Raw genomic sequence first — 72,089 nt, forward strand, 5'->3', positions numbered from 1 at the left:
AGTTGGGAATAAAGTATAGAGAAACAGTTAAAGCTTCAGAGTTATCTATTTTTTGGATTGACTTTTCTTATTAACTATTTTAATCATGCAAGATTTAATTCATGGAAAACTATTTGTGACTAGACCCTAATTCCTTAGACCTTCCTAGTCTCCTCTAAAATTCATCAACCGCCAATTCCTTGGTCAATTAATTCCAATTAGGGGGTGAAGCTTAATTCTAGTTTATATGCCACAGAAACTCTAATTACCCAAATATAAAAGGATTATAGGTCACGTATCCTGTTAAATCCAGATAATTAAAATTTAGGAGAATTTGTTTTCAAGCTGTTGTTCAAGTAAAGAGCTTTTCCAAGTTATACAAGAACTCAATTAGAAAGAGGGTCATACTTCCATTCCACGCAAATTCATAAAATAAAGAACAAAAACAATTCTTGAAATAGAAATCAAGACATGAATTAAAATAGAAAAATAATAAAATCAATCCATACAATAGATAGAGCTCCTAACCTTAACAGTGGAGGTTTAGTTGCTCATGGCTCAAAGAGAAAATAAGGATTGTGATAATATATTTTGGTAGATATGGAATGGAATCCCAGAAGGGAAGTTTCTTTTCCCTTTTATATCTAATCCTAATTAATTTAAAATATATTTTCTAAAACTAAAAAAATATCTTTTCCTATTTTAAAATAAAAATAAAGTTTTAAATCAGAATTAATTAATCAGCGTTTTCCGCGTTCTCTGCATGTGGCGCATGTCACGCGTACGCGTCAGTCACGCGTACGCGTCGCTGGTCTTCTTCGCGTGTCACACGTACGCGTTAGGTACGTGCACGCATCGCTCCTTGCTGTCATCTCCTTTAATTCTTGTGCTGCAGAAACTCCATCAAATCCAACCGAATGCTACCTAAAATAAACAGAATTGCACAAGACTCAAAGTAGCATCCATAGTGGCTAAAAGATAATTAATTCCTAATTAAACTTAACAAATTAAATACAAATTCACTAGGAAAAGGTATGAAAGATGCTCACGCATCATAGCACCAAACTTGAATTGTTGCTTGTCCTCAAGCAACCAAACTAATATAAGCTTAGAATGTGAATTTGCATGAGAATGAGAGTTCAATTAAGCTCGTGTCTCTTCTTACAGTGGGGTTTACAACTGCAATCTTGAATAGTTTTGGTATCTCACTCTCCTTTGAATCAGAATGATGTCACTGTCATTCGGGATTAGAATCCGGATAATATTATGAATTCTCTGATCTTTTGTAACTCAATTTAACCCTTGAACACATCAATTTTTCTCTTTTCTTTAGTGCTTTGCACCTTGAGCCTAGCCGTGACTTTAAATATTTTGTCTCAAGCTTCACTTGACACAGAAACACCACAAGCACTTAACTGGGAAACTCTCTTTAAGTTCTGATTTTCCTTTCAGTTACTCCCAGACAGTGGTGCTCAAAGCCTTTGGCATACTCTGCTAATTGCAATTGATCTCGACTCTAAATGTTTTGTCTTAAGGATTACTTGACACAAGATCACCACAAGCATATGACTAGGGAAACAACTCTGTGAGCTTTTAATCATGTCTGACCTCCCTAGTCATTGATGCTCAGAGCCTTGGACCTTGCTTTTATATCCTCTTTTTTTTCTTTGCTGTTTCTTTTGCTTCAAGGATTAAGTTTTTGTTTATTTCAGAGAAGTCATAATAATTCTCTAAATCCCTTTTCCTTGTACATCAACATTCTTTGATTCAAATTTAAATATGCACTGTTCATGTCATGCATTCAGAATCACAGAAAATACCATCACATTTGAATAAATGAGACTACTCTAAAAAAAATAAACTCAATTTCTCATGCACTTTATCTTTTCTCTAAAAATTAAATTTCAAGTTCAGTGGGCAATACATGAGGCACCTTTCAACATTAAAGCTAATAACAGAAAATTTCAAAATGGTAGAACTAAACTAAACCCTAGGAATCTAATTAATAAAGGATCATGCAATAAATGAGACAAAATATCAGAAAACCAGAACATAACATAGTAAGAGCAGGAAGGAATATAGAATGAAAGGAATTCAACCACCTCAGTTATGTTGGTGGCCATCTCATTCCTCCAGTTATGCTCCTCAGTGAAGATGATTCGCCTCCCTTTTGTACCATAAAAATAAACAGAAAACCTATAAGCGGAGCGACAACACCAAACTTAAAGGTTTGCTTGTCCTCAAGCAAAGAAGAACTGAAAACAAAAACAAATAGTAAGATGAAAGACGAATAAGAGGATAAAAGAACAAGAGAGAATTAGGATTTGGGAGGTGGATAATTTGAAATCAGGCGCTGAGGTGGTTTAATTGGGCGTCGCATGCGACGCGTACGCGTAAGGCATGCGTACGCGTCTGGGACGTGTACGCGTGGATGGCCAGGATGGGAAAACGACGCGCACGCATCAGGGACGCATAAGTGTGATGGGATTTGTGCGCCCAGCACAGTTCCAGCACAACTCTCTGCCCAAACACTCATTGACGCTGATTTTCAGGGTCACGCGTACGCGTCAGCTTCGCGCACACGTGGGGGGCAAAAAATCACAAACGACGCGCACGCGTCAGGGATGCGTACGCGTGGGGTTGTTTGTGTAGAAAGCATAGTTCCAGTACCACTCTTGCTAAACTCTCTGTTCACTTTTATTTTTCACGCAAACACATATGAGGCGTACGCGTCAGCGACGCTTACGCGTCGTGTGCTCGTTTTTTTTTTTTTGTCGCCTAAGGTGTTTGGTTCCTATTATAAAATAGCTGCATGATCAGAAAAACAGTAAAAATTCAATAAAAATCAAACAAGTAAGAAAACTACTACTATAAAAAATAACTAAGGATACGAAATTATCGGGTTACCTCTCGACAAGCGCTTCTTTAATGTCACTAGCTTGACACTTGATTGTTAGATTTTCTTCTTCTTCTTCCAGTTGGCTAAAAGAATTGTCTCCAAGGGAGAGAGGTGAAAATTAGTGCCCCCTAATATAAATTCCTCCGACCAAGCCTTCTGTTATTGTGATTAACTTGATTCACCTTGCTTGTTGGTGTAGAGGTTGGATTGTTTTTTCCTGACCTTCTCTTTGTCCTGAATATTTTCTTCGGTTTCTTGGTCACAATCCCCTCTTCAGTGCTTTCCTTGGTTTCCTTTATTTCTTTGATTTCAAAATTTGGGTGTTGTGTGATGGTTAGAGTGTACCCTTTATCAAGAACTTCTTGAATTGGTGGTTCAATAAACGCACTATCTATGCCAGTCTCTACTTCATTGGAGTGTATATTCCCATCATTTTTTTCATCCCTTACAACCTCCTTTGTTTGTGCATCTTCCTCCTTTGTTTTTGCATCTTCCTCTTCTTCCATGTGTGAGGGTGGAAAGTTCTCTAATTTATTGGAGTATAAACTCCTTTGATTGATTTCCTCACTTTCTTCTATTGAATCTTGCATTATGTCTCTTGGGAAGGAATTTGCTTGTTCCTCTTCCTGGGACATGATAATCGACTGCACATGTTTCTCTACATTTTTGACACTCGTCTTTATATCATGTATGAATTCTTTCGAGAAGCTCAATATCTGATGGTACTTGAGATGAATAAGGAGATGGTGGCTCTTGATATGAATAAGAAGGAGATGATGATTCTTGATAAGAGTAAAAAGATGATGGTTCTTGGTATGAATAGGGAGATAGTGGCTCTTGATATAGGTAGAAAGATGATGGTTCTTGATATGGATAGAGAGATGGTGGTTCTTGATATGAATATGGAGATGGTGGTTCTTGATATGAATATGAATATGGAGATGGTGGTTCTTGATAGTTGGAACATGGGGCACTGAAGTTCCTTTGGTTTTGACTTTGCCAACCAAAATTTGGATAGTTCCCCCATTCATAATAATATGAATCACTCCTTGGGTGTGAGTAGTAACCCATGTGATCTCTCTCCATTATTTTTCCTTAGCACAAAACACCAAATAGAATTAAACGCACCAAGTGGTAAACATGCAAGCAAATAAGAAAGAACATAAAGGAAATTTAAACTCAATGAATAAAATAACTAGGAAGAATAAAACAACTAAGGGTACACCAAACTTAATTTCAGAAATTAAGAGAAAAGAAAAAAATTTAAATAAAATAAATCAAAATATATTTTTTTTTGAAAATTTAAAAAAATAAGTTAAATGAAATTAAAGCAAAAATGCCTAATCTAAGAAATTAAACAACCAGTAGTTGTCAATCACAATCAATCCCCGGCAACGGCACCAAAAACTTGGTGCAGAATTTATAACCACAAACTTACCGGCAAGTGCACCAGATCGTACCAAGTAATACCTCAGGTGAGTGAGGGTCGATCCCATGAGGATTGATGGACTAAGCAACAATGGTTAAATGATTTACTTAGTTAGGCAAACAGAAAATAGTGTTTGAGAGTTCAAAAAGCATTAAATTAAAGACAAGCGAATAAATAAGTTGGGAATAAAGTATGGAGAAACAGTTAAGGCTTCAGAGTTATCTATTTTCTGGATTGACTTTTCTTATTAACTATTTTAATCATGCAAGACTTAATTCATGACAAACTATATGTGACTAGACCCTAATTCCTTAGACCTTCCTAGTCTCCTCTAAAATTCATCAACTGCCAATTCCTTGGTCACTTAATTCCAATTAGGGGGTGAAGCTTAATTCTAGTTTATATGCCACAGAAACTCTAATTACCCAAATATAAAAGGATTATATGTCACATATCCCGTTAAATCCAGATAATTAAAATTTAGGAGAATTTGTTTCAAGCTGTTGTTTAAGTAAAGAGGGTCATACTTCCGTTCCACCCAAATTCATAAAATAAAGAACGAAAACAATTCTTGAAATAGAAATCAAGACATGAATTAAAATAGAAAAATAATAAAATCAATCCATACAATAGATAGAGCTCCTAACCTTAACAGTGGAGGTTTAGTTGCTCATGGCTCAGAGAGAAAATAAGGATTGTGATAAAATGTATTTTGGTAGATGTGGAATGGAATCCCGGAAGGGAAGTTTCTTTTCCCTTTTATATATAATCCTAATTAATTTAAAATATATTTTCTAAAACTAAAAAAATATCTTTTACTATTTTAAAATAAAAATAAACTTTTAAATCAGAATTAATTAATCAGCATTTTTCGCGTTCTCTGCATGTGGCGCATGTCACGCGTACGCGTCGATGGTCTTCTTCGCGTGTCACGCATACGCGTCAGGTACCCGCATGCGTCGCTGAGCAACTTCACTTTTCACGCGTACACGTCAGGTACGCGCACGCGTCGCCATGGAAAGCTCTAAATCACGCGTACGCGTCAGGTACGCGCACGCGTCGCTCCTCGCTGTCATCTCCTTTAATTCTTGTGCTGTAGAAACTCCATCAAATTCAGCTGAATGCTACCTAAAATAAACAGAATTACACAAGACTCAAAGTAGCATCCATAGTGGCTAAAAGATAATTAATTCCTAATTAAACTTAACAAATTAAATGCAAATTCACTAGGAAAAGGTATGAAAGATGCTCACGCATCATTGTGCTATAGACTTCCAACGATGGCATGAACACCCCACGTGGGAGTAAGTTGAGGATTTACTTGGCATTGAATCAAACTAGCTCCATTCTCTGTCAACCATATCCCCATTATAATAAGAAACAGCAACGCATTCGTGAATAGTACCTGGGAGGCATTCCTGCAAAGTTTTTAAGAGCGCGGGTATCTTGTTGTACAACTCTTCCCAGTCCCCATAACTCTGGGCAATCGCTTTCTGCTTCGCCATCAACACCTTTCGATACGAGGGTTTGAAATGGTAACTCTGATGCACCACACTTTGCAACACCGGGATAGACATCGAGGGGCCAGTCTTTATCAAAGGTACTACAACCTTGCAAATCAAACTACTATCCAAGTGAGTAAGGTCCTAAGACATGGTTAGTACCAAACAGGTGTGTGTTCCACCAAACCTACGCACTTCCCTACAAATTACTCGTAGATGTCAACATTCAGTACAACACAAAATAACGTAATTGACTTTAATTCATCCAAAATAAATAATAAAATATACTAGTAGTTCAAGTTCTAGCGTAGTGCCAGACGAAGACTCTATGGACAACCGTTGGTGAATTGCTTGCAATGATAATGGTATCTAAGCCTATTCGACTCCAAAATTTTGTACTCCACATTCTGTCGAATACTGTAGTTCTTCACTGCCATTAAAACTACATTATGGTTCTTGAATCTTGGCCAACTTGAAATTCTACACCACCATCCAAATTGTAATCCTCCTCTTCACCGGCATTCAAAAGATCGTCCGGCTACATTGCGTCTAAATTCAAAGTGTGATCATGACTAAGAACTTCTGACAAACGAAGAATGGCCAAAGGGGAAGGTAGGAAAAACTGACCAACACCGCTGGTGGGAGTCTCCGGCGCATACTCATCAGCGAAAGCAGTATCGCTAGACGAATCGGACCCGGAAACATAAGTTGAATCCCCTCATTGTTGTCCTCGCTGGCACTATCATGAGGCTCAATGTAGTGGATCGGTGTGGCCTCCACCGGGATAACTTCAGGACTCGAAGGAGACGGTCCACCACAAACAAGCACGTCATGGACTGTAGCATACAACTCCATCACATATTGTTGCATTAGCCGTGTATGTACGTCGAACATTACCCTCACATGTTGATCCCCATCAATCCAAAATAACCTGTTGGTAAATCCACCATTCGGAAGCGCATGCAGAAATCTATATGCAACCCACCCAACCTCCTTGGTGTAACACCCTACCATGCAGAGTTTTATGCTTAAGTCATAAAATAGAGGTGGTGAGGTATTACGACCTCTAAATATATATATATATATAGTTGAAAAGTTTTATATCTAGGAGCCTTTGAAGAAAAGGGATAAAACAAAGTTAAACCGAAAAGGGCAACGCTCATGAATAAAGTTTACTTACGTATGAAGAAAAATTAAGCGCAAAATAAATACATATATACAAAAGGAAATAGAGGATCAAGGATACATAGTAATCAAGCTCCAAGCTCAGCCTGCGAAACTAAGGCTAGCCGAAGAGTATTTACATACATACATATTAAGTCCAAAGCCCAAAATAAACAAAAATGTCTCTAGTGCTCCATAAACCTCTATGAGGTACAAAATAAAATAAGTCTAAAGGAGAGTTATATACAGGAGAATATATCTAAACAGAAACAAAAGATAATATCCCAAAAGACCCACTTCGCTGCATATGGAATGAGAACCGGAGGTTCTCAGCATGGTAGTGGTGCCGCATACATAAGATATAAGGTCTCGGGAAAGCTAGAGGCAATCCTAGAACTCCGACACTCAGATTCAAAACTTAAAATAATAATTAAATCATAAATTAGGGTAAGTCATCTAAGGCATCTAGATTCTAACTCAACTCTAATCTTAATCCCTCAATTTTTGCCTTCCTCCAGTCTTCCAAACTCCAGTGAAACCATATAGACAAATGCTCAGACAAAGACAAGCACAAGTATAGTACAATTAAGGCAGTTAGCAAGTATGGCAATTAAACATGGTAATTCACAAAGGCAAGCCCAATTAGTGCACAATCAAACAAAACAAGCATATGCATATGATGTATGCCAGCCCTATGGCTGTTGATATCAACTGTCAGTTATATAGCCAGCCCGACATGTCCTAGTTGCTAATCATGGACAGTCCCTATGTACGCGCATCCCCAAGCTAAAAAATATCCATGGAAAGAATCCCAAGCTGACATGGGGGAGACAACACCCCAAGTTCAATAACATTCATATATGCATGCCCATGGGAGAACCCGTGGAGTTAAAGTGCCCGGTCACATCTTATGTATAGGGGGTCAACAAATGTCTCAATAATAATCAATTGTATTTCGTAAATATCATTTTCATTCTTAATAATAATTCATAGCTCATTTCATCGTTCTCAATTAATTAACATCATCAATTGTCTCAAACATCATTCTTATTATTACATTATTCTCTTAATTGTCTCATATACCTCTTTCATCATCTTATCAAATCAAGTACCATCTATTCCAACCACAAATTGTATTCTCAAAATCTTTCTTCAATCCCAAGTTATCATCCCTCCCTAACTTCACCTTATCACTAGGTATACCACTAAGGTCTAGGGGCGAAAGGAGTAAAAATAGAGGTTTAGAGGTTCAAAATTGGGTTTTAAAACACATAAATTAACTTTGCTGAAAACAGGGGTCAGGCGTACGTGTGGGTGAGTTTTTCCCTGCTCGCGTATGCAAGCACCTTGCTCGCGTACGCGAGATGCCCAACCCGTAAAGGTTGGTCGCGTCGCGTGCAAGCGGTCGCGTACGCAACCCCTCAAAAACCACTGCTCGCGTACGCTAGCACCCTGCTCGTGTACGCAAGATGCCAAACCCAAAAGACTGGTCGCGTCGCCTGCAGTGGTCACGTACGCAAAATTTGCAGATTGGCAAAAATGTTGAATGTTGCAGAATTTTCAGTTTTGCACTCCGAACTTCCGACGAGCATAACTTTTTTGTTTTAAAACTTTTTTCATCCGTTCTTCGAACGGTGTGAACTTCACAGACCAAATTTTCATACAAAATAAGTTTAAAACAATTTGGAGGTTCAGAAGCCAAGTTATGGCTCACCGAAATTTGGCCAAAAATCAGTTTTTCTCAACAAATCTCAAACCTCTAGTTTTACCAACTTCGTTTACCAAAATCAAACTTTTACCACTCAAAATGACACCAACCACATCCAACACAATCCATATCCTATCACAACCATCCATACCTCAAATTAATTATACTTATCCCAAAAATCTCAATTATACACACATAATTCTCAATTTATCAATATTCATATATTCTTATTCATTTTTCTCATTCATCACCATCAAAAATCATCATTCATCAAACTATTTCACCAACCAAAATCACATTCACATCATGATTCATTAAATCTAATCAAGCAGCATCAACTCTATATACATTGTCAACTAAATCACTAAGCATGCTCTAGACTCATAATTCAACTTATCCTAGGTCATCTAGCCTAAGTTTTCACAAGACATTATATATTAAATACGAGAAACCAAAACCATACCTTGACTGATTTCTCCCCTAAGCTAACAACACCCAAATTGATGAGGTCACAAGCCTCCAACACCGAAACCTCAGCACCCCAGGCTTAAACAAGCTTCCAATCTCTTCAATTGAGTTCCAAATTCACTTATAAACTACCTAACACATATTATCACATCCATACACATAAACTCAATACTCGATCACAATTAACTAATGGATTCACTAGGATTTAAGGATCCTTACCTTGTATGTGTGCTAATCAAACAAAAGCCCGCAAATTCTTCAAGTTAACTTAACCCTAGACATCAAATTGACCAAAGATCTCAACACTCACAACACAAAGATTTTGAAATTGAGGAAGAGAGAATTAGAACTGAGAATGTGACTTTCTTTCCAAATTTCTTATCGGGCTTTGTAGAGCTCAACGCTGCAGTCGCATGGCCACAAACGGTGCGGCGATCGGAGCTCGGAGTAGGAAGATATCTTGTTTTGAAATTGGTATTAGGGTTTGAGCTTCATATTCAACCCATCCCTCCTTGATTCACGTTCCTCATGTAATGAGGAAGAAAGATGGTTGATTCCTTTTATTTAATGATGCTTGGGTTGGACCTTGGGCTCAATACGGGGCCAGTTCGTCGGCTTCGGCCCAATCTTGGGCCAATTTCTTTAAAATTGGTGTCAAAATTCATATTTTAATTAATTCTACCACATTAAACTATAGAATTTTGTTTTCTAATTTTTTGGATTAATAATTATTTTATTGGCTAATTATTTACTAATTTTACGGGTTTTACATCCTACCCCCTCTAACAGAAATTTTAGTCCTCAAAAATTCCAGTTATTGAAGAAAACGGTTGGAATCACTCTCTTTGGCCTCAACTCCTAGTTTGATCCCAAGTTTAACACTATGTTTGAGGTTACCAATCCTAAACTTTCAACTCCATCATGCAACCTAGTCAAATGCGAGGTTCCAGCTCCAAGCAGAGCAAATCCAACTTACATGTCCGGTATCACACTTACCTCGATCCTGTCGGGGCTAACCCGCACCTATGGCTCTCCTACGCGGACAATCCCTAGACATGTGTCCTGGTGCCCCACATCGAAAACACATTCCCAGTCCGGCCTTATGTGGCTCATCTGGAGCAGTCTCACCATAACCTTCTTGTAGTAGCGCCCACTTTATGGAGAAATCTTCCGCAAACTGGCTCTTCTTAACTAACTCAGTGAAACTCGTTAGCTTTTGTGGATACACGTAAGTAAAGATATCTCTCCTAAGTCCTTTCTCATACTGAGCACACATCCACTCCTCAGAATTGGTTGGATTTCCTTGACAAGATTTTGAGAAACGGCACAGGTTGTCAAATTCACGGGTATAGTCAACAACGGACATATCTTTTTGCTTCAGCTGCGTTAACTCTAACTCCTTTGCAGTGCGAAATGCATGCAAGAAATATTTCCCGTAAAACTCCATCTTGAACCTATTCCAAGGGACATCCGTTAACTCCACCTGCAAGGTATGACACAACTCTTGCCACCAATTCTGAGCATCTCCCTCCAACATATAAGTCACTATCTCCACTGACTGTACTTTAGGAACATGCTGAGTGTACAAAAACCTCTCCACATCTCGAAATCACTTATCTGCCTCCAAAGCATCGACGTTTCTGTTAAACCGAGGTGGACCACTCTTAAGGAAGTTCGTAAGGGTCATAGACCTATAATGTCGACCCATGTTACTTGTACCAGCACCAGAGTTTCCGTCTTGACGTCCTTGCATCAGTTCAACCACGGAATTTTCTCTCGGAGTACCTCGCTCGGATCCGTGAGCTGCCATTTGGTCCCTGTTCACACCAAACAATTGATATTAAGGTGATCAATCTCAATATCTCAAGTTTAGTGTCTTAGAGCCCCAAATGCATGCTCACGAACATTCATGCCACATAAATCAGTTAGATATCCTAATTAGCATGTACAGACTCCCAGAGTATGCCCAGAAGCATAGTCAGTCCGTCCCTCAGGCTCTATAGGAACGAATTTCTCTAATACCAAAATGTAACACCCTACCACGCAGAGTCTTATGCTTAAGTCATAAAATAGAGGTGGTGAGGTATTACAACCTCTAAAATAATATATATATATATATATATATATTTGAAAAAGTTTTATATCTAGGAGCCTTTGAAGAAAAGGGGTAAAAGAAAGTTGTTAAACTGAATAACGCAACGCTCGTGAGTAACGTTTACTTGCGTATGAAGAAAACTTAAGCGTAAAATAAATACATATATACAAAAGAAAATATAGGATCGAGGATATATAGTAATCAAGCTCCAAGCTCAGCCTGCGAAGCTAAGGCTAGCCAGAGAGTATTTACATACATACATATTAAGTCCAAAGCCCAAAATAAACAAAAGAGTCTCTAGTGCTCCATAAACCTCTATGAGGTACAAAATAAAACAAGTCTAAAGGAGAGTTATATACATGAGCATATATCTAAATAGAAACAAAAGATAATATCCCAAAAGACCCACTTCGCTGCAAGAGCTCCAAACACTTGACGAGGTGCCTCGCGACCTATATCTGAAAAACACAAGTATTCATATGGAATGAGAACCGGAGGTTCTCAGCATGGTAATGGTGCCGCATACATAAGATATAAGGTCCCGGGAAAGCCAGAGGCAATCCTAGAACTCCGACACTCAGATTCAAAACTTAAAATAATAATTAAATCATAAATTAGGGTAAGTCATCTAAGGCATCTAGATTCTAACTCAACTCTAATATTAATCCCTCAATTTTTGCCTTCCTCCAGTCTTCCAAACTCCAGTGAAACCATATAGACAAATGCACAGACAAAGACAAGCACAAGTATAGTACAGTTAAGGCAGATAGCAAGTATGGCAATTAAACATGGTAATTCACAAAGGCAAGCCCAATTAGTTCACAATCAAACAAAACAAGCATATACATATGATGTATGCCAGCCCTATGGCTATTGATATCAACTGTCGGTTACATAGCCACCCCGGCATGTCTTGGTGGCTAACCGTGGACAGTCCCTCTGTACGCGCATCCCCAAGCTCAAAAATATCCATGGGAAGAATCCCAAACTAACATGGGGGAGACAACACCCCAAGCTCAATAACATTCATATATGCCTGCCCATGGGGAAACCCGGAGAGTTAAAGTGCCCAGTCACATCTTACGTACAGGGGGTCAACGAATGTATCAATAATAATCAATTGAATTTTGTAAATATCATTTTCATTCTCAATAATAATTCATAGCTCATTTCATTGTTCTCAATTAATTAACATCATCAATTATCTCAAACATCATTCTCATTATTACATTACTCTCTTAATTGCCTCATATACCTCTTTTATCATCTTATCAAATCAAGTACCATCTCTTCCAACCACAAATTATATTCTCAAAATCTTTCTTCAATCCTAAGTTATCATCCCTCCCTAGCTTCACCTTATCACTAGGCATACTACTAAGGTCTAGGGGTTAAAAGAGTAAAAATAGAGGTTTAGAGGTTCGAAATTGGCTTTTAAAACACATAAATTAACTTTGCTAAAAATAGAGGTCACGTGTACGCGTGGGCCACACGTACGCGTGGATGAGTTTTTCCCTACTTGCGTACGCAAGCAGCTTGGTCGCATACGCGAAATGCCCAACTACTAAAGATTGGTCGCGTCACGTGCAGGCAGTCGCGTACTCAACCCCTCAAAAACCCCTGCTCGCATACGCAAGCACCCTGCTCACATACGCAAGATGCTAAACCCGAAAGGATTGGTCGCGTCGCGTGCAGTGGTCGCGTACGCAAGATCTGCAGATTGGCAAAAATGTTGAATGCTGCAGAATTTTCAGTTTTGCACTCCGAACTTCCAACGAGCATAACTTTTTCGTTTTAAAACTTTTTTCATCCGTTCTTCAAACGGTGTAAACTTCACAAACCCAATTTTCATATGAAACTAGTTTGAAACAATTTGGGGATTTTGAAGCCGAGTTATAACTCGTCGAAATTTGGCAAAAGATTAGTTTTTCTCAACAAATCCCAAACTTCTATTTTTACCAAAATCAAACTTTTACCACTCAAAATGACACCAACCACATCCAACATAGTCCATATCCTATCACAACCATCCATACCTCAAATTAATCATACTAATCCCAAAAATCTCAATTATAAACACACAATTCTCAATTTATCAATATTCATATACTCTTTTTCATTTTTCTCATTCATCACCATAAAAAATCATCATTCATCAAACTATTTTACCAACCACAATCACATTCTCATCATGATTCATTAAATCTAATCAAGCAGCATCAATTCTACATACATTGTCAACTAAATCACTAAACATGCTCCAGACTCGTAATTAAACTTATCCTAGGTCATCTAGCCTAAGTTTTCAAAAGACATTATATATTAAATACGAGAAACCAAAACCATACCTTGGCCGATTTCTCCCCTAAGCCAACAACAACCAAAATTGACGAGGTCAAAAGCCTCCAACACCGAAACCTCAGCACCCCAGGCTTAAACAAGCTTCCAATCTCTTGAATTGAGTTCCAAATTTACTTATAAACTACCTAACACATATTATCACATCCATACACATAAACTCAATACTTGATCACAATTAACTAAAGGATTCACTAGGGTTTGAGGATCCTTACCTTGTATGTGCGTTAATCAAATAAAAGTTCGCTAATTCTTCAAGTTAACTTGACCCTAGACATCAAATTAACCAAAGATCTCAACACTCATAATACAAAATTTTTGAAATTGAGGAAGAGAGAATTGGAACTGAGAATGTGACTTCCTTACCAAATTTCTTACCAAGCTTTGTAGACTGGACCCTGCGGTCGCGTGGCCACAAACGGTGTGGCGATCGGAGATCGGAGTTGGAAGATATCTTGGTTTGAAATTGATATTAGGGTTTGAGCTTCATATTCAACCCCTCCCTCCTTGATTCAGCATTCCTCATGTAATGAGGAAGAAAGATGGCTGAGTCCTTTTATTTAATGAGGCTTGGGTTGGGCCTTGGGCCCAATACAGGCCCAGTTCATCCGGTTCGTCCCGTTTGGCCCAATCTTGAGCCAATTTCTTTAAAATTGGTGTCAAAATTCATATTTTAATTAATTCTACCACATTAAATTCTAAAATTTAATTTTTTAATTTCTTGGATTAATAATTATTTTATTGACTAATTATTTACTAATTTTACGGGTTTTACACTTGGTACCTATTTCCCCCCCCCCATATTGCTCAACATGACCGTCTTTAGTGCATGTAGGGTATCAATCCAGTTGGTGCACAATATGAAAGTCTTATCAGACTCGAAAATTACTCCTTTATCACCATGTTTGACTATCCCATTAGGATAAATCACAACAAAAAAGAATTGATTATTCTCCATCAGAATAAAATTGAAAGAAGAGGAAGAAAATATTAATTTGTGAATTGTGAGGAGATGGTTGAGGGATAGGCTCTATAATAGAGTTATTCTCCAATATATCTTGGGTGCAAAGACACCTAAACCATAATACAAATATCCCGGGTACTGAGACCCAAATTACATCCTTGATTATATCTCGGATGCTGAGACTCCATCTGGAGGATTGTACATATCTTGGGTTCTGAGACCCCATTCTAAGTTGCCACTTATCTCGGTTGATTAGAACCCGATCTCTTTAGTAACATATATTTCGGGTGCATCCAGAATATGTCTCGCTGTTGCCCGGTCACAGCATGGGATCTCAGACGCCGAGATATGTTTAATTTTTAACTTATCTCTCAACATCCGAGATGTGTAAGGCTACGCATTTTTGTAAATATCTCACATTTTATGTATTTTCGTAATTTATATATTTATTTAATTTAAATAAAAAATCCTTTGACTATCCCCACCCCTTTCTCTCTCTATGAAGAATAACCCCAGCTCTAAACCTTCTTCGAACGCAGCCCGCAACCACCATCCCTTTTCAAAATCATCGTTAAACTCTTCTCCTCGGGTAAAGGTGTTGTCACCACCGGTGGGACCGACCGTGGGTGTCGTCGTCGCCTGTGGAAGTTCTGCTTGGTCCTCTTCTCATCGTTCCTACTCTTCTCGCCGTCGAACGAAGGTCTGCATTGAGCTAGTGGTGTCGTCGTCACGAAGGGTTGCTTGATCATCGTCTCTTTGAGCGCTCTCTCTCTCTCTCTCTCTCTCTCTCTCTCTCTCTCTCTCTCTCTGTTTTTGTCTGAGCTCAACGTCTCTCTTTGAGCTCTCTCTGGTCATCACTGCTTCCCCGTTCTTCCCTAAACGTCGTTTCTGCTTCACTGCTCCTCGCGGTTTTTGGCTGTCGGCCCTTCTCTTCTCCTCTGATTTTGGGTAACTCTGTCTCACACTCTCACCGTGAGCTCACCTTGTCTCACACTCTTCGGGCTCACTCTGTCATCGCCGTTCATCTCTCGCCATCTCTACGGTAAGCCACTCCTTCTTTAGTTTCATCTTTTCTTCAAATAATTTTTAAGATTCTGAGCTGAGTTTGTGTTCTGATTTTGGAATTGGATTATTTATTTAATTTGTTGAATGTTGATGTGATTCTAAATTCAATTTAATTTAGATTCTGAGTTTAGAATTGGATTCAATTTAGTTTTGTTGGTAATATGTTTTCAGTTTAGTTTGGATTTAGGAGTCAGAACCATGTTGCTGATTAATTGATTAGAATCCAAAAACTAAATATGATTATATGCTTTGGCTCTCTTATGTTCAACAGGTTTAGGTATTTGTAATTGAACTGAACTTTGTTTTGTGTTATGATTACATGATTCTTAATTTGAGGATCTCTACTATTCAATCCTTTATGTGAAATGAAATGGTGCTCTTATTAGAAGTTATTGATTACTTGATTAGTAGAAGTTATTTTTGAACTTTTTTAAATTATGAATTTTTGTTGCTGATGTGATGAGTATTATTGCTGCTTACTTGATTTGAGCTTAGAAATTAATTAGAAATTTGTTATTTTGTAAATTTTTAATGATAGATTATGGACATTAAGAAACTTTGAAATTAGTTTAGAAATTATTGAATTTGAATATCTAAAATTATATATTGTTTTTTACAGGGATGCTACACATCCATATAACTATATAACCATATAGGCCCAAGCCCAAATTGTTTCAAGCGCATTAAATGCAGAGTGTGAAACACGTGCCACACAAAAAATGCCTTGTTTTCTCATTCGCGCTTCATTATGAACGAACGTTACATCTTCAACATGAAACTAATTCCCCAAAACACTCACTCTCTTCGAATCTCGCTGAACATCACTTAAAATTCAATCACATTCTTTGCGGAAACCACTGCTGCAAACGAATCGGAAGAAGATTTCGCAAGCAACAACCAGAAACAAACGAAAACAGCAACAAAGACTACAAAAGGTATGAGAAAATTACTGTTCATTTAAAATCTTGCAATGTCGCATTTCGCCTAGTTTCGTTTCAGTTTTATTGGTTTGATTTGCTTTGTTTAGTCGATTGAACTATTGTGAATGATTTCTACAGTATAACTAGGGTTTAAGATATAGTTGCTTGTTCTTATTGGTTTGGATAGTTTAATTAGAGCTCTGTTACTATCTTCAGTACTTATTTTCCATTGAAGAACACTGTTCTTGTTGATTGAAAATTGATAATGATTTATTAACCAAATGAACATTTTTTGGTTCGTTGGCCTTTGTGATTTTGGTTCTGTGCATGAAGGATTTTCGGTTCGGTGGGTTGTTGATGTATTGAATGAGTTTTGTTTAAAAAAATTCACATTCGAGACAACTATTTCACTTTGATAATCCATACTACTGTAATAGTATTTTTGTTGATTGAAAGCTAAACATCATTTATTAACCACATGAACATTTTTCGGTTCGGTAACCTTTTTATTTTGGTTCTGTGCATGAGGAATTTTCGGTTCAGTGGGTTGTGGCATTCTAATTCACTTGTTTGACATACACATGCTTGTGGTTGTTGATGTATTGAATGAGTTTTGTTTAGGACAAGTTATATTAGAAACAACTCTTTCACTTTGATAAGCCATACTACTGTAATAGTATTTATGTTCATTGAAAGCTGATAATCATTTATTAACCACATGAACATTTTTCAGTTCGGTAGCCTTTTTTATTTTGGTTCTGTGCATGAAGGATTTTTGGTTCGGTGGGTTGTTGATGTATTGAATGAGTTTTGTTTAAAAAAATCACATTAGAGACAACTCTTTCACTTTGATAATCCATACTACTGTAATAGTATTTTTGTTGATTGAAAGTTGATCATCATTTATTAACCACATGAACATTTTTCGGTTCGGTAGCATTTTTTATTTCGGTTCTGTGCATGAGGAATTTTTGGTTTGGTGGGTTGTGGCATTCTAATTGACTTGTTTAACATACACATGCTTGTGGTTGTTGATGTATTGAATGAGTTTTGTTTAAAAAAATTCACATTAGAGACAACTCTTTAACTTTGATAATCCATACTACTGTAATAGTATTTTTGTTGATTGAAAGATGATCATCATTTATTAACCACATGAACATTTTTCGGTTCAATAGCATTTTTTATTTCGGTTCTGTGCATTAGAGATTTTTGGTCCGGTGGGTTGTGACATTCTAATTGAGTTGTTTAACATATACATGCTTGTGGTTGTTGATGTATTGAATGAGTTTTGTTTAGGACAATTTACATTAGAGACAACTCTTTCACTTTGATAAGCTATACTACTGTAATAGTATTTTTGTTGATTGAAAGCTGATCATCATTTATTAACCACATGAACATTTTTCGGTTCGGTAACCTTTTTTATTTCGGTTCTATTCTTGAGGGATTTTTGGTTCGGTGGGTTGTGGCATTCTAATTGACTTGTTTAAAATAAACATCCTTGTGGTTGTTGATGTATTGAATGAAATATTGACCAAAATTTTTTATTACAGCAAAACACAACAAGAAAATGACAACAATGAAGGAGAAGGCACATTATAACGTAAGTAGATTAAATATATTTATCCACTTTCATTTGAATAATATCTATTTTGTATTATAAATATATCCTCACATTCTGTTTCAAAACTTGTAGAAAACTCACTATTACAAATGCCAAAGCAATAGCAACAGTTTACAGGGAAATGGGTAAAGAAAAGAAAGATATTGTGGAAGGAATGGAATTTGGTGGTCTGGCACATGTGCCAGAAATGAACGTCTCAAATACTCTACTGATAGAATTGATTGATCGGTTTGATATAGAAAGAGGATGCCTGAAAACTAAACAGGGGACAATAAACATAACTCCTCGGAAGGTAGCAGCTACCCTTGGCATAACCAATGGAGGTAATACATTTTCCACTTACTGCTTATTTCAGTTCATTGGTGTCCGGATAATTAAACTGGCCGTTTTTGTCTTATTTTTGCTATTAAAATTTTGTAGGGAATCTTTTTCCTGAAAAGGTGGATTACAACAAGATGAATCCAGCCGACAAGGAAATATTTGACAGCGTCAAAAATATTTCCTTGGCAACTTTGGCAAAGAATGTGCTGGAAATGAGTGTAGAAAGGGAGGAGAACTAGAAAAAAATTCAAGAGGACTTTTGTTGTCTTCATACAAAAGTGCTTCTTGCTCCCCACAATAGTAAGTGTGGCCTCCCCAATCCACAAGCCACCGATCTTTCATGTGGAAAACCTTAGGGAATGGGATTGGGCAAAGCATGTTCTCAACTTCCTAATGAAAGGAGTTGAAAACAAGAGAGAGCGGAAGAAACAGTCTGTTGATGGCTGTGTTTTTCTATTAATGTTGATATACTTCCATGAAACAAAGTTCCCCCACCCCTTTGCACCTGATACTCCCCCTGCACCATGGGTGGCCTATTGGACAAGGAAAAAGATCATTGAACAGATTTCATCGGAAACAACACAACCATTGGTAAGTACTATACTAAAATTCCCTGAAAAATTTGCTTTGAATTATTTTAGGTTATAATTAAATTATTTGTCCTACTTGCAATTGTTAGTTTTGTTCATTTGAATGTTTTTGCATTAAGAAACATTTTTCTTGATGAATAAATAGTTGTCATGTATTATTCACTATATGAATGTTTTTCGATTTGGTAGGATTACTTTATTCGGTTCACTGAATTATTAAATTATTATTTTGATGAGTAATTAATTGAGACCTTGTTTCTGTTTTAGGGACTTCTGTACAACAAGCAAAAAAGAAAGAAAAAACAAAAACAAGTAACTTGGAGAAAAAAGAAAAAGAAAAGAAAATAAAAAAGAAAAATGTTGAGAGGGATTCTTCTTCAGAAGAGGAAAGACTTTCCGAATCTGAATTTGAAACCTAGTAAGTTTAATTTTCATATCAATTTTATTTAATTTGTATTTGCTTAAATTTGTTCTTATGCGCTTATTCTTAGGTATTGCAGAGAAGAAGAAATAAAAAAAAAACCACAACAAAAAAAAAGCATGTGCCTATAGATTCAGAGAGCATAAGCGAATCTGAAAACGAGTAAGTATTTTTGTTGATTGCATATATATCTATTTTCGGTTCGGTGTTATCTTTGGGTTTGGTTGACTTCATCGTTAGTGTCTTGTCTCCGGTATAAATTCAATGTGTTTATTCGTTTTACAGAGAAAATGAAACTGAGAAAACACCCATAATAAAAAGAAGAAAACAACCAGAAAGAGTGGCAAAAACACCAACCTAACCTGAGAAGGAGTAAGTTTCTCGAATCATATTTTCTTTTACTGATACTTACATTTTAGATTTCTTGATACTTATTTTATGAACTTTCAGAACTGAACAAGAAAAAGACAATGCTACCGAAAAAAGACAACGAGCATTGGAAATAATAAGGGAGAAAAGATCAAAGAAAAGAAATGATGGAGCTCAGTCAACAAACATTGCTCTAGATCAGTTTGAGTCTCCACAGGGACAAAATGATTTCTCTCAGACGTAAGATTCAGTTTATTATTCCTGAATTCTTTTTCTTACTTGGCTTACTTTTGCTACAACCTTTTCTAATTCCTCTAGATTCAATTACTAATATTTATTTATATTGCTTAGGGTGCTGACTGTAAATATTGATAGTGAGCAAGTCATACAGACACAAGGAAGCTCTACACCTTCTGTAGATGCTGCAAGCAATACCAGGTAAATTGGTTCACTGCATATTGTATTTTTGGTTCGGTGGTTGCCCAAAAATGAATTAATGTCTTTCTAGACCTCTGCTTTTAATCTGGGTTTCTTATTTTAATTTGTTATTTTTTTAGGAAAAATACCCCGGAAACCCCGGTCAAATATTTTAGGAAAAAGAAAATCTTCCCAAGAAAGACGTCTGAAACAACACAAGTGTAAGTTAAAAATATTTATGTTACTCTTTTAAATTTAGTTAATAATTTTTGTTTAATTAATCAAAAGGAAATTGTGTTTAAAGTCACTAAAGCTACACCTGAATCTGAATTACAAGTCGTTGAGTTTCAACAACAAAATCGTTCTGAACCTTTGGAAGTGTGAGTGTTTCAATGTGCAAATTCCTATTTTTCAAAACAAATTCTGATTATTCTAATTATTCAACATTAACTTTATTTTTGTTTACATTCCTTAGACATCCTCTTACATTGTCTCTTTCAAGTTCAATTCAGGAAGCGTTGATGAAGGATGACTTCACCTATGTCCATCCACAACAGGAAATACAACAAACATCTAATAATGAGTAAGTTAATAAATATTTATTCACCACATGAATCTTGTTCAATGTTTACTGCTTATAAATGGTTTAATTATGGTTCAGTTGAAACCAAAAATGAATTCAATCTGTTCTTGTCTTTGGACTCTCTTCTGCTTATTACAGTTGCCCTCAAGAAGCTGAAAAGCATGGTGTTACAGTATCTCTTATGAGTTCTATAATTCAAGACTTAATGAAAGATGACTATGTGTATGAAGTTTCTAATGAAGAGTAAGTTTCACATAAAAATTCTTTTTATTAATTTTGATGGTTGTTATTGAACTGTTTTCTATTTAATGCAACAGCCTTGCAAAAAACAAGAACAACAAGCCCAAGAACCAATGGTGCAATAAGAATCAGAACAAGAAGCACATGTTAATGTGTAAGCACTAAATTATTTAATATTAATTTTGTTTAATATAATTTCGGTTCACTGTACGTTTAGGTTTTGGTTCAGTATAAGTTTGGTTTTTGGTTCACTATAATGATTAGTGTAATTTCTGATAAATATCATTGTTAAATATGATAATAGTTTGGGATAATTATAGAAATGTTTACTGTTTAATGCAACAGCTCTGCAAAAGAACAAGAATAAAAAGCCCAAGAACCACCGGTGCAACAAGAATCAGAACAAGAAGCACCTGTTAATGTGTAAGTATTAAATTCTTTAATATCAATTTTGTTTAATATAATTTCGGTTCACTCTACGTTTAGGTTTTGGTTCAGTATAAGTTTGGTTTTCGGTTCACTATAGTGATTAGTGTAATTTCTGTTAAATATATCATTATTAAATATGATAATAGTTTGGGATAATTATAGAAATGTTTACTATTTAATGAAGCAGACCTCTGGAACAGCCTTGGGAAGAACCAACAGAGCAACAATCCAAACAAGAAGCACCTGTTGATGTGTAAGTTTTACTGCTTATATAAATATCGATAATGTTTACTGCTTATTATACATGGTTTAATTATGTTGTTGTCTTTTGACTCTCTTCTGTTTCTTATAGCTGCCCTCCAGAACCCAACAAGCAGGGTGTTACGGGGTCTATTACAAGCTCTATTATTGAATAGTTTTTCAAGGATGCCGATGTCTATCAAGTTTCTGATGAAGAACAATCCAAAGAACCTCCAATGACACGGCAATCAGAAAAATAAACTCTAATCTTGTCATCATTTGACAGGTATGTTACTTACTTTTCTTTAATATCATTTTTGTTTAATATCGGTTCACTGTTTGTTTGGATTTGGGTTCATTATTTGTTTGGATTTTGGTTCATTATAGTGATTAAATATCATTTTTGTTTAATATCATTGTTAAATATCTATCATCCTGCAGTGCTGCTCAACCTAGGGAAAGGGAAGGTGAAAGGCCTTCCTTTAGCCTTGGGATAAGTCCACCAGCATCTCAACCAACTCAGCCCTCTCAAGAGAGTGATTCATAACTTAACATCCTGGCAGAGGTGGTGATAGAAGCTGGAGTGGAAGCAGCATTAAAATTTGGTAAAGAAACATCTTCAGAACCAACTTTAACAGTGGCTCAAGTTTACAAAACCCCACAAAAAAAAACAAAAATCACAAACGAGCTGATTGATAAGTGTTATCATTGGATGACACATGTAAAATAGACAAAAGATGGTACCAATGAATTTGAAACATTATTTTTCTTGAAACATGAGGGACTCTACAAGGGATTAAGAGAATATTTCACGTCTCTAAAGCCTGAAGAACAAGTGCATGCCGTGGTAAAATCCTTTGCCAATTGCGATAACATTATTGATTTTTTTAAACACTCTTATATATTATGTCTCATAAATTTTCATCCTGTAGGTGGTTAGTATACACAGCTTAATTCTCAACAAAATAAAAACTAAACGGTATCAAGAACAAATATACATTGTGCCGATGGATATTGTGGTAAGTAAATTTCTTATTCACTGCTTTTTACTTTTCGGTTCAGTAAGAATGTTAATATTAGTTCACCTAATTCTTATGTCTTCTTTTGAGTACTTTTGGATTAAAAAAACTTTTCTCTTGAAGATTGAATGTTTTTCACGTTTTATTCAGCATAAGATTTTTGTTCGGTTCGGTGAAATATGATTTAACTGATGTTGATTTTGCAGAATTTTATCGTGGGAACATATGGCGACAAATACTATGATAAGAACACAAAAAAAGTCCACAAAAAAAGTCCACAGTTTTAATATTCAGCAATATGACCACCACTGGCAGTTTATTGACAAAAGGAAACTTGCATCCCATCCATTTGTAAGTTGTAATATTTAAAATTGTTTGATAATTCTCTTGTTTGCTATTGTTTTCACTGAAATATTCTATAATTTTTCGAAATTTCAGCTATTTGTCCTAATTTGCAATAGAGGGCATTGGTGGTTGTGGATTGCTAATGTAAACAATAAGAAATTCTATGTCCTTGACCCTATTAACAAGAAGCCAGACGAAATACCTGATTTAAGAAAGGAAATAAACAAATTTGTTGTAAGTTATTTTCTTGTAAATTACTGAATTATTCTGTACATGAGAGGAGTTTGGTTCACTGTTGTTGGTTTTGTTATTTACTTTCTTTGTCTCTTTCAGAGTTTAATAATTTCCCAGATGAGGGCGTACACTGGGGCGGAACCCTTAATAAAGGATGCACTAGGAGAGGAAGCAGAGTATATCCCATTAAATGGTCAACGTACAAGGTAAGAATCTTTCTCTCCTATAGTGATATTTTTAATGTGTTTTATTTTACATACTAATGATCGTATTATACTCAATTCTTGCTTAGCTATGATTGTGGAATATTCATAATGAAATGGATGGAAACAATAGATCCACAAAAAATAAAGAGCGGCAAGAGATATAAATATAAAGCTTGGACACAAGTAAGTACTTTCTAAATTAATAAACTTCTTTCTTTTATTATTTCATTCAGTTAAGTTGATATTGTAACTAGAGCTCTGAAGTTGGTTGTTACTCTGTTCAATAGTTGTTTTCCATGCAAAAAATACTATTCTTGTTAATTGAAAATTGATCACCATTTATTTGCCACATATAAAATTTTTGGTTCGGTAGCTCATATAATTTTGATTCACCAAGTGAATGTTTTTCGGTTCGGTGACTCTTATAATTTTGATTCACCAAGTGAATGCTTTTCGGTTCGGTGGCCTCCTTTTAATTTGTTTAGATTTAGGGTTACTGTGATTCCTTTTTTACAGTATAACTAGGGATTTGAATTAAAATTTTTGTTATTTAATGTGGTTTTGATTTACTTGATATTTAATGGGTTCAGGATGTAGTGTTACTGTGATTGCATTTTTCATTTGGGTTCATTTCTTATGTAACTAATTTATTTCAATTGAAATGCAGAAATAAATTAATGACTCCAGATACCATTATGGTCCACATTTTCTATTTCATGAAATGAACAAAATGAGAGACCAAGTAATTTCGAAATCTGAAGCAATAAGACTCCCCAAGCCGTTTGCTTTCCTCTCCAGCCCTTATTGTAAATACACATCTGGGGATTTAGATAGCAAATAGCATATACTAGTTGTAATTAAAAATATTTTTTTTAACTTGTTTAAAGAGAAAAAAATGCATACTTCAAATGTATCTATGTCAATGTATGTATCAAACAATGCAAACAATGCTTCTTTCAAATGTATATATGTCAATGTTAATGTATATATCTATTCTTAATATCAATGTATGTATCAAATGTTAATATTTATATATCTGTTGGAACTGTGTGGCTGCTATTTTATTCCAGGTTCTCAGTGATTGCAATCACTGTATTTACAAATACATTTATAATCCAAAAGAACACAGTGAACCGAAATTAATACACTGGGTGAACCAAAAAGGTAGAGACACACTGAACCCCTAAACCCTGAATCCTAAACCCTGAACTATAAACCTTAAATCCCTAAACCCTAAAACCTAAAACCTAAACCCTAAACCCTAAGCACTAAACCCTAAAACACTGAACAATGAACTGTGAACCCAAAACCCTAAATCCCTAAAACCCTAAAACCTAAATGAAAGAGCTGGAAGATTGATGGTTTAGAAGTTATAGTAAACTCTCGTTGTAAGTATAGTTACTAAACCAAGCAATCAACCTTTCTTACAAACGTTTTGGTTGTCACAAGTAACAAACCCCTAAATAAATTGATAACCGAAGTATTTAAACCTCGGGTCGTCTTCTCAAGGAACTGCAGGGAAGTATATTCTTATTATCGGTTATGGAGATTGTAATTCGGGGTTTTGAAGATGAGGAGCAAGTAATTTAAATTGCAATTGAAATAAGTAAAAGACTGTAAAGTAAATAAATAACTGTAAAATAAACTTTTGGCAAGGTATGAGAAATTAGAAGTCCTATCTTAGTTACCTTTATCAATGATGATGAAAGTTGAATCTTAATCCCACTCAGTTAGTCTTTACTTAAAGTGAAGAAAAGTCAAGTGACTAATTAGTTAGATCCTCAAATCCTAGTTAATCCCTAAGGAAACATTGGGATTGTTGAAGTTCAATTCAATTAGCAAAGATAACAATTATCAATCATATTTGAGTTTGATAACTCCTGAGTTACTGATTTCTTAACCAAGACCAAAAGGGAAAAGTAAATCTACCGGAATAAAAATGTCTTCAGATGGAAAGCAACAACAATATAAATAAAAGAAACAATTGTAAACTGAAATACCTCAAATAACATTAATTCAAAAGAGTAATCTGTAACATAGAAGAATTCATAAATTAAATTGAAAAGATAAATAAAAAAGAATGTTGAACCTGATAGAAAGAGATAATCCTGAAAGCGAATAAAATCCTAAATCTAAATCCTAAAAGAGAGAGGAGAGAGAACCTCTCTGATGAGCGGATAATTTATACGCTTTTTGGCACTGTTTTTAGTATGTTTTTAGTATATTTTAGTTAGTTTTTATTATATTTTTATTAGTTTTTATTTAAAATTCACTTTTCTGGACTTTTACTATGAGTTTGTGTGTTCTTCTGTGATTTCAGGTATTTTCTGGCTGAAATTGAGGGACCTGAGCAAAAATCTGATTCAGAGGCTGAAAAAGGACTGCAGATGCTGTTGGATTCTGACCTCCCTGCACTCGAAGTGGATTTTCTGGAGCTACAGAAGCCCAATTGGCGCGCTCTCAATTGCGTTGGAAAGTAGACATCCTGGGCTTTCCAGAAATATATAATAGTTTATACTTCCCGAGATTTGATGGCCCAAACAGGCATTCCAAGTCAGCTCAAGAATTCTGGCGTTTAACTCCAGAACTGGCACAAAAGCTGGAGTTAAATGCCCAAACTGGCAAAAAAGCTGGCGTTTAACTCCAAGAAAAGTCTCTTCACATGAAAGCTTCAATGCTCAGCCCAAGCACACACCAAGTGGTCCCCGGAAGTGGATTTTTACACTAAACACCCTAGCTTACTCATTTTCTGTAACCCTAGGTCACCAGTTTACTATAAAAACTACTTTTAGTGATTCATCTTGTACCTCATGACATTCTACACATTTCATATTGTATCTTCTATGGCATGAGTCTCTAAACCCCATTGTTGGGGGTGAGGAGCTCTACTGTTCTTCATGAATTAATGCAATTACTACTGTTTTCCATTCTATCACGCTTGCTTCTATTCTAAGATATTCATTCGCACTTCAACCTGATGAATGTGATGATCCGTGACACTCATCATCATTCTAACCTATGAATGTGTGCCTGACAACCACCTCCGTTATACCTTAGATTGAATGCATATCTCTTAGCCTCATGATTCAGATCAGAGTCTTCGTGGTATAAGCTAGAATTATTAGCAGCCATTCCTGAGATTCGGAACGTCTAAACCTTGTCTGTGGTATTCTGAGTAGGATCTGGGAAGGGATGACTGTGACGAGCTTCAAACTCGCGAGTGTTGGGCGTAGTGACAGACGCAAAAGGATCAATGGATCCTATTCCGACATGATCGAGAACCGACAGATGATTAGCCGTGCGGTGACAGCGCATTTGGAACATTTTTACTGAGAGGATGGGAAGTAGCCATTGACAACGGTGATGCCCAACTTAAAGCTTGCCATGAAAGGAGCCTTACGTGCATGAAGAAGAAGATAGTAGGAAAGCAGAGATTCAGAAGACAAAGCATCTCCAAAGCCTCAACCTGTTCTTCATTACTGCATAACAAGTATTTATTTCATGTTCTTTTACTTTTTACAATTAAATCTAAGAATCGTTAATATCCTAACTAAGAGTTACAAGATAACCATAGCTTGCTTCAAGCCGACAATCTCCGTGGGATCGACCCTTACTCACGTAAGGTATTACTTGGATGACCCAGTGCACTTGCTGGTTAGTTGTGCGGAGTTGCAAAAGTGTGATTGTAATTTCGTGCACCAAGTTTTTGGCGCCGTTGCCGGGGATTGTTCAAGTTTGGACAACTGACGGTTTATCTTGTTGCTTAGATTAGGAATATTTTATTTTTGTTGGTTTAGAGTCTTTTATTTGAGTTTAGTTTCATATTTTAAGTTTGGTGTCAATTGCATGCTTTTATTTTCTTTTAATTTTTCGAAATTGCATGTCCTTAGTTCTTTCTTGATTTTTAAAAATTCTAAGTTTGGTGTCTTCTTTGTGTTTTCCTTTAATTTTTCGAAAATTTGTGTTTGATTCTCTAAAAATTTTAAGTTTGGTGTGTTTTTGTGCTTTTATTTACTTAAAAATTTTTAAAAAATTTGTTCATGGTGTTCATCTTGATCTTCAAAGTGTTCTTGGTGTTTATCTTGACATTCAAAGTTTTCTTGTTTGTTCTCTGTGTTTTGATCTAAAATTTCTAAGTTTAGTGTCATTTTGTTGTTTTTCTCTTTCCGCATTAAAATTCAAAAATCAAAAAAATATCCTTTCCTTATTTTACTCATAAATTTCAAAATTTTGCATTAATTTAGTCAAAGATTTTCAAAATCATATCTTTTTTTTAGTCAAGTCAAAATTCTAATTTCAAAAATTGATCTTTTCAAATCTTTTTCAAAAATCAAATCTTTTTAATTTCTTCAATCATATCTTTTCAATCATATCTTTTTTTTAATTGCAATCATATCTTTTCCAAAATAATTTTCAATCATATCTTTTTGATTGCTAATTTCAAAATCTTTTTAATTAATTAATTAATTTAGTTTTCAATTTGCTTTTATTTTATTTTCTTTTTGTTTTCAAAATTTTATTTTATTTTATTTTCCATTTATTTTACTTATTGTTTTCGGTTACTTTTAATTCAAAAAAAAATAATAAATATATAATTGCAATTCATATCAATTTCTTTTTCTCCATCATGGACATAAGTGGAAATGAACAGTCCAGAAGGACTCTGGGGTCATATGCTAACCCCATTATAGCTGCATATGGGAGTAGCATCTGTATACCTCCCATCAAAGCACGCAGCTTTGAGCTAAATCCTCAGTTCATTATCATGGTGCAGCAAAATTGCCAGTATTCCGGTCTTCCACAGGAAGAACCTACTGAGTTTCTGGCACAGTTCTTACAAATTACTGACACAGTACGTGATAAAGAAGTGGATCAGGATGTCTACAGATTATTATTGTTTCCATTTGCTGTAAAAGATCAAGCTAAGAGGTGGTTAAATAACCAACCCACAGCAAGCATAAAAACATGGAGACAATTAACAGACAAATTCCTGAATCAATTTTACCCTCCAAAAAGGATGACACAGCTAAGGCTGGACATCCAAGGCTTTAAACAAGAGGATCATGAATCCCTTTATAATGCTTGGGAGAGGTATAGAGGGATGCTAAGGAAATGCCCCTCTGAAATGTTTTCAGAGTGGGTACAGTTAGACATCTTTTACTATGGGCTTACAGAAAGAGCTCAAATGTCTCTAGACCACTCAGCTGGTGGATCTATACACATGAGAAAAACAATTGAAGAGGCTCAAGAACTCATAGATACAGTTGCTAGAAATCAACATCTGTACTCAAACAGTGCGTCCTCCATAAAAGAAGAGGCTATGGCAGTAACTACTGATCCTAATCCTCAAGAACAGATTGTTGAACTTAATCAGCAATTACTCCTTATGACAAAACAATTAGCAGAATTGAAAGAGATGCTCCAAGACACTAAAAATGCTAACAAGAATATAAAAGCACAATTGAATCAGACAAGACAGCAGCTATCTAAACAGATAACAGAAGAATGCCAAGCTGTCCAACTAAGGAGCAGGAAGACATTGAATAACTCAGCTCAAAGTAGCAAAAAGTCAAGAAAGGAACAAATGACAGAGGATGACCAAACCACTGCCCAAAATCCCTCTGAGGACATCAAGAGCCCAGAGAGGAATAACTCTAGCGTTCAAATGCCAGAAAAGGGGGAAAAATTGGCGTTAAACGCCCATTCCTTGTCCAGTTCTGGTGTTCAAACGCCAGAAAAGGGTGGGAAGCTGGCGTTAAACGCCCATCCAGCACCCAATCCTGGCGTTCAAATGCCAATGAGGAATCAGACACCTGCAAGTGCTGATAGTAACCCCTCTAAGAAGGCTTCTCCAACCACTTCTGTAGGGAATAAACCTGCAGCAACTAAGGTTGAAGAATATAAAGCCAAGATGCCTTATCCTCAGAAGCTCCGCCAAGCGGAACAGGATAAACAATTTGCCCGCTTTGCAGACTATCTCAGAACTCTTGAAATAAAGATCCCGTTTGCAGAGGTACTTGAGCAAATACCCTCTTATGCTAAGTTCATGAAAGAGATCTTAAGTCATAAGAAGGATTGGAGAGAAACTGAAAGAGTGTTTCTCATTGAAGAATGTAGTGCAGTCATTCTGAAAAGCTTACCAGAAAAGCTTCAAGATCCAGGAAGCTTTATGATACCATGCACATTAGAGGGTGCTTGTACCAAGACAGCTCTATGTGACCTTGGAGCAAGTATCAACCTAGTACCTGCATCCACTATCAGAAAGCTTGGGTTGACTAAAGAAGTCAAACCAACCCAGATATGTCTTCAACTTGCTGATGGCTCCATTAAATATCCATCAGGCATCATTGAGGACATGATTGTCAAGGTTGGGCCATTTGCCTTTTCCACTGATTTTGTAGTGCTGGAAATGGAGGAGCACAAGAGTGCAACTCTCATTCTAGGAAGACCTTTCCTAGCAACTGGACGAACTCTTATTGATGTACAAAAAGGGGAAGTGACCCTGAGAGTAAATGAGGATGAGTTCAAGTTAAATGCTGTCAAAGCTATGCAGCATCCAGACACATCAAATGACTGCATGAGCACTGATATTATTGACTCTTTGGTGGAAGAGATCAATATGACTGAGAGTCTTGAGTCAGAGCTAGAGGACATCTTTAAAGATGTTTAGCCTGATTTGGAGGAACCAGAGAAAATAAAAGAACCTCTAAAAATCCCTCAGGAAGAGGAGAAACCTCCTAAACCAGAGCTCAAACTACTACCACCATCCCTGAAATATGCATTTCTGGGAGAGGGTGACACTTTTCCAGTGATCATAAGCTCTGCTTTAAATCCACAGGAAGAGAAAGCACTAATTCAAGTGCTAAGGACACACAAGACAGCTCTTGGGTGGTCCATAAGTGACCTTAAGGGCATTAGCCCAGCAAGATGCATGCACAAGATCCTATTGGAGGATAATGCCAAGCCAGTGGTTCAACCACAGAGGCGGCTAAATCCAGCCATGAAGGAAGTGGTGCAGAAAAAGGTCACTAAGTTACTAGAGGCTGGGATTATTTATCCTATTTCTGATAGCCCCTGGGTGAGTCCTGTCCAAGTTGTCCCCAAGAAGGGAGGCATGACAGTGGTTCATAATGAAAAGAATGAACTGGTTCCCACAAGAACAGTTATAGGGTGGCGTATGTGTATTGACTACAGAAGGCTCAATACAGCCACCAGAAAGGATCATTTTTCTTTACCATTCATAGACCAGATGCTAGAGAGACTAGCAGGCCATGAATACTACTGCTTTTTTTGGATGGCTATTCAGGCTACAACCAAATTGCAGTGGATCCTCAAGACCAAGAGAAAACAGCATTCACATGTCCATCTGGAGTATTTGCTTACAGAAGAATGCCTTTTGGTCTGTGCAATGCACCTGCAACCTTTCAGAGGTGCATGCTCTCTATCTTCTCTGATATGGTAGAGAAGTTCCTGGAAGTCTTCATGGATGACTTCTCAGTATTTGGAGACTCATTCAGCTCCTGTCTTGATCATCTAGCACTTATCTTGAAAAGGTGCCAAGAGACTAACCTGGTCTTAAACTGGGAAAAATGTCACTTTATGGTGACTGAAGGAATTGTCCTTGGGCACAAAATTTCAAGCAAGGGAATAGAGGTGGATAAAGCCAAGGTAGAGGTAATTGATAAATTACCACCACCTGCCAATGTTAAGGCAATCAGAAGCTTTCTGGGGCATGCAGGATTCTATAGGAGGTTCATAAAGGATTTTTCAAAAATTGCAAAACCTCTAAGCAACCTGCTAGTTGCTGACACTCCATTTATGTTTGACACAAAGTGTCTGCAGGCGTTTGAGACCCTGAAAGCCAAGCTGGTCACAGCACCAGTCATCTCTGCACCTGACTGGACATTACCATTCGAATTAATGTGTGATGCCAGTGACCATGCCATTGGTGCAGTGTTGGGACAAAGGCATAACAAGCTTCTGGACGTCATTTACTATGCCAGTCGTGTTCTAAATGACGCACAGAAGAATTACACAACCATAGAAAAGGAGTTACTTGCAGTGGTTTATGCCATTGATAAGTTTAGATCCTATTTAGTAGGTTCAAAAGTGATTGTATATACTGACCATGCTGCTCTTAAATATCTACTCACAAAGCAGGATTCAAAACCCAAGCTCATAAGATGGGTGTTGCTTCTGCAAGAGTTTGATATAGAAATAAGAGACAGAAAAGGGACAGAGAACCAGGTAGCTGATCACCTGTCCTGGATAGAACCAGTAGCAGGGGCGTCCCTTCCTCCTACTGAGATCTCTGAGACCTTTCCGGATGAGCAACTTTTTGCCATTCAAGAAGCACCATGGTTTGCAGACATTGCAAATTATAAAGCTGTGAGGTTCATACCCCAGGAGTACAGCAGGTTGCAAAAGAAAAAACTAATTTCTGATGTAAAGTACTACTTATGGGATGAACCATATCTCTTTAAGAGATGCGCACACGGAATGATCCGCAGATGCGTCCCTAGAGAGGAGGCACAGAAGATCCTGTGGCATTGCCATGGATCACAGTATGGAGGACATTTCGGAAGTGAGTGAACAGCCACTAAAGTCCTCCAATGTGGCTTCTATTGGCCTACTCTCTATAGAGATGCCCGAGAGTTTGTGCGTAACTGTGACAGTTTCCAAAGAGCTGGTAACTTGCCTCATGGTTATGCCATGCCTCAACAAGGGATCTTAGAGATTGAGTTGTTTAATGTATGGGGTATTGACTTCATGGGTCCTTTCCCACCATCATACTCAAACACTTACATTCTGGTGGCAGTAGACTACGTATCTAAATGGGTGGAGGCAATTGCCACGCCCACTAATGATACCAAGACTGTGCTGAAGTTCCTCCAGAAACATATTTTCAGCAGATTTGGTGTTCCCAGAGTACTAATCAATGATGGGGGCACCAATTTCTACAATAAACAGCTTTACTCTGCTATGGTTCGATATGGAATTAGCCACAAAGTAGCAACTCCGTATCATCCACAGACAAATGGGCAGGATGAAGTCTCTAATAGAGAACTAAAGAGAATCCTGGAACGGACTGTAATTGCCCATAGAAAGGATTGGGCAAATAGCTTGGATGATGCTCTGTGGGCATACAGAACAGCATTCAAGACTCTTATAGGAACCTCTCCATACCAGCTTGTGTATGGTAAGGCCTGTCATCTGTGTGGAACTGGAACATAAAGCCTACTGGGCAACCAGATTCCTAAACCTGGATGCTAAGTTAGCTGGTGAGAAAAGGTTGCTCCAGCTAAATGAGCTAGAGGAGTTCAGACTCAATGCTTTTGAAAATGCAAAAATTTATAAGGAAAAAGCAAAAAAGTGGCATGACAAGAAATTGTCATCCAGAGTCTTTGAGCCAGGACAAAAAGTTCTGCTGTTCAACTCTAGGCTCAGATTATTCCACGGGAAATTAAAATCCCGGTGGAGGGGACCATATGTGATTACAGGTGTGTCACCATATGGATATGTTGAGCTTTAGGATATTTATTCTGACAAAAAGTTCATTGTCAGAATGCTCAAAACTGAAACTAGAATAAAACTCAGTCAAGGTCCAGCTAAAGACAATAAAGAAGCGCTTATTGGGAGGCAACCCAATTTTATTATATCTATTAATTTTCTATTGTTATTTTATGTTTTCTGTAGGTTGATGATCATGTGGAGTCACAAAAACAACTGAAAAAGCAAAAACAGAATGAAAAATAGCATTAAAAAACAGCACACCCTGGAGGAGACACTTACTGGCGTTTAAACGCCAGTAAGGACAGCAGAATGGGCGTTAAACGCCCAGTCTGGCACCATTCTGGGCGTTTATCGCCAGAAATGGGCACAAAGCTGGCGTTTAACGCCAGAAAAGGGCAAGAAGCTGGCGTTAAACGCCAGAAATGGGCAGCAACCTGGCATTTAACGCCAGGATTAGCAGCAATGGGTGTTTTGCACGCCTAACAGGTGCAGGGATGAGAAATCCTTGACACCTCAGGATCTGTGGACCCCACAGGATCCCCACCAACCTCAACTCACTCTCTCCCTTCACCAAACCACTTTTCCTCCCAAATCCACCCATACATGGCCAAAACCCAACCCTCTATCCACCCCTATATAAACCCATCTTCACTCCTTCATTTTCACACTTCCTACACACTACGCCACCCACCTTGGCCGAAATCTTCACTACCCTCCATCTCCTCCATTTCTTCTTATTCTCCTCTTTTCTTTCTTCTTTTGCTCGAGGACGAGCAAACCTTCTAAGTTTGGTGTGGTAAAAGCGTTGCTTTTTATTTTTCCATAACCATTTATGGCACCAAAGGCCGGAGAAACCTTTAGAAAGAGGAAAGGGAAGGCAAAAGCTTCCACCTTCGAGTCATGGGAGATGGAGAGATTCATCTCAAAGGTCCATCAAGACCACTTCTATAAAGTTGTGGCCAAGACTCCTCATTGAAGAGGACAAGCCCATCACTAAGAAAAGGATGGAGCAAACAAGAGAGCCCACTCATGGACCTCACCAAGAGCATGAGGAAATTCCTCATCATGAAATCCCTGAGATGCCTCAAGGGATGCATTTTCCTCCATAAAACTAATGGGAGAAAATCAACACCTCCCTAGGAGAATTAAGTTCCAATATGGGACAACTAAGGGCGGAGCACCATGAGCATTCCATCTTCCTCCATGAAATTAGAGAAAACCAAAGAACCCTGAGGGAGGAGCAACAAAGGCAAGGAAGAGACATTGAGGAGCTCAAGCACTCCATAAGATCTTCAAGAGGAAGAACAAGCCACCATCACTAAGGTGGACCCGTTCTTTAATCTCCTTGCTCTTATTTTTCTGTTTTTCGAATTATATGCTTTATGTTCTATCTATGTTTGTGTCTTTATTACATGATCATTAGTGTCTTAGTGTCTATGCCTTAAAGCTATGAATGTCCTATGAATCCATCACCTTTCTTAAATGAAAAATGTTTTAATCACAAAAAAACAAGAAGTACATGAATTTCAAATTTTAAAACAGTTTAATTATTTAGATGTGGTGGCAATACTCTTGTTTTCTGAATGAATGCTTGAACAGTGCATACTTTTGAATTTGATTGTTTATGAATGTTAAAATTGTTGGCTCTTGATAGAATGATAGAAAAAGGAGAAATGTTATGTGGTAATCTGAAAAATCATAAAATTGATTTTTGAAGCAAGAAAAAGCAGTGAATAGAAAGCTTGCAAAAAAAAAGCAAGCAGAAAAAGCCAATAGCCCTTTAAACCAAAAGGCAAGGGTAATAAAAAAGATCCAAGGCTTTGAGCATCAGTGGATAGGAGGGCCCACAGGAATAAAATCTTGGCCTAAGCGGCTAAACCAAGCTGTCCCTAACCATGTGCTTGTGGCGTGAAGGTGTCAAGTGAAAACTTGAGACTGAGCGGTTAAAGTCGTGGTCCAAAGCAAAAAGAGTGTGCTTAAGAGCTCTGGACACCTCTAATTGGGGACTCTAGCAAAGCTGAGTCACAATCTGAAAAGGTTCACCCAGTTATGTGTCTGTGGCATTTATGTATCCGGTGGTAATACTGGAAAACAAAATGCTTAGGGTCACGGCCAAGACTCATAAAGTAGCTGTGTTCAAGAATCAACATACTTAACTAGGAGAATAAATAACACTATTTGGATTCTGAGTTCTTATAGAAGCCAATCATTCTGAACTTCAAAGGATAAAGTGAGATGCCAAAACTGTTCAGAGGCAAAAAGCTAAAAGCCCCGCTCATCTAATTAATACTGATCTTCATAGATATTTTTGGAATTCATTGTATATTCTCTTCTTTTTATCCTATTTGATTTTCAGTTGCTTGGGGACAAGCAACAATTTAAGTTTGGTGTTGTGATGAGTGGATAATTTATACGTCTTTTGGCACTGTTTTTAGTATGTTTTTAGTATATTTTAGTTAGTTTTTATTATATTTTTATTAGTTTTTTTTTAAATTCACTTTTCTGGACTTTACTATGAGTTTGTGTGTTCTTCTGTGATTTCAGAAATTTTCTGGCTGAAATTGAGGGACCTGAGCAAAAATCTGATTCAGAGGTTGAAAAAGGACTGCAGATGCTGTTGGATTCTGACCTCCCTGCACTCAAAGTGGATTTTCTGGAGCTACAGAAGCCCAATTGGCACACTCTCAATTGCGTTGGAAATTAGACATCCTGGGCTTTCCAGCAATATATAATAATCCATACTTTGCCCGAGATTTGATGGCCCAAATAGGCGTTTCAAGTTAGCTCAAGAATTCTAGCGTTTAACTCTAGAACTGGCACAAAAGCTGGAGTTAAACGCCCAAACTGGCACAAAAGCTGGCGTTTAACTCCAAGAAAAGTCTCTACACATGAAAGCTTCAATGCTCAGCCCAAGAACACACCAAGTGGGCCCTGGAAGTCGATTTTTACACTAAACACCCTAGCTTACTCATTTTCTGTAACCCTAGGTCACTAGTTTACTATAAAACTACTTTTAGTGATTCATCTTGTACCTCATGACATTCTACACATTTCATATTGTATCTTCTACGGCATGAGTCTCTAAACCCCATTGTTGGGGGTGAGGAGCTCTGTTGTTCTTCATGAATTAATGCAATTACTACTATTTTCCATTCTATCACGCTTGCTTCTATTCTAAAATATTCATTCGCACTTCAACCTGATGAATGTGATGATCCGTGACACTCATCATTATTCTCACCTATGAACGCGTGCCTAAAAACCACCTCCGTTCTACCTTAGATTGAATGCATATCTCTTAGCCTCATGATTCAGATCAGAGTCTTCGTGGTATAAGCTAGAATTATTGGCGGCCATTTCTGAGATCCGGAACGTCTAAACCTTGTTTGTGGTATTCTGAGTAGGATCTGGGAAGGGATGACTGTGACGAGCTTCAAACTCGCGAGTGTTGGGCGTAGTGACAGACGCAAAAGGATCAATGGATCCTATTCCGACATGATCGAGAACCGACAGATGATTAGCTGTGCGGTGACAGCGCATTTGGAACATTTTCACTGAGAGGACGGGAAGTAGCCATTGACAACGGTGATGCCCAACTTAAAGCTTGCCATGGAAGGAGCCTTGCGTGCATGAAGAAGAAGATAGTAGAAAAGCAGAGATTCAGAAGACAAAGCATCTCCAAAGCCTTAACTTGTTCTTCATTACTGCATAACAAGTATTTATTTCATGTTCTTTTACTTTTTACAATTAAATCTGAGAATTGTTAATATCCTAACTAAGAGTTACAAGATAACCATAGCTTGCTTCAAGCCGACAATCTCCGTGGGATCGACCCTTACTCACGTAAGGTATTACTTGGACGACCCAGTGCACTTGCTGGTTAGTTGTGCGGAGTTGCAAAAGTGTGATTGTAATTTCGTGCACCACTCTCCCTCAAAACTATATCTAAATCATGAATACTAACTAATTGGAGACTCTCTTCTGAATGGATGCATTCCCTTACTTCATAACCTCTGATCTGTGCCTTCTGGACTTGGATTTGGGCCAAAAAGGACTTCAGAAATCGCTGGGAGCGTTTTCGGATTTGGAATGAAAATGCATGACTTCTTTGAATCAAACAACCACCATGTAATTGATGCTAAATCATGAGGTTTAAGCTAAATTTAATTGAATTTTAATGAATTATAAACCTTGTGAATTTAGTGATACTTTGATTGGTTGTTTTGATTACTTGCAGGTGAAGAAAGAAAGAAAAGAAGAAAAGCGTGGCACAAGAAGTGTGCCCAAAGGAAAAAGAAAGTGTGCCAAAAGGAAGAAAAAGCATAACCACATTGAGGAAGAAAGGGAAGCTAAGTTGAAAAAGCTAACTGAGCTTCACAAGGGATGGAAGGAGAAGGCAAGCTACAAAGCTAAGTTCAAATAGTTAACTTAGCACTAAAGAAAGCAAGGAATGGGTGCAAAGCTAAGTTAACTAAGTTAACTTTATCGGGGACCTCTTCAAATTAATTCAAGATGAAATTCCATGAGTGAAGCCACCAAGATTCGAACCAAGGTCCAAGGAGAAGGCAAGGAACGTTCCTCACAAAAGAATTCAAGAAGAAATAGCCAAAATGCATCCTCCATGGTTCGAACTTGGAACCACACGCTACTCCTTGCAAGGGAATTTGAGAATAAATAGCTAGAATGCTTCCTCCAGGACTTGAACTTGGGTATTCTTTGAAACATAAGGAAGGAGTGCCACCAAGCTTGCAAGGAAATACAAGGAAAATAGCTTTATTGCTTCCTCCAAGTTTCGAACTTGGGTATTCTTGGAAACATAAGGAGGAGTGCCCACTCATCCAAGGAAATTAGCTCCAAAGGTGTCCTCTACTTGCTCCCACCAGGATTTGAACCTGGGACCTTGAGGCCAAGGGTAAGACGCTACAAGGAAAGCTCAGTTGGATTTTCCAACTGAGCATTGCTTCTCCCATTCTTCCCCACACTTTGGCGCACAAGTTTGCACACCAAGGGAGCTGTGACACACATTTTGGCGCACCAAGGAGGAAGTCTTGCGCATCATGACACGGTCTAAAGCTAAGTTGGATTTTCCAACGGAGCTCTAGTGCAATTGACACCCAAACAAGGCTGGGCACACCACACTTGACACGGATGGAGCATGCTTGAAAGCTAAGTTGGATTTTCCAACTGAGCTTTCCCCTGGAGGTGCACTTTGGGCTAGGAATTGGATTAAAAATCCAATTTAATTCATTTCTTCACCAAATCAAAAGCCCACCCAAATTCCAAAATCCAAGAATAGAAAGTGTATAAATAGGAGTTAGTTTGATGTAATTAGGACGACCTTTTGACACTTTGAGATTTTACTTTGAATTTTCCTTTTAATTGTCATTTTCATTTTTGAGCTCTTTACTTTGAATTTTCTGGGAGAATTGAGAAGGGGAATTGAGCTCTCTTCTTCTTGGTTCTTGCTTGAGCACTCTTTTATTTTCTTGCTTTTGATCTTGGGTGGAGAATTGAAGAACTTCTGTTTCAATCTCACCTTGAAATCTCTTGTTTACTTTCTCTGCATAATTAAATTTCCATTTCTGTTTACTTCACTGCTTCATCTTTAATTTACTTCTGCAATTTACTTTTCTTGACTTCTTTTGCAATTGTTCTTGTTGGATCAAGGAAGGATTTGAGATCTAGACTTGTTATCTAGTCTCTTCCACCCTGAGATCTTCAACCTCTTTTACTTTGCTGCAAATTAAGCACTGCCTTTCTGTCTTTATAATTCTCAAAGCACTTTTACTCTTCTGTTTGAGATCCATTCCAATTTAATTCATCTTTTACTTTGCTGTTTGATGCAATTTAATTCTGCTTGTTTAATTTCTGCAATTCCAACTCCCAATCCCTTTTACAATTCAAGCAATTTACATTTCTTGCACTTTAAGATTCAGTCATTTACATTTCTTGCAATCTAAGTTTCTACAATTTACTTTACTTGGTCTTTAAGATTCAGCACATTTACTTTCCTGCTCTTTCATTTACTGCAATTTACCCTTCCCCTTTTACATTTCATGCAATTTAGTTTCTGCAAAGCACAAACCACTCAACCAATACTTGATTCGCTTGACTAAATCAACCACTAAACTAAAATTGCTCAATCCTTCAATCCCTGTGGGATCGACCTCACTCATGTGAGTTATTATTACTTGATGCGACCCGGTACACTTGCCGGTGAGTTTTGTGTTGGATCGTTTTCCACACATCAACTTGTTTCTGGCGTTTAACTCCAGAAAGCAGCGTAGAACTGGCGTTCAACGCCCTTTTACGTCGTCTAAACTCGTTCAAAGTATGGATTATTATACATTGCTGGAAAGCCCTGGATGTCTACTTTCCAACGCAATTGAAAGCGCGCCATTTTGAGTTCTGTAGCTCCAGAAAATTCACTTTGAGTGCAGGGAGGTCAGAATCCAATAGCATCAGCAGTCCTTCTTCTACCTCTGAATCTGATTTTTGCTCAAGTCCCTCAATTTCAGCCAGAAAATACCTGAAATCACAGAAAAATACACAAACTCATAGTAAAGTCCAGAAATGTGAATTTAACATAAAAACTAATGAAAACATCCCTAAAAGTAACCAGATTCTACTAAAAATATACTAAAAATAATGCCAAAAAGCATATAAATTATCCGCTCATCACAACACCAAACTTAAATTGTTGCTTGTCCCCAAGCAACTGAAAATCAAATAGGATAAAAAGAAGAGAATATACTATAAATTCCAAACTATCAATGAAACATAGCTCCAATCAGATGAGCGGGACTTGTAGCTTTTTGCCTCTTAAATAGTTTTGGCATCTCACTTTATCCATTGAAGTTCAGAATGATTGGCATCTATAGGAACTCAGAGTTCAGATAGTGTTATTGATTCTCCTAGTTCAGTATGATGATTCTTGAACACAGCTATTTTATGAGTCTTGGCCGTGGCCCTAAGCACTTTGTTTTCCAGTATTACCACCGGATACATAAATGCCACAGACACATAATTGGGTGAACCTTTTCAGATTGTGACTCAGCTTTGCTAAAGTCCCCAATTAGAGGTGTCCAGGGTTCTTAAGCACACTCTTCTTTTGCTTTGGACCTTGACTTTAACCGCTCAGTCTCAAGTTTTCACTTGACACCTTCACGCCACAAGCACATGGTTAGGGACAGCTTGGTTTAGCCGCTTAGGCCAGGATTTTATTCCTTTAGGCCCTCCTATCCACTGATGCTCAAAGCCTTGGGATCCTTTTTATTTACCCTTGCCTTTTGGTTTTAAGGGTTATTGGCTTTTTGCTCTTGCCTCTTGCTTTTAAGAGCTTTTGGCTTTTTCTGCTTGCTTTTTCTTTTTCTTTCTATTTTTTTTCGCTATATTTTTTTTTTCTTTTTTTTTTCTACAAGCTTTGTTCTTTGCTGCTTTTTTTTGCTTCAAGAATCATTTTTATGATTTTTCAGATTATCAAATAACATGTCTCCTTGTCATCATTCTTTCAAGAGCCAACATATTTAACATTCTTAAACAACAACTTCAAAAGACATATGCACTATTCAACCATTCATTCAGAAAACAAGAAGCATTGTCACCACATCAATATAATTAAACTAAGTTCAAGGATAAATTCGAAACTCATGTACTTATTGTTCTTTTGAATTAAAACAGTTTTCATTTAAGAGATGTGATGGATTCATAGGACATTCATAACTTTAAGACAAAGTTACTAAATACTAATGATCATGTAATGAAGACACAAACATGGATAAGCACTTAACATAGAGAAAACGAAAAACAGAGAATAAGAACAAGGAATGAGTCCACCTTATTAATGGTGGCGTTTCCTTCTTGAGGAACCAATGATGTCCTTGAGCTCTTCTATGTCTCTTCCTTGTCTTTGTTGCTCCTCCCTCATTGCTTTTTGGTCTTCTCTTATTTCATGAAGGATGATGGAGTGCTCTTGATGTTCCACCCTTAATTGTCCCATGTTGGAACTTAATTCTCCTAGGGAGGTGTTGATTTGCTCCCAATAGTTTTGTGGAGGCAAATGCATTTGAGGCGTTTCCGGGATCTCATGGTGATGAGCTTCATGCGCCTCTTAAGCTCCATGAATGGTCTCTCTTGCTTGCTCCATCCTTTTCTTAGTGATGGGCTTTTCTTCCTCAATGGGAATGTCTCCTTCTATGAAAGCTTCAACTGAGTAACATAGATGGCAAATAAGATGAGGAAAAGCTAGCCTTGCCATGGGGGAGGACTTTTCGGCTATTTTGTAGAGTTCAAGGGAGATGACTTCATGAACTTCTACTTCCTCTCCAATCATGATGCTATGAATCATGATGGCCCGATCCACAGTAACTTCAGATCGGTTGCTAGTGGGGATGATGGAGTGTTGGATGAACTCTAACCATCCTCTAGCCACAGGCTTGAGGTCCAATCTTCTTAGTTGAACCGGCTTGCCTTTGGAGTCAATCTTCCATTGAGCTCCTTCCACACATATGTCCATGAGGACTTGGTCCAACCTTTGATTAAAGTTGACCCTTCTAGTGTAGGGGCGTGCATCTCTTTGCATCATGGGCAAGTTAAACGCCAACCTCACATTTTCCAGACTAAAATCTAAGTATCTCCCCCGAACCATGGTGAGATAATTCTTTGGGTTCGGGTTCTTACTTTGATCATGGTTCCTAGTGATCCATGCATTGGCATAGAACTCTTGAACCATTAGGATGCCGACTTGTTGGATGGGTTTTGTTAGAACTTCCCAACCTCTTCTTTGGATTTCATGTCGGATCTCCGGATACTCATTCTTCTTGAGCTTGAAAGGGACCTCGGGGATCACCTTCTTCTTGGCCACAACATCATAGAAGTGGTCTTGATGGGCTTTGGAGATGAATCTTTCCATCTCCCATGACTCGGAGGTGGAAGCTTTTGTCTTCTCTTTCCCTTTTCTAGAGGGTTCTCCGGTCTTAGGTGCCATCAATGGTAATGGAAAAACAAAAAAGCTTATGCTTTTACCACACCAAACTTAGAATATTGCTCGCCCTCGAGCAAGAGAAGAAAGAAGAGATGAAGAAGATGAAGAAATAGAGGAAAGGGAGAGAGATGTGTTTCGGCCAAGAAGAGAAGAGAGGGTTGTGTTGTGTGAAAATGAAGAAGAATGGAGGGCTTTTTATAAGGAAGGGAGGGGGGTAAGTTTCGGCCATATAGGGTGGGTTTGAGTGGGAAATTGATTTTGAATTTTAAAGGTAGGGTGTTTATGAGGTAGGTTTATGGGGAAGAGTGGATGGATGTGAGTGGTGATGTGATGATAAGGAAGAGAGATTGAGGTGATTGGTGAAGAATTTTGGGGAAGAGTGTTTATGGGATTGTGTGAAAGAGGAGTGAGAAGAAGTGAGTGGAGGTAGGTAGGGATCCTGTGGGGTCCACAGATCCTGAGGTGTTCAAGGATTTACAACCTTGCACACAACTCTGGGCGTTCAGCGCCAGATTGGTGCTTGTTCTGGCTGTTGAACGCCCATTTGTTGCCCATTTCTGGCGTTAAACGCCAGAACCATGCTTGTTCTGGGCGTTCAGCGCCAGCTCTTCTCCAGGGTGCAATTCTGGCGTTCAAACACCCAGATGCTGCCCATTTTGGGCGTTCAGCACCAGAACCATGCTCTGTTCTGGCGTTGAACGCCAGCCAGATGCTTCTTACTGGCGTTTAAATGCCAGTGAGATCCTCCTCCAGGGTGTGATTTTTCTTCCGCTGTTTTTGATTCCGTTTTCAATTTTTATATTTATTTTGTGACTCCACATGATCATGAACCTAATAAAACATGAAAGAACAAGAAAAATAAAATTAGATAAACATTGGGTTGCCTCCCAACAAGCGCTTCTTTAATGTCAATAGCTTGACAGTGGGCTCTCATGGAGCCTCACAGATGTTCAGAGCATTGTTGAGACTTCCCAACACCAAACTTAGAGTTTGGATATGGGAGTTCAACACCAAACTTAGAGTTTGGTTGTGGCCTCCCAACACCAAACTTAGAGTTTGACTGTGGGGGCTCTGGTTGACTCTGTTTTGAAAGAAGCTTTTTATGCTTCCTCTCCATGTTTACAGAAGGATGTCCTTGAGTTTTAAACACAAGGGAGTCATCATTCAATTGAAGGACTAATTCACCTCTGTCAACATCAATCACAGCTCTTGCTGTGGCTAGGAAGGGTCTTCCAAGGATGATGAATTCATCCTCATGCTTCCCAATATCCAAGACTATAAAATCAGCAGGGATGTAAAGGCCTTCAACCTTTACTAACACATCCTCTACTTGTCCATAAGCCTATTTTCTTGAGTTGTCTGCCATCTCTAATGAGATTTTAGCAACTTGTACCCCAAAGATTCCCAATTTCTCTATTACAGAGAGGGGCATGAGGTTTATCCCTGAACCAAGGTCACACAGAGCCTTTTCAAAGATCATGTTGCCTATGGTACAAGGTATTACGAACTTTCCAGGATCCTGTTTCTTCTGAGGCAATGTCAGTTGATCCAGATCACTTAGTTCATTGGTGAACAAGGGAGGTTCATCTTCCCAAGTCTCAACACCAAATAATTTGGCATTCAGCTTCATGATTGCACCAAGAAACTTGGCAGCTTGCTCTTTAGTAACATCCTTATTTTCTTCAGAAGAGGAATACTCATCAGAGCTCATGAATGGCATAAGGAGGTTCAATGGAATCTCTATGGTCTCTAGATGAGTCTCAGATTCCTTTGGTTCCTCAGAGGGAAACTCCTTATTGATCACTGGACGTCCCAGGAGGTCTTCCTCCTTGGGATTCACGTCCTCTCCTTCCCTTACAGGTTCGGCCATGGTAATTAATTCAATGGCCTTGCACTCTCCTTTTGGATTTTCTTCTGTATTGCTTGGGAGAGTACTAGGAGGGATTTCAGTGATACTTTTACTCAGCTGGCCTACTTGTGCCTCCAAATTTCTAATGGAGGACCTTGTTTCATTCATGAAACTTACAGTGGCCTTAGATAGATCAGAGACTAAGTTTGCTAAATTATAGGTATTTTGTTAAGAGTTCTCTGTCTGTTGCTGAGTGGATGATGGAAAAGGCTTGCTATTGCTAAACCTGTATCTTCCACCATTATTAAAGCCTTGTTGAGGCTTTTGTTGATCCTTCCATGAGATATTTGGATGATTTCTCCATGATGGATTATAGGTGTTTCCATAAGGTTCACCTAAGTAATTTACCTCTGCTATTGCAGGGTTCTCAGGATCATAAGCTTCTTCTTCAGAAGATGCCTCTTGAGTATTGTTGGATGCAGCTTGCATTCCATTCAGACTCTGAGAAATCATATTGACTTGCTGAGTCAATATTTTATTATGAGCCAATGTGGCATTCAGAGTATCAATTTCAAGAACTCCCTTCTTCATAGGCGTCCCATTACTCACAGGATTTCTCTCAGAAGTGTACATGAACTGGTTATTAGCAACCATATCAATGAGTTCTTGAGCTTCTGCAGGCGTTTTCTTTAGGTGAATGGATCCACCTGCAGAAGTATCCAATGACATCTTAGCTAATTCAGACAGACCATCATAGAATATATCCAGGATGGTCCATTCTGAAAGCATGTCAGAAGGACACTTTTTGGTCAGTCCTTTGTATCTCTCCCAAGCTTTATAGAGGGATTCACCTTCTTTCTGTCTGAAGGTCTGAACATCCACTCTAAGCTTACTCAGCTTTTGAGGAGGAAAGAACTTGGCTAAGAAAGCCTTGACCAGCTTATCCCAAGAGTTCAGGCTATCCTTAGGTTGAGAGTCCAACCATACTCTAGCTCTGTCTCTTACAGCAAAAGGGAAAAGCATGAGCCTGTAGACTTCAGGATCTACTCCATTAGTCTTAACAGTATCACATATCTGCAAGAATTCAGTTAAGAACTGAAAAGGATCTTCAGATAGAAGTCCATGAAACTTGCAGTTCTGTTGCATCAGAGAAACTAATTGAGGTTTAAGCTCAAAATTGTTTGCTCCAATGGCAGGAATGGAGATGCTTCTTCCATGTAAATTGGAATTAGGTGCAGTAAAGTCACCAAGCATCCTCCTTGCATTATTATTATTTTCGGCTGCCATCTCCTCTTCTTGTTCGAAAATTTCTGTAAGGTTATCTCTGGATTGTTGTATTTTTGCTTCTCTTAGTTTTCTCTTCAGAGTCCTTTCAGGTTCTGGATCTGCTTCAACAAGAATGTTCTTGTCTTTGCTCCTGCTCATATGAAAAAAAGGACAGAAAAATAATAATAATAGGGGTCCTTTTTACCACAGTATAGAGGTCCCTGTGTGAGTAGAAGAAAAGAAGAAAGAAATCTGAACTCAGAGAGAGAGAGGGGGTTCGGATTTTTGGTGAGTGAGGAAGAGATGTTAGTAAATAAATAAACAAATAGAAGAAGATGAGAGGGGGAAGTGAATTTTCAAAAATAATTTTTGAAAAAGAGTTAGTGGTTTTCGAAAATAGTTTTTGAAAAAGGTTAGTAATTTTTTGAAATTTTAAAATCAGAAGTTAAAATAATTAGTTAATTAAAAAGAAATTTTGAAAAAGAGGGAAGATATTTTCGAAAATTAGAGAGAGAGAGGTAGTTAGGTGGTTTTGAAAAAGATAAGAAACAAACAAAAAGTTAGTTAGTTAGAAAAAAATTTTGAAAATCAATTTTGAAAAGATAAGAAGATAAGAAGTTAGAAAGGATATTTTAAAATCAAATTTTTGAAAAAGATATGATTTTGAAAAAGATAAGATAGAAAGATATTTTTGAAAAGATATGATTGAAATTAGTTTTGAAAAAGATTTGATTTTTAAAATCACAATTAATGACTTGATTCACAAGAAATCACAAGATATGATTCTAGAACTTAAAGTTTGAATCTTTCTTAACAAGCAAGTAACAAACTTGAAATTTTTGAATCAAAACATTAATTGTTGATGTTATTTTCAAAAATTATGTGATAAAGATAAGAAAAAGATTTTTGAAAAATATTTTTAAAATTTTCGAAAATAACTAAGAAAAATGAAAAAGATTTGATTTTTGAAAAAGATTTTGAAAAAGATAAGATTTTTAAATTGAAAATTTGATTTGACTCATAAAAACAACTAGATTTTAAAAATTTTTGAAAAAGTCAAATCTAATTTTCGAAATTTTGAGAGAGAAAAAGGGAAAGATATTTTTTTGATTTTTGAATTTTTAATGATGAGAGATAAAAAACACTAAAAATGCTCAATGCATGGAAATTTTAGATCAAAACAATGAATGCATGCAAGAATGCTATGAATGTTAAGATGAACACCAAGAACACTTTGAAGATCAAGATGAACATCAAGAACATATTTTTGAAAATTTTTAATGCAAAGAAAACATGCAAGACACCAAACTTAGAAATCTTTAATGCTTAGACACTAAGATTTCAAGAATGCATATGAAAAACATCATATAACACAAAACACTAAAATATCAAGATCAAACAAGAAGACTTACCAAGAACAACTTGAAGATCATGAAGAACACTATGAATGCATGAATTTTTCGAAAAATGCAAGATGAATATGCAATTGACACCAAACTTTCAACTTGACTCAAGACTCAAACAAGAAACATGAAATAAATTTTTTTTATTTTTATGATTTTATGATTTTTTTGTATTTTCTTTTAACTTTTTTTGAAAATCATTTTGAAAAAGAAAAATAAATATTCCAAAATTTTTAATATGAATTCCAAGAATCTTATGCTCTTTAGTCTAAAGCTCCAATCAAAGGGTCAGGCATGGCTTAATAGCCAGCCAAGCTTTAGTATGTAAATCAGACATGACACGCCTGACATGCCCTACCCAAAAGAATTAGACATGGCTTTACAGCCAGCCAGGCTTCAACATGCTTCATGAAACACTAGAATTCATTCTTAAAAATTCTGCAGAAAAATATTTTTTTGAAAACATTTTTATTTTAAAATTTTTTCGAAAACAAAGGAGAAATTTTTGAAAGATTTTTGAAAAAATTTTTGAAAAGAAAACAAAAAGAAAATTACCTAATCTGAGCAACAAGATGAACCGTCAGTTGTTCAAACTCGAACAATCCCCGGCAACGGCGCCAAAAACTTGGTGCACGAAATTGTGATCTCAGGCAACGGCGCCAGAAACTCTGTACGCACGTTTTAATAAATCGTTTTTCATTCACAACTTCGATACAACTAACCAGCAAGTGCACTGGGTCGTCCAAGTAATAAACCTTACGTGAGTAAGGGTCGATCCCACGGAGATTGTTGGTATGAAGCAAGCTATGGTCACCTTGTAAATCTCAGTCAGGCGGGTATAAAACAGTTATGGAGTTTTCGAAATTAAATAATAAAATAAGGATAGAAACACTTATGTAATTCATTGGTGAGAATTTCAGATAAGCGTATAGAGATGCTTTCGTTCCTCTGAACCTCTGCTTTCCTGCTGTCTTCATCCAATCAGTCTTACTCCTTTCTATGGCTGGCTTTATGTAAGGACATCACCGTTGTCAATGGCTACTTTTAATCCTCTCTGGAAAATGGTCCGATGCGCTATCACTGCATGGCTAATCGTCTGGAGGCATCACCCTTGTCAATGGCTGCATCCCATCCTCTTGTGAAAATGGTCCAAATGCTCTGTCACAGCACGGATAATCATCTGAGGTTCTCGATCATACTGGAATAGGATTCACCCTCCTTTTGCGTCTGTCACTACGCCCAGCACTCGCAAGTTTGAAGCTCGTCACAGTCATTCAATCCCTGAATCCTACTCGGAATACCACAGACAAGGTTTAGACTTTCCGGATTCTCATGAATGCCGCCATCAATCTAGCTTACACCACGAAGATTCTGATTAAGAGATCTAAGAGATACTCATTCAATCTAAGGTAGAACGGAAGTGGTTGTCAGGCACGCGTTCATAGGAAATGATGATGATTGTCACGTTCATCACATTCAGGTTGAAGTGCGAATGAATATCTTAGAAGCGGAACAAGTTGAATTGAATAGAAAAACAGTAGTACTTTGCATTAATCTTTGAGGAACAGTAGAGCTCCACACCTTAATCTATGGAATGTAGAAACTCTACCGTTGAAAAATACATAAGTGAAAGGTCCAGGCATGGCCGAATGGCCAGCCCCCAAAACGAGATCACAGGATCAAAAATACAATCCAGGATGTCTAATACAATAGTAAAAAGTCCTATTTATAATAAACTAGCTACTAGGGTTTACAGAAGTAAGTAATTGATGCATAAATCCACTTCCGGGGCCCACTTGGTGTGTGCTTGGGCTGAGCTTGAATGTTACACGTGCAGAGGCTCTGTCTGGAGTTGAACGCCAGGTTGTAACGTATTTCTGGCGTTCAACTCTGGTTTGTGACTTGTTTCTGGCGTTTAACTCCAGACAGCAGCGTAGAACTGGCGTTCAACGCCCTTTTACGTCGTCTAAACGCATTCAAAGTATGAACTATTATATATTGTTGAAAAGCTCTGGATGTCTACTTTCCAACGCAATTGGAAGCGCGCCATTTTGAGTTCTGTAGCTCCAGAAAATTCACTTTGAGTGCAGGGAGGTCAGAATCCAACAGTATCAGCAGTCCTTCTTCTACCTCTGAATCTGATTTTTGCTCAAGTCCCTCAATTTCAGCCAGAAAATACCTGAAATCACAGAAAAACACACAAACTCATAGTAAAGTCCAGAAATATGAATTTAACATAAAAACTAATGAAAACATCCCTAAAAGTAACCATATTCTACTAAAAACATACTAAAAACAATGCCAAAAAGCGTATAAATTATCCGCTCATCAGCAAGCCATTGACGAGGCCCATAATGGCGGCCTCTGTTGGTAGGCTTTGTATGTCCAGACATGCTTTGTTGAATCTTTCCATGTAGCTGCGGAGACTTTCCCGATCTCCTTGCTTGATTCCTAATAAACTTGGGGCGTGCTTAGCCTTATCTTTTTGGATGGAGAATCTGACCAGAAACTACTTGGCTAAGTTATCAAAGCTTGAGATGGACCTAGGAGGTAGATTGTCAAACTATCTAATTGTTGTTTTTGTTAAAGTAGTCGGGAAGGCTTTGCAGCGAACTGCATCTGAGGTGTCAGTGAGGTACATTCTACTTCTGAAATTACTGAGATGATGGCCGGGATCTGCAGTGCCATCATACAAAGTCATGTCGGGAAGTTTGAAGTCTTTTGCAATTTTGGCCCTCATGATCTCTTTGGTGAATGGATCTTGGTCTTTACGGGAGTCATCTTTGTGACCTGATCGAGTAGTCTTGGTCTTAAGATCTGCTTCGAGTTTTAGGAGCTTGTCCTCTAACTCGCGGCGTCGCCTAACTTCCCTTCGTAGGTCTCTCTCAGCTTCTTGTTGATGTTCCACCTCTTTTTCGAGTTGCTTTAAGCGACTTGAAGTGCCTCCACGGCTCTCACAGTTAGTGAATCATTGTTTTTGTTAGGTTGAGGAGTGTCTTTTGGTGTAGCATCCGCGTTCTTGTGCGGCGTTCTATCTTCTAGATCTGAATCGTGGTCGTTGTCATGGTCGTCCGCCATGGTTATGGGATGACTTCCAGGTTCCCCGGCAACGGCACCAATGTTCCGAGGGTTACCTGAAACTGTAGGTCGATCTCGGACGAGATCTTCTATACTGGTCAGAGATGACGTGTCCGGCTGGTGGGTGGCGGCCGGAGCGGTCTTGTCCGACTTGTTGGACTGGCTGCGCTGCTGATCCTTTGTCACCGGAGGGTGGTGGTACCTGCAAGGGACTCCGATGCTTAAGTTAGCAGGGGTATTAAGCAGGTTTTTTAGTAGAATCAGAGTATGAGTTATACCTGGGTGCTCCAGTGTATTTATAATGGTGAGGAGTGACCTTTTGAGATAAGATAAGTTACTTATCTTTATCTTATCTTATCTTTGAGCGAGGTCATCTTATCTTCAAGGGAACCGCCCTTATCTCTATAGGCTTGGGCTGCCTTTTGATTTGGGTTGTGTTCCTCTATCTGGGCCCTTTATTGGGCTTTCCTAGCAATTTGGCGAGCTCTTTGAGAAGAGGTCGGATGGTCTGACCTGAAGAGGTCGGTCGCTTTGTTGCTAAACATCCCGGATCGGACAGTTCGACCTAGGGTATGAACAGAACCCAATCCCTGAACTCTGAACTTGAACCCTGAACACTGAACTCTGAACCCTAAATGCTAAACCTTAAACCCTAAACCCTTAGAACCCTGAACCCTGAGCCCTAGACCCCTAAACCCTGAACCCTTATATCCTGAACCCTAAACCCTCAACCATGCAAGCGGTGAACTAAAATTAATACACTGGGCGAATCGAAAATTTGAAACACACTGAACCCCTAAACAGTGAACGCTGAACCCATAAACCCTAAATCCCAAATTGACCCATGATGCGGGCAGAAATTGGTGAATTAAAAATTATTAGAATATATGCGTTGCAAGTATAGTTCTTAACTCGCCAGAAATCCACCGCTCAATTTAGAAAGGTGTTACAGAAAATTGAAATTTAAAATACTGGGAGTATGAATCCCAGGTCGTCTCCCAACGAGTTGCAGGAAAGGGTGCTATTTTATTAATAAGATGTTTTTGAAAAGGGTTGAGTTGAGTAAACAGAAAATTAAATTGATGAAATTGAATAATGTAAATAAAAGCCTTGACTGGGAGTTGATTACATGGAAGCCTTATTCTTGATGGAACATTCTTAAGATTAGTTGACAATTGAGAGTTATTTCATTTAGTTATCCTTTACTAAGTAAGGGGAGATAAAACAAGTTGGAGTGCTGTTCTATTCACAAGTCCCAATCCACTCTGGGGAGGATTGGTGTCAGGAATTAGAGAGCAATCCAACAATAACCCAATTACAACCTTTCTCTTGAACCTTCCAACTCAAGGGTTCCTTTCAATCAACTCCCCATTAAGTTAGGGAACTACTCACTCATTGTAAAGGTAAAATTCATAGCATATGAAAAGGAATTAAAGAAAGGCATTGTAAATAAAAATTAAAAATAATCAATTAAAAATAAAGTGATCCTTGTATTAAATAATCCTAAAAATATTCCAATGGTAAAATTAAACAAAGCAAGGAACATGGAAGAGTAAGCCAAGTAAAGAAAACGAACTAGAATGACGAAGTCTTGATGAGGTAATAACTCTTCTCAATATCCCAATGCAAAAAGCTAGAGAAACTAAAAATCCTAAGAACTATGAATGTGTAGAGAGAAAACCTAGGGGAGAAGCAAAACTAGATCTAAAACTAAAAACTGTGTAGAATGAATGTTGTCTTTGGTTTCTGCTTGTTCTCTGGCTCTAGTCTGCTGTTCCGGGCCAAAAACTGGGTCAAAATAGGGCCCAAAATTGCCCCCAGCGAATCTGTAAATTATGCAGATCGCGCACGTCACGCGATCGCGTCGCTCATGCAGACGCGTCATTCGCGTTTCTGCTTTGCCACGCGGACGCGTCGTCCACGCCTCCGCGTCACTCGTGCTTTTCCATTTCGCGTGGTCGCGTCATCCATGCGGCCGCGTCACTGCAATTTGATCTTCTCCGCGCGGTCGCGTCGTCCATGCGGCCGCGTCGCTTCTCGCTGGTCATCTCCTCAATTTCTTGTGTTCCTTCCATTTTTGCTAGCTTCCTTTCCAATCTCCAGCTCATTCTTGCCCTATAAAGCCTGAAACGCTTAACATACAGATCACGACATCAAATGGAATAAAGGAGAAGTAAAATGTATAATTAAAAGTCTCTAGGAAGCAGTTTTCACTCATGTAATAATTTTAGGAAGGAAATATAAATGCATGCTATATTAATGAATAAGTGGGTCAGGATTATGATAAAACCATACAATTAAACACAATATAAACCATAAAATAGTGGTTTATCAACCTCCCCACACTTAAACATTAGCATGTCCTCATGCTTAATTGAAGGAGATGAAGTAAATAAGTATGAACATGCAGAAACTCATGCAATGCAATGCAATCCTATATATATATATGAATGCAACTATATGATTCTTGTCCACTTGATCAAAAGTAAATAAGTTCTTCAAAACAATTATAATTCGAATTCCACTAATTTAATTCTTATAAAGTAAGAGCAGATAAAAATGCAAGAGGATAGCTCATGAAAGCAGGGAACATAGAAATTCAAGCATGGAACCCTTTCTGATGGTGTATGTACACTCTAGTCTCTCTAGTGTATAGGGTAATCACTCTATCCTTCTCTAATCATGCTCTCTAACTTTTGTTTTTCTCCTAATCAATCAACAACAGTTAACATACCAATGCAAACATCATGAGGTCTTTTCAAGGTTGTAATGGGGCTAAGGTAAAGGTAGGGATACATATATGGTCAAGTGAGCTCATAGATTGAATCTTTAATTAACCCAAGCTTCAACCCAACTTATATATTTCACATAACTTTAGAATTCATGCCTAGCTACCCAGAATTCCCCTTTTACATTCCATACTCATGTATCAACTTTTTTTATTTTAATTTTTATCATATGTGCATTGATCCTTGAATTCTTAATTTAGCATTAGGGTAATTTTGTCCCCTTATTTATTTATTGGTTTTTTTTAACATAAAAATAAACATAGCTTATCAATGCACATATATTTTTAATTCTTATAGTTTCACATGAGTAGGTATCCAAATTCCCATTGTATTATCATGACACATTCCCTTAATAACTTTTGTTCCCACAATTTCCCATACTTAACTAGCACACACAATTCTATCTTAAGCTAACCAAAGATTCAATTTGGGATATACAATTGTTTTTCTGCTTAAGGCTAGTAATGTGGTGAAATATAGAACAAATGGGATTTAAAGACTTAAAGTGGTTAACAAAGGTAATTGAAAAGGGTAGGCTTAATTTGGATAAGTGAGTTTAAACAAAAAGATGGCCTCAATCATATGCAAGCATATAAATATAATAAATATTGGACATATAGGATGAAACAAAATACAGATTACAATCATAGAAAAGTGAACACACAAGAATAAATTAATTATGGTTAAATAGTGTAACCATGCATAAAGGCTCAAATCTTCACAGGTTGTGTGTTCTTTAGCTCAAACATCATGTTCCAAATACAACTTCAAGCAAATTTATCATAAAATTTTTAAAAATTAGTGAAATTTGTTCCAAAGATAGAGTCTTAGAAGAAACTTATTGTCTTTTCAATCAAGTAGAGCATGCATGCAACTAACCTATTACTATGCAATTTATCCTATTCTATAAAAGAAAGAAAATCTAACTAAATATCCTAATTTATTGGTGCTAGGGAAGAGAAATTACCTCCGGAAGTCAGGTACTGACCGACCTCCCCACACTTAAGGCTTTGCACCGTCCTCGATGCCATCTGTCAGGAACAGGGGTGGGCTGGTAGCAGTATCTCCACAGTTGGGACCATCATGGCTCTCTGTGCTGGTAAAGAAAGTGGAGTCTGGGGTGTCTGAGTCCTTGAATTTTCCCTTGAGTAGCTCCTTGAGGTGTTTGAATCGGCGCTCGTTACGGTGCTCTCTTAACTTCGCTTTCTGTTCTTGCCAATCCAACCTTTTGATTATCTGCTGGAGCAGTTCATCTGTTGTAGGTGCTTGTGGTGTTGAAGAAGGGATGTCTTCAACCGGAGCAGTGGGAAGGCTTGTAGTGGCTGCTGAAAGTCTGAGGTATTTCCCATTAGGGACATACTGATCATCCCGTGGAAGCATGGCTTTGGTGTTTCCAACTCTGTAGGAAACTCCGGCTGCTGAGATAAGATCTGAGACCAAGGCGGGAAAAGGTAAGTTGCCCGCGATTTGTACGTGTCCCATGGCATTCCGAATATGTCTTGGTAGATTCAGAGGCTGGTCTGTAAGGATGCAACATAGTAGAACGGCCATGTCTGCAGTGAAGGAGGACTTGTGAGTGCTCAGAAAGACGTAATGGGACATGATATGTGCCCATACGCGAGCCTCCATGGTAAGTGCTGAAGCCAATATACCCTTAGGGCGGGTACGATGGTATCCATAGATCCAACGGCTACCAGGTAGTGAGATAAAAACTCTGAGAACACCTTCCCAGTCAAATTGGTACATCTGGCGCTTGAGTGCGGCTTCTTGAAAGGCATCCATTTCTTCTGGAATAGGGGGAAGACTCAAAGCTTGTTGAATAGCCTCTTCTGTAATGGGGACTTGCTTTTGACGGACAAAGACAGACTGCAGGGTGGGCAGGTAGAAGTTAGAGTAGAACTCGACTACCCAAGAAAGATTGACCTGCTTCTGTTGTCTCTGTAGGAAACCCCATTGTCTTTGTTCAATTTGCGGCTCAGCAAAAGTAGCAATATTGGGCGGGAGGATAAGAAGGTATTCGTTGTTATAGCTCCTTTCTGCCAGGATGGGGAACATCTGCTCACAGTAGCGATTGGGAAATCGCGCAGTGTCTTTCGCTGGAAAGGCTTTCTCCTTTTCATCAACCTTGATAATCCTCTTAACTCGTTTTGTTGAGGGCTTGACTGCAGTTGAAGAAGGCTCTGCCACTAATGCTCTTTTTGTTCCTCTTCTTGCTGGTTGTTGGGGGGTAGCTTTCTCTTTTCCTTTCTTGGTGGCCATCCTGAAAAGGAGAAGAGAAAGTAAATTAAATTCAAAGAGATAGATAGCAATGAAGAGAACGAAAAAGGATGGTTATAAATGCACATTAAAAGGTAAATGATATTAACACACGCTCAAGAGTACATGTGAATGATCATTAATGGAAAATAGTTAGTGCATATGATGACAAGTGAATGCAAGGTGTTTATTGGCATGCCGGAAAAGGACACGAGTAGCATAGACCAAGCATTACTTTGTAACAAACCATCACGTTTGTATTGACAATTAAATTCAATTAATATAATAGTAAAGGGAATTTGTGAAAAGTAAGCATTGAATAGTAGAATAACATAGAGAAGTGCATAATGCCATATGGACTTTTTCACAAACACATAGCATGCATGGTGAAGAAGGTATAGAAAGTATTAAAGTGAACATGCAAGCAACCCTTTAAAGAAAATAACATATAAAATAAGAAGAATGAAAGAAAAGAAAAGGGGGAAGAAGAAAATAAAACCTTGTTAATGGAGGTGAGGGAGAAAGAGTGAAAGGTGAGATAGAAGGAAGAAGAGAGGAGGAAGAACTAAGGAGGGAAAAGAAAAATTAGGATTAGAGAGGAAAAAGATAAGATATTTTGGCAATTCAGGTTAAGCTGTGCGGCGCAAGCGATGCGGCCGCGTGGGGCACGCGTTCGCGTGATTTTGCTTCAAGTAAGGTGACGCGATTGCGTCGGTCACGCGGTCGCGTGACCCATGTTAGGCTTCTGGCGCGAGTGCATCCTCGCACCTGCACAACTCTCTGTTCAAATTGATGTATTTGCCAAAATTGGGGTGACGCGATCGCGTGGGGCATGCGATCGCGTGAGTGGGCAGTTTATGGGGTACGACGCGGCCGCGTGGGGCACGCGGTCGCGTGAGGGGGATTGCGCGTCTAGCGCCAGTCCAGCACCTCTCTAGCACAACTTTCAGCTGTGCACCCGTTTTACGTCGAAAATCAGGGCACGCGGCCGCGTGGGGCACACGGTCGCATGGGAGGCCATTATGCCCATACGACGCGGTCGCGTGGGCTGATTTGTGCCACTGGCACTCCTCCAGCCACGCTCCAGCATGACTCTCTGTTCGTTTTTATTTTTCTCTCCTCTCCTTGTCACGCGGACGCATCGCTGATGCGGTCGCGTCGCGTAGCTTTTTTTTTAAATATGTAAATGCAGATGCACGAAAATACTAATAAAGATAAGAGTTATTGAATAAGAAAAATTAAAAATAAAGAAAAGAACGATCATACCATGGTGGGTTGTCTCCCACCTAGCACTTTGCTTTAACGTCTGTAAGTTGGATGCTCCACTAGCTCAGTCTGTGGCTATGTAGGGATCTTCCAAGAGGAAGATCTCGAGTTCCTTGTCTTTCTTCTGCTTTTTGCCATGGTACAGCTTTAAACGATGTCCATTAACTTTGATAAGCTCCGAGCTCGAAGGATGGATAAGGTGATAAACTCCGTACGGTTCGGCCTTCTCTACTTTGTATGGACCTTCCCATCTTGATCTCAACTTGCCTGGCATGAGCCTCAGTCGAGATTTGTAAAGGAGGACTGAGTCCTCAGGTTAGAACTCTTTCCTCTTGATGTTCTGGTCATGTACAGCCTTCATCTTCTCCATGTGTAGTCTTGAGTTCTCATAAGCTTCTAGGCAAAGGCTCTCCACTTCTTGCAGTTGCAACTTTCTTTCAGCTCCGACTTTCTCAATTCCCATATTGCACTCCTTGACTGCCCAAAAGGCTTTGTGCTCTATTTCTATCGGGAGATGACAAGCTTTTCCATAAACTAAGCGAAAAGGACTCATCCCAATGGGTGTTTTGTATGCTATTCTGTATGCCCAGAGTGCATCTTGTAGCCTGGTGCTCCAGTCTCTTCTATGAGGCTTTACTATCTTCTGCAAGATACGCTTTATCTCTTTATTTGACACCTCGGCTTGCCCATTGGTCTGAGGATGGTACGCTGTTACAACCTTATGAATTATCCCATGCTTCTTCATTAGTCCTGTTAGTCTCCTGTTAGAAAAATGGGTGCCTTGATCGCTCACGATTGCTCGTGGGGATCCAAAGCGACAGATAATATGGTTTCTCACAAAGGAAACAACAGTGTTAGCATCATCAGTGAGGGTAAGAATTGCTTCCACCCATTTGGAAACGTAATCCACAACTAACAATATATAAAAATAACCATTAGAATTTGGAAATGGACCCATGAAGTCAATGCCCCAAACATCAAAGATTTCACAGAAAAGCATATATTGTTGAGGCATCTCATCTCTCTTGGATATATTACCAAATTTTTGGCATTGGGGGCAAGATTTATAAAATTCAGCAGCGTCTCTGAAAAGAGTAAGCCACCAGAATCCACAGTCTAAGACCTTTCTAGCTGTTCTTTGAGGGCCAAAATGTCCTCCACTCTCAGATGAGTGATAGGTCTCTAAAATAGACTGGAATTCTGATTGAGACACACAACGTCTAATTACCTGATCAGCGCCACATCTCCATAAATATGGGTCATCCCATATATAATATTTAGACTCGCTTTTCAGCTTGTCTCTTTGATGCTTAGAAAAGTTTGGAGGAAATGTGCGGCTAACGAGATAATTAGCTACACGTGCATACCAAGGGGATACTTCAGATATTGCTTGCAGGTTATCAAAAGGAAAATGATCATCTATAGGAGTAGAATCATCCTTAATGTGCTCAAGGCGACTCAAATGGTCTGCCACTAAATTCTGGTTACCACTCCTATCCTTTATTTCTAAATCAAATTCTTGTAATAGCAGTATCCAACGTATAAGTCTTGGTTTGGACTCCTTTTTAGCTAATAGATACTTTAAAGCTGCATGGTCCGAATACACTACTACTCTAGTACCAAGTAAATAAGCTCGGAATTTATCCAGAGCAAAAACAATAACGAGAAGCTCTTTCTCAGTAGTAGTATAATTAGACTGGGCAGTGTCTAAAGTCTTAGACGCATAAGCAATAACAAAAGGGTTTTTACCTTCACGCTGAGCCAGTGCTACTCCTACTGCATGGTTGGAAGTATCGCACATGATTTCAAACGGCTGGCTCCAGTCTGGTCCTCTCACAATTGGGGCTCGAGTCAGGGCGGTCTTTAGCTTATCAAACACTTGTTTGCAATCATCACTAAACTCGAACTCAATATCCTTCTGCAGTAATCTGGATAAGGGAAGTGCTACCTTACTGAAGTCCTTAATAAATCTCCTGTAAAAACCTGCATGGCCAAGGAACGAACGGACTTCCCTCACAGAAGAGGGGTAAGGTAAACTAGAAATAATATTCACCTTTGCTGGGTCTACAGAAATGCCGGTATTAGATACCACATGTCCTAGTACAATCCCTTGTTTTACCATAAAGTGACATTTTTCAAAATTTAATACAAGGTTTGTACTGACACATCTATCCAATACTCTAGATAATCCATCTAAGCAAAGGCTAAAAGAATCACCATAAACGCTAAAATCATCCATAAAAACTTCCATACAATCCTTAATAAGATCAGAGAAAAGACTCAACATACACCTTTGAAAAGTAGCTGGTGCATTGCACAAGCCAAAGGGCATTCTCCTGTAAGCATAAGTCCCAAAAGGACATGTAAAAGTGGTCTTTTCCTGATCTTCAGGAGCTATATGAATCTGAAAATAACCTGTGTAATCATCTAAAAAGCAATAATGTGATTTACCTGACAGGCGATCCAGCATTTGATCAATGAATGGAAGTGGGTAGTGATCCTTACGGGTGGCTTGGTTGAGACGCCTGTAATCAATGCAGACTCTCCAAGCATTCTGAACTCTAGTTGCTATGAGCTCTCCATGCTCATTCTTCATTGTAGTGACTCCAGACTTCTTGGGTACCACTTGTACTGGGCTAACCCATTCACTGTCTGAAATGGGATAGATGATACCTGCTTCCAATAGTCTAGTCACTTCCTTTTTGACAACTTCCAAGATAGTGTGATTCAATCTTCTTTGGGGTTGACGGACCGGTCTTGCTCCCTCTTCTAAAAATATTCTATGCTCACATACTTGAGGGTTAATGCCTACTATGTCTGCCAAACTCCACCCAATTGCCTTCTTGTGCCTCCTCAGTACATCAAGTAACTGCTCTTCTTGTTAAGAAGTAAGTTCCCTTGCAATGATAACCGGAAACTTCTGCTCATCTTCAAGATAAGCATATTTGAGATGTGGAGGAAGGGGTTTCAACTCTAACTTCTGATCATGGGCAGGCTCTGGATTATCTGGAGCTTGTGAAAATGGCGAAATGCCCTCATTGTCAGTTAAGAGGGTCTCCACACTTGGACCTTGTCCATTGTGCCTCTCTTCTAATTCTTCCTTGTGAACTGCAGCTACAGTTTCATCTATGACATCACACTGGAAGATAGAATGATCTTCTGGAGGGTTGTTTATGACTCCATTCAGATTGAAGATTACTATGCGGCCATCTATTTCAAACGAGTATGTTCCTGAAAAAGCATCCAATTTGAATTTTGATGTCTTCAGGAATGGTCTTCCAAGTAGGATTGATGATGACTTATCTGAGTCATTATGGGGCATCTCCAAGATATAAAAATCAGTGGGAAATGTAAGCCCTTTAATGTTCACTAAAACATCTTCAGCAACTCCAGCCACTGTAATAATACTTTTATCTGCTAACACAAAACGAGCTGCCGACCTTTTTAAGGGAGGGAGCCTCAAAATATCATATATAGACAAAGGTATTATACTAACACAGGCTCCTAAATCACACATGCAATCATAAATTACTACTCCACCAATAGTACAACTAACTATACAAGGACCTAGGTCACTGCACTTCTGAGGTAATCCTCCCATTAAAGCAGATATAAAACTACCTAAAGGAATAGTTTCTAATTCATGAATTTTGTCCTTATGTATACATAAATCTTTTAGAAACTTTGCATATTTAGGTACTTGTTGAATAACATCAAAAAGAGGAACGGTTACCTCAACCTTTTTGAATATTTCTACCATTTTGGGATCGGGTTCCAGTTGCTTCCTGGGCTTCCTTGCAAGTTGTGGAAAGGGAATGGGAGTAGTGTTTTCTGCAGTGTCTGCGCCTTTTGGTGCTTCCTCTTGTGGTTGCACTTCTTCTTCTTCAGCTATGTCCTGTATGTCCTCTTCTTCTTCGACATCTTCTATTTCTACTACCTCTTCAGCTGAGGCATGTTCTGGTGAGCTTGGATCCTCCTGATTCCTCTCCTGCAGTGTGGTTCCGGACCTCAGGGTGATGGCATTAATGCCTCCCTTTAGATTGGGTAATGGTTGAGAGGGGATTCCAGTGGAGCTTGAAGGTTGGTTACTAGAATTTTGCATTGATCCAATCTGTGAAACAAGAGCTTGCAAAGTAGAGGTCAGACCATTCAGACTGGCATTAATGTTATTCATAATGTAATTTTCCATGGTCTGTTGTCTCCGCTCAAAAGATTGTAGTAACTCTTCATTAGGAGATAAAGAAGAATGAGTAAATTGAGAGGTCTGCTGTTGGGTATTCTGTGGTCCTTGGGACTGCCTCAGGTGAGGTGCTCTGTAAGGTTGTTTTTGCTGCCTGTTGTTGTTATTATTCCACCTCTGATTTTCCTGATTATCTCTACCTCCTCTATTATTATTGTCCCTCCAATTCTGGTTAGAATTGTCCTGCCATCCATGGTTATTATTTCCACCTTGATTGTACCCTTGGTTGGGGCGATCATAGAAGTTATGAGTGGAGGCCACCATGTTGTCTTCCTGTTGGAGTTGCGGGCATTCATCAGTATAATGGCTATAATCAGCACAAATTTCGCAAACTCTCTGTGGGACTAACTGTTGGCTTTGCTGTGCTGGAGAAGGTTGAGCTTGCTGAACTTGTTGTTGATTCAATTGCATCTGCTTCAGCAAGTTGGTCATTGACGATTGGATTTTTGACGGTTTAGAATTTCACAAATGAATTCTCGTTGCAAGTATAGTTTCTAAACCAATCACTAATCCTTTCATACAAAAAGTTGTTTGTCACTAGTACAAACCCCTAAAATTTATAAACCGAAGTATTGGACCTCGGGTCGTTCTCCCTAGGAATTACAATAAAGTGTCTTGTTATTGGTTATGAGTTATTTTGGGGTTTTGGATAAGAAGCATGAAAAGTAAATGGCAATGAAAATAAACTAACAACTATAAAAGGCTCTTGGCAAGGTATGAAAATTAGAAGTCCTATCCTAGTTATCCTTCTCAATTGTGATGAGAATTGTTCATTGCTACCACTTAGTTAACCCTTACTAATTAAAGGAAAGTCAAGTGGATGAATTGACTTGAGCCACAAGTCCTAGCCAACTCCCAAGGAAAGACTAGCTTTAGTGCACTCCAAACCAATTAGCAATCTCTCCAATTATCAATCAACAAAGGAATTAGATAACTCAAGTGTCACTAATTACTCTACCTAGGCCAAGAGGAACAAAATCTACACTAAAACTAAAAGAGGCATTTCAACAAACACATAAAGTGCAATAGAAGTAAACATTATTAATTGCAAGAATTAAAGGAATCTACAACTACAAAGGTAAGAGATCAACAATAGAAAAGCAAAGAAGATCCATTTATTATGAATTACCTCTTATTGAATTGAAAGAAAATGGGATGAACAATACTAGATCTACAACAAAGTATAAGAACAACATGAAGGAAATTGCAATAAAAGAATGGAAGAAGAATCAATGTCATTACAAAGAATTGAGATGTAGAAGTAGAAGAACATGAATCTAAATCTAGACCTAAGAATTAAACCTAATCCTAATCCTAATTCTAGAGAGAAGTGAGAGCTTCTCTCTCTAAAACCCTAAAACTAAAGTGATTAGTTAGTTGGAAGTGATGTTATAGTAATGATTGATGTCTTCCCCCTAATCCTTCATCCTTTTATTCCTTTCCCTTAGCAATTTGGCGCCAAAAATGGGTTCAGAAACCCTCTCAAATCGCCAGGCACGTGTTGCATTAATGAGGTCATGTGCCATCATCGGCGCGTGCGCGCATGGTACGCGTGCGCGTCCCTGGTCGATTCTGCAATGTGCGCGTGAGCGCCTTGTGCGCGTGCGCGTGCATGGCTGTCTTTGCTTCTTTGACTTTTTATGCTTCTCTCCGCTTGTATGCTTCTTTCCTTGCTTCCTTTGATCCATGCCTAGCCTATTTCAATCCTGGACTTACTAGCAAACACATCAAGGCATCTTATGGAATCAAACAGAAACTAGAATTCATCAAAATAAGGCTTAAAAGCATGTTTTTACACTTAAGCACAATTATGGAAGAGATAACAAAACCATGCTAATTCTTAGGCTAAATGTGATAAAAGGTTATCAAAATACTCCAAATTCAATGCAAAACAAACCGTCAAATTGGGGTTTGTCAACCTCCCCACACTTAAGCCTTAGCATGTCCTCATGCTAAGATAAGAAGGAACTTAAGGGTTATGACATTTATTGAATGCAACTAAACTATATGAGTCCTATCTAAATGCAACTACCTAAAGCAATTGGAAATGCTTAGTTCAAACAAATCAATTCCCAGGAGAGCATGTGTAAGCACAAGAGGTAGGCATATAGGAACTAAGTCCAAACCACAATTGTATTGAATTGTCAAAAAGAGTTCAAACTTGCAAGAATATAGGTAATATAGGTGAATACATGTGATTGAACTTTTGAACCCTCACCGGATGTGTATCCACTCTATTCACTCAAGTGTTTAAGGGTTAATTCACTCAATTCTCTTCTAATCATGTTTTCCAAAATTTGATTTTCTTCTAACAATCAACACTTATTCAATGCGTGCATACATTCATCATGAGGTCTTTCATTTAGGTTGTAACGGGGTTAGGGTCAAGGTAGGATCATTTATGGTCAAGTGGACTAGGATTTGAGTCTTTGATTAGCATAGACTTTCCCACCTAACCTATTTAATGACCTATACAATTAAGTACTAACCTAACTACCCATTCTTCACTTTTTCTTACATACTCATGCATTCTTTTTTTTTTTTTTTCATTTCTCAATACTTATGCATTGATTCTTACTGAGCTTCACCTTGGGGCATTTTGTCCCCTTTATTGCTTTTCTTTTTTTTTTCTATACACATTTTTTTTCTTTTCTTTTCATCATTTTTTTTTCTTTATATATATGATTTTTTTTTCTTTTTCTTCTTTCAAACTAAATACGAGAACATCAATGCATAAGGTCTCTACATTTAATCAATACATGAACATGTGCCCAATTCCTAAACATAAAAGTGTATTGCCCCTTTTTATCCCATCCAATGTTCCCAAGCCTCACCAACTTGAATAATACACACTCTCACTAGCCTAGGCTAATCAAAGATCCAAACAAGGACTTTTCATTGGTTTTCCACCTTGGGCTCGTAATGAGCTAAAATAAGAATGAGTTGGTTAAGCATAGGCTCAAAATTGGCTAACAACGGAGAGTAAAAGGTTGGCTATTTGGGTAAGTGGCAAATGAATTAATGGCCTCAATCATATAAATGCACAAACACAAGAATTAAACGGATATATAGAATCAAGCAAATTAAGGATCACAATCATGGAGAGAGAACAATTTCACACAAGAATGGGAAATAAATGGTTATAAAATGTAACCACATCAATAGGCTCAAGTCTCACAAGCTTGTGTTCTCAATTCAATACATGCTTCACAAGGTATGGAATTCAAGCAAGTTTCAAAAATTCTTTTTTTCAATCAATTGGGTTAATGCCCTATATTTAACTCCTTGAAAAAACCTCAATGTTTGACTAAGCATTGTTGTGATTGAAAAGTTCAAAAATTTTCTTAGTCCACCCTTTCCTTTTTCACTTAGAATCAATATAATATGCAAAAAGGGTGCCTAAGTTTTACTTAAAACATGATTTCTAATCACAACCGCAAATTAAAAACAAAGATAAACAAAATATATAAAGAAGAATCCACTAAAAGTACGGAATCTATCATCCAAAAGATCTAAAAATATCCAAAAGCATCCAATAATATCTAGAAGCATCAAAATGTCTAAAATCCAAAATAAGCAATAAAAGTATCCCAAGCAAACTAGAAATGCAAATGCATCAAAATATATACAAGGATGTGCAAAATGAGATAACTAGGCCGAAAAAAAGTTCACCGGTTCCCAAATAATGCTACCGGTGCCCTCCCCACACTTAAAATTAAGCATCGTCCTCGATGCTAAACCGGAGGATCAGTGGGAGGTACAACGATAGGCTCTGGCTCTGACTGTGGCTGTGGGACCGGCTGAGTCTCCTGTGTCTGAGGTGGTGCCTCCATGTGCGCTGGCTCTGCAGTGTCAGGGGCATCCTGCTGAGCTGGTGCCTCCGCGTCCTCCTCCTGATGATCCTGCTCATCGGAGGCCGGAGAATCGGGAAGCGGAGGTAGCTCAGCGCCTAGAGAGATAAGTGCCTGGTCCATCCGATCCAAGCGGCGTCTGACATGGTGTCGCTCTCGCTCTAAGAACCGGAAGAGACGCTGGACCAGGAGATAGGTAGGCTCAGGTGCTGCTGGAGGGTCTGTAGATGGTGAAGGAGCTGCGGCTGTAGAAGAGGATGGGCCAGCTGCAGGGGCTGGTGGTGAAGGTGTCCCTATGACAGCCCTAGCCCGAGAGCGGCGGCTAGCAGGTGGCTTCTCGTGCACCCAAACACCCCAGGGGATAGTAATCTCCCTGTCATCTGCATCAGCTGGTGGTGGTCGCACATCATCATCTGACCACGGGACATCAGCCAGGGCTGCCATACTCGTGACCAATGTAGGAAACGGAAGTAGGCCACGAATATGCGCCCGCCACATGCACTGTCGGATAAGTCTAGGGAAGGAGACATCCTTCCCTTCCATAACACACCCGATCAGCAGAAGCATCTCCATGGGGACCTCAGAAAAGTGGGTGGTCGGCAGGACGTAGTGGGCGAAGATCATCTGCCAAGTCCTGGCCTCCCTAGTCAAATGAGTGAATAACATCCCCTTTGGCTTGGTGTTGCCCGCATCCATAACCCATGAAGCCTCCGGTATCCCAATCACGCGCCGAAGCGCCTCATAATCAAAAGTCATGGTATGGATGGCTATCTCAGCCTGATGATGGGCACACTGGTCATGCGGAATGTGTCGGCAATGTAATGCCTCCCCGATGGCGGCCTCGGTGAGCATAATCTCTCTACCCCTCAGCTGAACTGAATCCAAGGTCGGACGGAAGAAGTTGTAGTAGAATTCCTTCACCCAAGATATATTAATGTCACCCAAATCCCGGTCAACAAAGTCAATACCTAACTCAAGGATCCGACCATTAATGCGCCGTCTCACATCATTAGGTAGGAGCAACTTCTTCTCAATATTTAGCTTCGTGGTTCGATATCTAGAGAACCGAAGCTCACAGTAGAGATTGGGGAATTTTCCAGGATTGGTAGAAGGCAACTGCTGATTCTCTTTATCCTCGTCCTGCAATGGATTCCTAGCATAGTTCTTGTAGATGGAAGGAATGGAGGGGGTAGAGTGTTTTCTCTTTTTAGAGGCGGTGGCTATGGCTTTGCCTTTATCCGACATCCTGAAAAAAAATGTGATAGAATATATAAAACATGTAGCATGTAACGAGAAAGCATGTTCAGGATACAATTATCAAAGAGCAATCATGATGTTGCACTGAATATGTAAAAGTGAACAAGTAAGCATAAGTGAATGAACCAAAACCGTAATCCTCATTAAAGGTAACACCGCATATGCAAAAGGCACTAATATCATCATATTCATGAAAGAATTGTTAAAGAGGGTTAAAAGTGAGTGTAAGTAAAATGGTGAAAGAAATTAGTGAGTTAGAAAAGTGGATTAGCGATATGATGATATATAGGCCCAATTGAACGAGAAATTGCGGTTCATGTTCACGATGATTGTGCAAATCCGGGAAGTCAAAAAGGGAACGGAAATTTGCCCAAAACTGAAATAAAGGTCAAAATGAAACTAATTTCCTTGAAAATCGGGCAGCATTCCGGCTTAAAATTGGACGTTCCCGGATAGCAGAATAGCACAAACAGTAAGAAAGCAGCATCAATTAAGCACAGCAGCAGTGGTACAGCATTCAGGCAACAAGAAGTGCATAAAAAGCAGTCCAAAATCAGCATACAACATTCAAACAGACAAACAGCAAGTAAGCACATACGGAGCACTTATCAGGCCTAGAATCCTCTATCCAGTCCTAGCTACCTAACCGCAAGTATTTCTAACTAATCCTAACATACAACATTTGAATTTATCTAACTAACATGCAATTCTAGGAACGAACATGAATGAACAAATAAAAAGGAAAAATAGAAAAGAATTAACAGAAATGGAGCAGGAACCTGGGAGCCGGGAAAAACTGAAAATGGACAGTGGGGACTACGATAGGGCAAGGGCAGCGGAGACAGACTGGCACCGCCGTTGAACGGTGGCGCGGTGGTTCGAGAAACCGAAGGGCGGAGGGACGGCGATGGTGAGAGGGTGAGTCGGTCAGAGGAGTAAGAGAGAAGGGAAGAGAGAGAGAGGAAGGCAGTGATGGTGGCGCGGAGGCGGAGACGGTGGCACGGTGGGAGTTCGGCCGGGAGGAGGAAGAGAGGAGTGAGAGAGAGAGAGAGAATGGGTGGTGGTGAGAGGGGGAAGAGAAGGTGATGAGGAGGGAGGGTGAGTCGCCGGCGGTGAAGATGGCGCGGCGGCGGCCGGTGTTGCTGCTGCGATGACAGTTGGGGCGAGGAGAAGAAGAAGATGAGGTTGGAGGTTGGGGTGCGCGACTGCGCAGTGTGTTTCGCGAGCTAGGGTTATCCCTATTTTTGAATTGGCGCGCACGCGCACCTTGTGCGTCCGCGCCCATTGAGAGAATGTGGACCCTACGCGTGCGCGTACAACGCGCTTAAGCGGGGATGAGCAGAAATGGGAAAGGGCGCGTGCGCGTACCGTGCGCGCACGCGTGCATGGAGTTGGGCCAGGGGCTTAGAGTTGGCCCAACGCAGGCCTAACTCTCTGGAGAATGGCCTGGGAGTCGCGCCACTAGATTTGCGCGCACGCGGCAAGTACGCGTCCGCGTGCATTGAGGGGAATGGAGATCTACGCGTGAGCGTACAGTGCGCGTTAACGTGGGGTGGCATATTAGGCAGGGGCGCGTGCGCGTATCATGCGCGCACGCGTACATGAGATTGGGCCTGAGGCGTAGAATGGGCTTGAGGCACGCCCAACTCTCTGGTCCATGGCCTAGTTTGGTGGCACCACGCAAGGACGCGCGCGCGGCAAGTGCGCGTCCGCATACATTTTTTTTTTTTTTTTTTTTGCTGGGTGCTCCCCTTAGTGTTCACAACTCTTATTCACTTAACCATCATAGAATTCACAAAAAATGCAATTTTTGATATTATTCATCTACTACTAAACACAACATGCATGTGACTAAGCTAACAATTAAATTGTACAAACAAGTTTGTATGAAACATCTACCTACAATGGTAACTCAAATCACTTATTAGGCAAATTTAAAAGGGAATGGAAAGAGTTTACCATGGTGGGGTGTCTCCCACCTAGCACTTTTAGTTTAAGTCCTTAAGTTGGACATTTTGAGATGCTTATTGTCATGGTGGCTTATGTTTGTACTCATCCTTGAATCTCCAAGGATCTTTGCTCCTCAGTCGGTTGACAGAATTTCCAACCATATTCATCAAACTTGGGCAAAGTTCTACCCAAGATATGAGTCCCCATAGTTGGTCTTTACATAGCGAAGCGGGATCCCATATCTTATCTTCACACCCATCGTCGATTCGATCTTCATACATTTTCTTTCCGGGTGGTTGACATGTAGAATTCTCAAAGAAGCTTCCAAACAACTTCCTAGACCCATGCAATTTGGTTCTACACCAACCATTGTTCTTGAATGTTGAGCTTACAACCATCATGAGCTTAGAATGATGTTTCCAACCACTGCACAACTCTCCTATACTTTTAACTCCACAAAGAGCTCTAAGTTGACCATCATTTTCAATTAAACCATATTCAAGTGAGAAATTAAAGCTAAGAGATAAGAGTTTTACCCACTTGAATGTTGTATTGAATGGTGACTTGGGAAGAGGGGCTTCCCCACACTTAGACAATGCAAGGTCTACTTCCTTGTGCTCTTCTTTGTGTATTTCCACCTCTTGACAAATTTCTTCAATTTCAACCTTTTCCCTTTTTCTTGGCTTGGTGTTATCTTCAAGAACTTCGTCTTGTTTAATGAGAGGCGATTCAATTTTGGATAGAAATTCATTGATGAATGAGGTCATCTCTTGATCAACCTCTTCATATCCTTCAATTTCAATATACACCATGCCCTTCTCATCTTCCTTGGGAGGTTGTGCACACTCTTCTATAATTTCAACTCCATGTCCAACGGGTGAGGATTCCATTGTAGAGAGCAATTCATCTATGATTGAATCCATTTCTTGATAAACCTCTTCCAAGTCTCCAACGATGATATGTCTTGGAGGTTGCGCACACTCCTCAACATCAATATCAAGCTTCGTGGAAGAGTTCTTCATGATGCTACATTCCCATGGACTTTCAACATCTCCTAAATCTTCAACCACTTCTTCCTTTTCTACAATGATTATAGGTTCCTCTAGTTGCTCCAATACGAAATTTGACTCCTCCTTCTCCACTGAATTTTCCAATTTCTCCTTCATGCGCTTTGCTCTTCTTTTGACTTTTCACATGTGGTCACAGAAGTACCTTGAGTATTCAGACATTGGTGGGCTAAAGTGTGCACCACCTTGGTCAAATTGGTCACAAACTCAAGTGTATCCCGCTTCATGGCTTCTTATCCTTGAAGTAACAAGATGAGAGGATCGTCTATTGGGGCTTGGGGTGAATAGGAAGGTTCATTATTTTGGAGAGAGGGTTCATGGTAGGAAGGTGGTTCTTCTTGGTAAAGGTATGGAGATGGTGAGATTTGAGGTGGTTCTTGGTAGTGATCTTGATAGGGTGGTGGTTCTAAGGGTTCTTGCTCATAATGGCCATAAGGATATGGTGTGGATGATTGGTTATATGACGGATATGGATCATAGGGTGGTGTTTGGTGATGAAAGGCTTGTGAGAATGGTTGAGGTTCATGTTGAGGATGAGATTCATAGGCATATGATGGTGGTTGTTGAGTGTCACAAAAAGAATCATCATAGCCGCTAAGTTGGCATGCATTAGGATGGAAATTATACCTATAAGTATCCGGAGGTTGTTGCCAATAGGAGTGATCAATTCCTTGAGGCTCTTCCCATCTTTGTTGGTTTCATCCATGGTACATGTTGCCATTAAAGTCCACATTTCCTACAACACACTTAGAACCAAACTCAAAGCCAAAGTGGTGAGAATTCATAATGAGAGAACAAAATAAAACTAACAAAAATTAAGAAACAACAAAAGATAAACCTATTTACAATATTCACATATGTACAATAACCAATAACATAACACCATTGCAATTCCCCGGCAACGGCGCCATTTTGACGATTGGATTTTTGATGGTTTAGAATTTCACAAATGAATTCTCGTTGCAAGTATAGTTTCTAAACCAATCACTAATCCTTTCATACAAAAAGTTGTTTGTCACTAGTACAAACCCCTAAAATTTATAAACCGAAGTATTGGACCTCGGGTCGTTCTCCCTAGGAATTACAATAAAGTGTCTTGTTATTGGTTATGAGTTATTTTGGGGTTTTGGATAAGAAGCATGAAAAGTAAATGGCAATGAAAATAAACTAACAACTATAAAAGGCTCTTGGCAAGGTATGAAAATTAGAAGTCCTATCCTAGTTATCCTTCTCAATTGTGATGAGAATTGTTCATTGCTACCACTTAGTTAACCCTTACTAATTAAAGGAAAGTCAAGTGGATGAATTGACTTGAGCCACAAGTCCTAGCCAACTCCCAAGGAAAGACTAGCTTTAGTGCACTCCAAACCAATTAGCAATCTCTCCAATTATCAATCAACAAAGGAATTAGATAACTCAAGTGTCACTAATTACTCTACCTAGGCCAAGAGGAACAAAATCTACACTAAAACTAAAAGAGGCATTTCAACAAACACATAAAGTGCAATAGAAGTAAACATTATTAATTGCAAGAATTAAAGGAATCTACAACTACAAAGGTAAGAGATCAACAATAGAAAAGCAAAGAAGATCCATTTATTATGAATTACCTCTTATTGAATTGAAAGAAAATGGGATGAACAATACTAGATCTACAACAAAGTATAAGAACAACATGAAGGAAATTGCAATAAAAGAATGGAAGAAGAATCAATGTCATTACAAAGAATTGAGATGTAGAAGTAGAAGAACATGAATCTAAATCTAGACCTAAGAATTAAACCTAATCCTAATCCTAATTCTAGAGAGAAGTGAGAGCTTCTCTCTCTAAAACCCTAAAACTAAAGTGATTAGTTAGTTGGAAGTGATGTTATAGTAATGATTGATGTCTTCCCCCTAATCCTTCATCCTTTTATTCCTTTCCCTTAGCAATTTGGCGCCAAAAATGGGTTCAGAAACCCTCTCAAATCGCTAGGCACGTGTTGCATTAATGAGGTCATGTGCCATCATCGGCGCGTGCGCGCATGGTACGCGTGCGCGTCCCTAGTCGATTCTGCAATGTGCGCGTGAGCGCCTTGTGCGCGTGCGCGTGCATGGCTGTCTTTGCTTCTTTGACTTTTTATGCTTCTCTCCGCTTGTATGCTTCTTTCCTTGCTTCCTTTGATCCATGCCTAGCCTATTTCAATCCTGGACTTACTAGCAAACACATCAAGGCATCTTATGGAATCAAACAGAAACTAGAATTCATCAAAATAAGGCTTAAAAGCATGTTTTTACACTTAAGCACAATTATGGAAGAGATAACAAAACCATGCTAATTCTTAGGCTAAATGTGACAAAAGGTTATCAAAATACTCCAAATTCAATGCAAAACAAACCGTCAAATTGGGGTTTGTCAGTCATCTCACAGATACTCTGAATTAGAGCAGCAGTCTCTCTGCTAGAGGATACTTTTGCAATGGCTTTTGAACGGCCTTGCTTCTGTCTATGGTTCCTAGTAGATTCAGCTAAGTCGCTGATCAATTGCCATGCCTCATTAGTGGTCTTGTACTTCTTCATAGACCCATTGCTAGCACTTTCCAATGTGGTTTTATCTTGGGGCCTCATGCCCTGTGTGACATAACTGGGTAACACTATCTTATCAATCATGTGGTGGGGGCATGCTTCCAGAAGATTATTGAAGTGCTCCCAATATTCAAAGAGAGTCTCGTTGTCATCTTGAACAATAGTGGAAATATCTTTCCTTAGTTTATTAGTAACTTCAGATGGAAAGAATTTCTCCAAAAACTCTTTTCTGAGCGTATCCCAGTTGGATACATTTTCTAGGGGTTGAGTGTAGTACCACTCTCTTGCTTTTCCCTCAAGAGAAAATGGGAAAGCTTTCAGCAAAATTGAAGTTTCATCTGTACCATCTCGCCTGACAGTAGAACAGGCTGCCTGGAAATCTCTCAGGTGCTTGATAGGCTCTTGAGCAGGTAAGCCATGAAACTTGGGCAACAAATTGAGCAGTGCGGTCTTTATTTCAAAATCTGTAGCCATCGCTGGGTGATGCACTTGAAACGGTTGCATTGTAAAATTAGGGGCTCCTTCCTCCTAGATGGTAACTCTCCTAGGTTCTGCCATGTTGTCTGCACGTGAATCAACCAAATCAGTAGAACGGGAGCTGGTTTCTTCCTCAAGTTCACTTTCAGATCCGCCCTCAGAGCGGACTAACCGACGCCGAGCTCGCCTTATTCGTGAAATAGTCCTTTCAATTTCAGGATCGAATATTAGCAAGCGCAGATCAGGAAGTGAACGCGTCATTTGACGAAAGAAACAGGCAGCTCATAGTAGCAAAATAAAATTGATGCAAATAAATAAATTCTAATTAATAACTTTAGCACTCTATTGCAACTCCGCGGCAACGACGCCAAAAATTAATGCGGGCAGAAATTGGTGAATTAAAAAGTATTAGAATATATGCGTTGCAAGTATAGTTCTTAACTCGCCAGAAATCCACCGCTCAATTTAGAAAGGTGTCACAGAAAATTGAAATTTAAAATACTGGGAGTATGAATCCCAGGTCGTCTCCCAACGAGTTGCAGGAAAGGGTGCTATTTTATTAATCAGATGTTTTTGAAAAGGGTTGAGTTGAGTAAACAGGAAATTAAATTGATGAAATTGAATAATGTAAATAAAAGCCTTGACTGGGAGTTGATTACATGGAAGCCCTATTCTTGATGGAACATT

The 72,089-nt window shown here is 38.6% G+C and overlaps 1 non-coding gene and 1 pseudogene across 1 annotated transcript; one reads left to right on the forward strand and one right to left on the reverse strand.

The window, feature by feature from the left end:
* Positions 1-10,161: 10,161 nt before the first annotated feature.
* Positions 10,162-10,959, reverse strand: LOC148573332 (uncharacterized; annotated as a pseudogene).
* Positions 10,960-44,720: 33,761 nt separating this feature from the next.
* LOC148573333 (small nucleolar RNA R71) lies at positions 44,721-44,828 on the forward strand. The gene has a single exon (XR_015905629.1). It is a non-coding gene; the product is annotated as a small nucleolar RNA R71 (small nucleolar RNA).
* The last annotated feature ends 27,261 nt before the right edge of the window (positions 44,829-72,089 follow it).

The sequence above is a fragment of the Arachis ipaensis genome, chromosome B2 (assembly GCF_059453495.1).
Source record: "Arachis ipaensis isolate K30076 ecotype BB chromosome B2, ASM5945349v1, whole genome shotgun sequence".
Taxonomy (NCBI): domain Eukaryota; kingdom Viridiplantae; phylum Streptophyta; class Magnoliopsida; order Fabales; family Fabaceae; genus Arachis; species Arachis ipaensis.